Source organism: Saccostrea cucullata, unplaced genomic scaffold (assembly GCF_032062105.1).
Source record: "Saccostrea cucullata isolate Sc308-1 unplaced genomic scaffold, CSIRO_AGI_Scuc_v1 ctg2363, whole genome shotgun sequence".
In the NCBI taxonomy this organism is placed as follows: domain Eukaryota; kingdom Metazoa; phylum Mollusca; class Bivalvia; order Ostreida; family Ostreidae; genus Saccostrea; species Saccostrea cuccullata.
The window spans coordinates 44,004-116,092 of NW_026918705.1; the positions used below are offsets into that span (position 1 = coordinate 44,004).

Consider the following 72,089-nt stretch of genomic DNA (forward strand, 5'->3'; position numbering starts at 1 on the left):
AATGTAGACAAAGTTTTGGCCAAAACAGAAAATGGCAAGATTTGAAGTTATAAGACAGAGAACAACTATACCTTTTCAGCTATATATCGATGGTATGGTATTCCCTGTCGCCATTTTGCATTCTGTGCTTTCGTGTAGTAATATGTCTTGTGGCCCGAGGCAGTACACCTACTCAAGCTTGACAGCTCGGAAACGACTTCTTAGAACACGTTTCACCTCTAGACTTCTCTTTTAGAGCAGCACATATCTATATTTACATCGCGTGTTTATATTGATCACAAACAGACTTTGAGTTGGTAGATACACTACAACGTAGAACGCCAGAGAACCGTTCGTCGATGCCAGGAGAAATCCTAGATGTGGAGGCTGGATATGTGGGGATACCGAAGGGGGAAGAGAAATTATGTGAATATTTAGAGCAATGATATTTTTCGTTGTTATTTGTAAAATTATGCTGGATCATTATGTCAATTTATGTGTGTCACATTGTGAATTTTAAAATGTATCAAAGTACAATGTATATATTTTTCTCCAATCCTTATTGTACTATAATGCTAGTACATGTATCATTGTTAGAACTCGCTTATATTTATTTCATATAAAATGAAATGTACATGTGTTTAAAATTTAATACCTTAATTATGTTAATTTATAATTACAAATTTCTTATATACACTCATGTATACCGAAAGTGCTAACCAGAAATTATGAATAAAAAGAAACTAGTGGTAGCACAAAAAATTGCATGCATGTATTAGTGATGTTATGAAGAAAAATTCAAATAATTGAATGAATTTATTATTTTGTATACTCTTGAATCTACAAAATGTTAGTTTGTTACTTTTTAAGTGTTCGTCCTTTGCATATATATTAGTAGTATTCATAACTATAGCTAGATAATAATAGATGACTTATACATGCAAATTATTATCATCGGCGCATACATATTATTAACAATGATCCCTTTTTGAAAATATCCAAGATTTTCTTAATGTAAAATCACAGTACCATAAGATGTTCTATGCAAATACTAGCATAAATAACAAGGAGTTTTGAACACGTTCCAGATTATCTATATCATTGTTAAATAAAAGAAATATAAAAATATAGTTTTAGATGGTATTTCCTCAGAAGAGGTTGACAGCGTAACTAAGAATCATAAAATCACACAAAGCCAGGGCCTTAAATATTGAGGTTAAATTCTAAAAGGAATTTTAAAATGTTCAAAACTACATTGCGTATGTTCTTTGAAAAATTAGAATTTTGATGGGAAAATAAGTATAAAACTCGCCTTCCTGTGTTGGGAATATTCATCGTTCAAAAACAAAAGAAAGTATGCGTAACCAATGAAGAAAATTGAAAAACAAGTTTTCTTTTATCGTCACCTGAATATGATTTTAATGATTCCAGTTATTTTGATTCGCAAGACCCTGTTCTGCATATAAATAATTCCTAGACCAAGGCAGACTACTGACAAATAAGGTGAACTCACAAGGACATGAACAACCTCGTCAACCTTCAACAAATTCTATTGTCGAGCATACAATGACTACATTTGCAAATAGAGCTTTGTTAATGGATCCCCATCAATGGACATGTAAATTGACTGTCATTTGAAAATATAATGTGAATCCATACATGTATTTTCATGCCGAATTGTCTATGGTTAGTCCATTTACACGATCAAGACAAAAGGTTGACGGCCGCTGAGGTTACTCCTTCTTGACACCAGGCCCCAAGACCATAAACTGAGAATAGACTTAAGGGGGCCGACTATAGTTTTATTGTGTGAAAACTACAATAGCGAAACTCCTCATTTTTATACCATATATAACTTACATTAACTTCAGTGTACATGAAAAGTTTAGGGGAAATCTATAGTCCGGGTATTTTTGAGGGACCGTCTCAAAATACAGGTACATTTACTATAGGATTATATAGGAAAATGCCAATTTTTAGCACTTTAAAGCAAATTATACAAATACTACAATAGACATTTTGTTCAAACTATAATATTTGATGAGTAATACTATATTATACAATATATGTAAGAAACACAAAATTCTACCGTCTTGTTACCAGAGGGGCCATCTCAAAATGCAAAAAATTAGCAAATTTTACTATTTTTATAGAGTATTACAAAATATGACGTACACAATGGATTCACATGAAAATATAATAAAAATATTGGAGATATTCTCATTTCTATGTTTTAAATTTCAAGAGCGTATGTTTATCACATTTTCTTTAATAATATTTTTATTACCCCTTTCTATAAGAGCTACAGAGTATCATAACGTCAAAAACATTCTGCAACGACGTCAACCTACCTATCAATTGCAAAATCGGTTAAAAAATCAGTTATATCAAATTGTAATTAAATTTTTATATCTATGATTTCTTAATTTTGTTTAATTTTAATAATCAAGCGAAAAAAGTTGCATTAAAACAGTAAATACGCTTCATTTTACTATGATGCGAAATATTGCGCAATGGAAACTATAGTCGGCCCCCTTAAGTCAAAATTTCAAACCAATATATATTTTGAAATAATTTTGATAATGAAACAAAATTTTCATTATATATTTGAAATTAAATTTTATTCAAAACTGCAAAGTTTTAAGTGAAACCATTCTATAAAACTCATGTAATAAAAAATCAAAATTTTGACTTGTCTGTTCTCAGTTTGTAGTCTTGGAGACAGATCTTACCTCCAAAATATATTTATTTAGAATCTTTCTACGATCTGTACCCAAATTTGTATTGTTTCATTAGATTTCGGAGAATGATTATTATTCCCTCTTTCTTGATAAAAATAATTATTCATAATTACATATTACATGTAATTTTTAATTAGCTTCTTTACAACAAACCATTAATTTGCTCGAATTATTTCTGAAGGAACGAGTAGGAATTATTGAATCCATTGTAACAATTATTGTCCTTTATATACTAATAGAGGCGAGAGGGAAAAAAAACTCGGCAAATTATTCATCGGCATATTTACCGAGTACTTTAATAAAGGTGCATTCTGATTGTTTTGCGTTTAGGTTCATATTAATCCCATTGGAATTCAAATGGAGTGCATGAACTCACCAAGATCAACAATGTAAATGCAATGACCAAATAACTAAATGGGAGTTACAATTTAGAAAGGAAAAAGCATGAAATTGACTTAAAACAAATGGTTAATTAATTTTTCGAAAAGTTGTGGTAAAATTTTTGACCTTATTCAACACTGGCGACTTTATTAAAATGACATGACATGATCTCTTTTTTTCTGTTTTTGATTTTCTACATTTTTATTGATTACAATTTCAGAGTGACTAAAATATTTTTATAGCAAATTGGTTCAATGTGATTTATCAACTAGATTACAGTAAATCTACTGTGTCTTCTACCATATCCTATTATACATAAATTATGGTTTTGGCAAATTAGGAATCTTGCCTTTTTTGCATTTTTACCTGACAAAAGTAGGGTAATACAAGTCATTATGCTCGAGATTTCAAAAATAATGTTAAGTACTTCCCATATAAGCTGTATAATATTCAGATATTTAAGATCATTGCACCAGTGATATATACCATTAGTGGTAATAAAGTCATTTTTACAGTTCAACGTAAACCTACTCTCCCTATTGTTGAATCACATACACTCCTTTAATACATGTACATTGTATGAGGTAAGGTTTTTTATGCAATCAAGTATCTGAAGTGTACTGAGACAAAAATACAATACAAAGTTTGGAATTCCTAGTAGACATCAGTTTCCATTATCCCTTCTAAACTTAGCAATGCAAAATGATTAGTTAGAATTTACTTTTGTATATTAAAAAACATTTAAAAATGAAATCGAACAACTAGTACTATGTCCAATCTCTACCTAAGATGTGTCAGCCTTTTGTCATTTATATCATTTTAGGCAAATATTATCTTCTAAAAGAATTAAGTGACTTAAAAATTCCATACGAGCTGAAAAAAAACAGATATGGAGATAACGAACAGAATTCAAATTAAACAATTCTAATGAGACAAAACAATGCGGGGGCAGAGCAAACACGGACCTCTAAAACATCAGAGGTTGGACCAGCTGCCATTGAGGAGTAAGAATCCTCTGTCGACTGGACACAACTTCCATGTGCTCCTTGCCATGATCGGGCAAGCGGTAAAATCCGACCACAATTCAGCCAGTGATTAATGGACGAACAATAAGTTTGAAAAACTTTTTTAAAAATTTATTTATGTAATTGCAAAACATATACATCTCTCTCTTTCACTTTCATACCTGTTGGAAAAATCAAATACACACACATGATTAAACATATAATAGACATCATAAGGATAAATACACACACATCAATATACATATAATATACATACACATAAACTTATGCAATATGCAACGCATGTTCAATTAGTAATAATATCAAGAGTTACAATTAGACACATTTAAAAGACATCTCCAAGTTTGAAAAACGTGTCAACATTCGACTTTATGATAGATTGAATATACTGATTTGCCAACAAGGTCATATCATCGACCATAGAACTTGAAAATGATGGAATTAAACGAGAACATAGATATCCTCGTTTCATCAGTTTGGTTGTCAATATCTTGCCTCATTTTAGAAATCATTTGTACGTAGAGCATACTCTTGTGTCTCGATTCAACTGGAAGACATAAACTCCAGATGCTGGTGTTAAGTGTAGATTGTTACATAAGGTAAATTGAAGATGGACTTGTTAAATTCAAACGTTGTTTTTCATAGTTTTGTTGTTAGGTTGCCATTTACGTCTTTTTCTAGTAAAACTTTTTAAAATGCACTAAATATGCGTGTAAGACTTTGATGTATCTGTTATTTTAAATTAATCAGAATATCGAATGGATAATTATATGAATGGAAATAATGATTGTTGATTATTGATACGTCGTCAATTAATCAAAATTTCAAACATTGATGGGGAAAATGAGTGAGCTAGGGAATGCCCTGATTAGGGTGAACCTCCAGAAAATATATTGTATAACGAAAACAGCCAGGTCACTGGTCTTTCGGATGAAAATTATCGAATTTATTACTAGAGGCTAAAACCATGAGAGTTGGAATTTATCCATGGTATCCGTCATCGATAATTAGCTATGCATACACCTGGGGAAGTTATCTGCACTCACCACTTACATGTAGAACAAGAGTTTTGAGATGATAAAGTCCTTGGCAAAGATGAAACGAATATTTGAAAACTTATTTACAGAGTTGTAAATTTACCAATGAAGGAAAATGAAATACAGTTTGCTACAAAAACTGATGTTCAGTCGTTGATAAAACATTGATGTGAATGCGGTATAGTACAAACCCTATTTGTTATTCGTTTGATTTGGGCACTTAATTTGCCAATTCATAACTTGTCGACTGTTTTTTTTAAAATTAATTTCTTTACATACTTTTTATCAAAAAGATTTATCTTCTACAAGAAGAAGAAGAAATCGATTACTATGGTCTTCAGCTCGACATTCAGATATATTGACGACGTTTTGTCAATAAACAGTTCAGTAACTTCTATTAATATTAGGAATGTCAAAGAATTTTCATTCGATGCGTTGATGTTCTAGTAGGAATTTATGATTTAATGTTCAGTTTTCTTTATTTAAAAAAAAAATAACTCTAGAAATTTATATATGAAAAATATTAAAATTATAAAGTTCAATTTTCGATCCATCTATTAATTTTAAATTGGAAGTCTCAGAAGTAATGCCTTCAAAATAAAATGTTTAACGAAATTTCATCAGTGCATTTTTAATGTATCTCATTCAAAATCACAATCAGGTAATTGGTAAAGAAATTGCATATCAAGATGTTTGGGTTTTGTTTTACTTTCAATACTCTATAATAATTGAATTAACTTTCTGTGGCATATGATTGTTAATCTTAAACGTAAAACATTTGTAGGCATATTTGTTTGTCATCGGTCATTTTTTGATTTATTTTTGAAATTATGTTCTGACTGTATACTCTTAAAGTCACTGTATTTCTTAGTAAAAATAATGACAATATTACCTAAAAATAAACCAAAGCAGAGTACTGACAAAGTTGATGTTAAAGGGACCTCAACGAAATCATTTAACGTCATTATTTTCGTAAATTCCATTGTACATGTAGTTATAATGACTTTGTAAGCAAATACAAATGCAACCTATCACTGGCAATTTTGATTGACATATTTAATACAAATTACATAAGCATTTAACTTGGTTTTCTTTGAATTTTACTATTATCCGTCTATTTGATCAAAACATGAGGCCCCTGGTGGGTGTGATGTTCGCATTTTGAGATTTTTCTTGATATTCAAGTATGATTAATAAATTTGCGGTTTTCAATTGCTCCCCATTTTTGCACAAAATAGTGTGATAGACATATATACCGTATACGAGGGCTGTTCGGAAATTATTGAGACATTTACTTTTACTCCATAGAGGACAGAGATAAATTCAGGAAAATTCTTCATCCTTTAACGAAGGACAAATTAAACAGCTATGCAAAATTTCTAATTTTTAGGATAATTAGATAATTTCTGGTGAAATCATGAACATGCATATATCTATCGACCTGGAGCAGCATCAGTACGTCATTTTAACGTAGCCGTGCATGTTTTCGCATGTGAACGATCGGGAAGCATTTACTCTCCTTCCTTTGTTATTATACATACCATACCAAAATCAAACTGTCTATATTTATAAACCTTTCTTTTACTAAAATTGTCTGTTGCTACACTTGTTTAAATTTTTCATGCGTCATATATACAGAATGATGCAGTATCATGCTGTGTCGATTTATGCAGGGAGGGTCAACGTTTTTAATTCCGTAGCGGTAAAAATTCATGGTCGTCCGGAGCGTTTGATTATACTTTGGTTGAATTATAGGTAACAAATAAAGGTACATACATGTACATAAATTACTAAATAACAAACCCTTCGACGTGTTTTCCTGTTGTTTAGCTGGTTGTTCAGTCTGGAAAAGGGTTTTACATAGCGCTACACAAAGTTTTAGGTCTCTCGCTGCTCCGCCTTAACGGCAAAATCCATTTTTTCCTCGTAATCAGATTCCTATACCGCGCATAATTTTTTAATGATCTCCATATTCCTGATCAGAATTCCAACAAACTTGCTCATAATGAAGTCAAAATAAAATTGTAAAATAAGATACATAAATTTAATTATTTTCGCTCTTAGTATGGGTCCACCATGGGGTTGAACGTTGTTGATATATATTTTCAATATCTGATTTCGTGACTGCTCCGGGTACCTCTACCATTGACACATTTTTATACCACTGAAGACAAGAAGTTTAATATTTGTAAATTATGTCTTGCTTTTATGAATTATTAATGTTTGTCAAACGTATATACAAATTGTCATCGAAAGACGTTCATTAGAAAGAAAAATATACACAATGTCTCAATAATTTCCGAACAGCCCTCGTATACTCGCCTATAAGTCGAGTTTTTGGGAGTTAAACTTTGGTCGAAAAATCTGTGTCCGAGTTGTAAAAAATATTGGTATTTTAGAACGCCAATCCCTCCAATATAGGCTTTAAAAATACAACTGACTTCTTTGCAAGTATATATATGGTATATAAGTTACTTTATTTTTTTTCAGAAATATTTTCGAATTGAGTGTTATTCTTCATTTAGTATATTCTACACGTCTTGTTAGCTGTTCGCATGTTTCTACCGGATTTCTTATATTACATACCGACATTTTATGAATTGCTTTATAATGAAATTCATATTTCAAGATATAAGATTTTGTACATGTACTATGTGTGTTTGTTAAGTTTTCCTCCATAAACGATTAGCATATCCATATGTTTTTAAGCAGTACTATAAAAATCAAAACGCATAAGTAAGTTTTTCTTACAAGATTTTTACAAGAAATGTAGACACGTACGTTCTACTTGTCTGATGCCAATGAACAATCCTGATTCAAACCCAAATATAAATTCTTCGGTGCAAAAACAGAATAACGAACCTTACTCAAAACATGCGTACAAGACAAAGGATATGTACGCTAACAAATATAATGCTGAATTCCCTATAAAGGTCTGTTTAACTTAGTTTATAACATACTTAATTGCATGAAGATTGTCATACAAAGAAAAAAGTGAGCATCTAACTAATACAAACCAATTATGAATATCAAATCTTAAAATAGAACTGTTAAATTCATCATATTTTTTAGCAATATTTACATAATTTGCAATTAATAAGTTCACAAAAGTAAGAAAAAATTGTGCTGTATTTATCCTCGTTGCCTAGTTTTAAAAAGTTCACAAGTTAACTAGGCTCCAAAAAAGTTATAATATTCAGAAAAAAGGTCAACAAAACAATTAGACGTTGGTCGACATTTCCATACAGTAAGAAATTTAACCGTAACAAATTGCATGTTTCACAAAAATATGTGCATGTTTTGTGATAAATATTCACACTAACAAACATTTTGATCATTGCTACATTATATTTTAATTAACAATCCCCTCAAATTTTTGCCACAAAGTCATCACCAATGTTTGTGAAAATGTTAATATGCATCGTTAATATATGAATAGTACATGTATTAGTAAACGGATTTATATTTTTTTCTTAGAAAGGTTAATATAGTTTTATTCTTAACTAAATTTTAATTATAAATCTTATTTTGCGTTTACATTTTAAAATAAATATTACTTTCGTTAAATTTGAGTTTGCTACGGAAACGATTTTTAAAAAAGAATTATGATTTTTTGTAAAGGACACTATTTATTATTTCCAAATGGATCAGCAAACATTTATGATTTATTTAGATATTAATGTAAAAACAAAAGAAAATAGTTTTAAGAAAAGATCAGGACATCCAACAACTAAAATACCAACACTGTTTACCTTTGAAAAACCTAGAGAAAATTTAGTTCTTTAAAAAAAAGTTGTGAGCATTTCAGATGTGTATTTTTATATATACAACTGAATAATCTTTCCCTCGGCAATGCGACCTATAAACTACTTCAAAGGATTTCAGGACTTGTACATAAAAGTTGTTCAGATTTGATGGAAAGCGTGAAAAAAAAAACAGAAGTGAAACGATTACAGCAGACTACAGTAAGCTTGAAGGCCAACTTTGTTAGAGGCATTCATATCAGTTCATTTAGTAGAAAGAAACACAAAACAAAGGATATTTATATGTTTATTGGGATATCACACGTTTCTATTATGTAAAAAAAATGAGATTAATGTGTTTATAATGTGTAACATTAAAGATAATGTACGTTACGAAAATATGTTAAAGGAATGAAGTTTGTGTTAACTTAAGTTATACGATATAATATAACTTGGGTCAGTTTACACTTTATAAACTGCGTTTTTTTTTTTTTTTAAAGTGTGTTAACTGCCCAAAGTTATGTTACATAAAATAAGCTTTATTCATTATAATTTAATTCAGTGTGTTAACAGTGTTTCCCCAAAAAGTTATGTTAATATAACATATTTTAATTAAAAGTAACTTCAAACGGAGTAATACGTTTTTGACGTAGCTCCTTGTGACGCAGGCGGCATATGTTATACGATATAAACAAACATTTTTAACCATCAAATTCAAGTAAAAGCTAAAATTATTCAGCTTTAAACAATGCATTTTTTAAAATGATTATTCAATGTCAACTTCAAAAAATTCTTATAAGCAATATACGATAAATTAAAACAAGTTGTTATCCATCAAATTACAAGAAGAAACTAAAATTAAATTATTCAGCTTTAAACAATGCATTTTTTAGAAATACAATTTAACATTGAGAAAACTTAAACATTTTCCATTTTTCTACACAATCAAATATTTCCTGATCATGTCAAGGAGCAACGTGGTTGAGACCGGTTGGCAAATTACTCCTCCATAGCAAAAAAACATGTTTTTTTTTTTATTGTTTAATGGACGTTTGATCTTGAATACTGTTCGTTATCTCCATATGTTGCATCTATCAAAATCAGTCATGAAACGTTTCGAAGTTATGAAAAAATAACTTTAAAGTTCCTTAAATAATTTTCCTTCGTCACCGGACTTCCTATGTTGACATACTTGTGTAATTCATGATCAGCAGATTGTAAGCATATCTCGATTGCTCTTTTTTACTCCGATAATGCTTTGTCACTTGAAGTATAAGTCTCTCTGATATCTCAAATGTCGAGACGTTTATATACTTATACATAAGTTTCCGGAACACAACGGAAACGACCCATTCACGTATAGTTCCATAGTAGGTATATTCTATAAAATGAAGTTAAAATGTCTAATTTATAACATTGTACATCATGTCATTCTTCTTCAAATATGGAATAAAAATTAAAATGTCCGGGTTTTGGATAAAAATATTACATTCATAGGAAGTCAAAACTCCAAACTATTTACAGATACACCCTAAAATAAATGTGAATACCATGTCCTTTCCTCAAAATATTGTTTTTATGAGTAACTTCCTGACCCGTTTTAGTACAGGTCTGTAGTAATTATACACATTGGACATGATTATGTTTCTTCTAGCCTGTTATGCCATTTTCCTAACAACAAGTAAGTGTTCATCATTAACTCTACAAGATGCGAGTGTACTTTCATATAGTATACGTTTAAAGCGCATATACAATTGATAAAGTTCTTCTCGTTGTATTTCATTCTATCTGAATGTTTAATAATAGTATGAGGAGGGTACGATGTTTGACGCGTAGTACTTATCGCTATAGTTTTTGGTTCTGATGTGAGCGTCCAGGAGAGAAATGACTGGTACACTGCAAACCACACCTGTACTGAGAACTTGTCAGGTAGACTTCTCTCCGGGTTAGACGTGACTATGGACCCAGCATTGAGGGACATCACCACACCTAACTCAACATATTACTGGTCCAATAAAATGGCCACCATTACGGATTTCATACAGTATGAAGGTAATTTTTATTAAAAGCATATCGGAGTATCGTGAAAGTGAAATATATCAGATTTATATACATTGTAGTACAAATAAAGTAGCTCTCGAAATACAGTTTATATTATATAAGAGCTAACAAAATAAATAGCACACGTTTATTCTACAATTTTAAAACGACGTTCATTATACAGACAAATATATAAATATAAGTTAAACACTTATGACTATAAAAGCCTAATTAAATTGCACTTGACAGCATTTAAGCTTTTTCAACAATGTTCACTTTTTATTAAGATCATTTGACATATCATTGTCTTTTACAACTTTCATTATATCTAATACTTAACCAGACTTTGTTTTCCAAAAAACTTCGAATTTTGGAAAATTATGACACAACCAGGAACGAAATAATGTTCTTTTTGTAGGTTGTTTTAATTCTTCCGAGCTTCATGCACAAAAACAGCTGGTACCATCATCTCTAAATCCAATCCCATCCTGCTTTGAATATTGTAACAAAATGAATATATCTCGGATAGGAGTAACGGTCGGTTGTATAGATACAGAAATGTTATTAATATCATCTAAAATAATATTGAAAATCTGATTATGTGTTTAAAATATATTATTAATATCATGACATTAAAAAGTTTTGAAATAATATTGTTAAATAAAATCTGATTATGTGTTTAAAATATATCAAATATCAATTTCGTTAATTTTTTGACATTTTGTGCAAAATTCAATAACAAATCACATAAAATCTTTGTCCAAATGAAGGAAAATTCCATTGAAAATTGGTGTCTTCTGCAACTTTTTCGGGAAAATGCACATGATTATGAGAAAATTTTTGAAAAATGACTTGTAATTTTTCTGCATTGAATTTCAATTATTTAAAAAGCATGATTTTTCAACTTTTACACCACTTTCATTTTTTAGAAAATCACAGGGCAAAATTTGTATGGAAACTATACCTTCTTCTTTCAATTCTTATCAAAATCCAAATACTATGAATTTCACGAAAGAAAATTTTGTTTGAATTTTGAAGACTTTGAATTTATATTGTCAAATTGTAGACAAAAGACATGATGAATGTTTATTGTATATGCGTGGGAGATGAGAAACTTAATCAAGAGAACATCAGCAATTGCTACATTCCTTGTTCAAGTGATTTCATGAATACTTGTGGCAGTGAGGACGTAATATCAGTGTGTACGTATGGAACAATATCTACTTTACAGAATGACTGACACATTCGTTAACATTTCAAATTACTATGAATTTTTTTTTTAAAAAAAAATGTGTCTGAAGTTTAAGAACATTCTGAATTTTATCCTTATAAAGATATAATTATAAGATCTTTCTTTAACTATTTCATACAGTCTTAGCAAGACTTTTAGACGCAATGATAGAGAAATGAGGTTCTAAGTATTTTTCATCTTGTCTTTTTAGCGCCATTTTCTAATGTCACTCATTTTAACTATTAAAGGTAGATTGTATTTTAAAATGAAGATATTAACAAAGCTCATTATCTCTTTTACAATAAAATAAAAGATTTTAGACAACACTTTGATGCACAAAATCCCACAGAAATGTCAGATTGTGTTGCTATTACATCGAATGACAATGGTTTTTCATTGAGTATTGATGATTGCATGAAAACCAACGATGGATACATTTGCAAAATTTGTAAGTAACAATCATTATACATGTACGATCTGTTGTTAAAAAAAATCATACCCTTCATATGAATATTGTTTAGATAACAATCTTCATTGGAATAAAACAATCTTCATTGTAATTAAAACAATTACAATAATAATTTCAACACAAAACACACACGACTTTTAAAGGTGAAGAGGACAAATGCTCTGCAAAGATTTTCATGGAAAAATTAACATGGCAGGACGCACAGAAAGCATGTGAAAGGCAAGGTGGATACCTGGGTAATATAGGAACCTCGCGGAATAAAACAATTTGGACTGGTTATAAAAGGTGGATGCTGGAAGAAGAATGTAAGGAGTTTTTTAAAGTAATAATGATATTTATATTTAATTATTCTTGAATCCAATTAAATTCTATGTGAACCATAAATAAGTTCAGGAGTTCCTGTTTATTATCCTCTTCAAAAATATGGTTCTACAAAATCAAATATACATTCATAAAAGAAATACAATCACTGAAATCAGACCAAAACTACATGGGGAGTAGCATTTTAAAAGTACTGTAAATCACTTTTTATTCGCGAGAACTTTATTTTCGCGTAATTACGCGAGATAGTGTGCTCGCGAAAATTTAATTCTCGCGTACAATAGTATTCCTTAAGATTATATAGAGCAATAACCACAATTCGTGAAAATTTTGTCTCGCTAATCAAGAGTCAATGACTATCTCGCGAAAATAAGGTGTCGCGAAAATTATGTGATCTACAGTATTTCACTGAAATGTCTATTTTCGTAACCACGGCAACACCGTTCAACGTAGTCCGAAAAATCTGACGTTTTCCTGGCTTTTTTACGATTTTGATATTTTACATGCCAGGAAAACGTTGCGCCATTACGAAAACTGGAAATTTTGCCGTCTTCAACTGGAGTTGATTTTCGATACTTGTGAACCGACCTAAATGCCGAAATCAGAATTTATCAAAAGCACAATGCCTCTAGTACTCACCAATATCAAGACAATATCACTCTACATTTCGTAACAGGACATGCAAGATTTTAAAATGTACGAAATGAAGACAAATCTCGACAGTGTGACAAAACCTTTTTCAACGGATTATTTATTTCATAAATGAACCATAAAAGCTATTTTGGTAAGTTCTTTACGTATTGTACTATTGATAACTTTTGACTTTGAAATTTAATTCAGTTCGCAAGTATCTAAAATCTACCAGAGAATGCCGCCTCCAGTTGGAGGCGGCGATTTCCCAGTTTTCTTAATGGCGCCGGTGTCATATAGTGAGACTTCCGCCATAGTGAGACTTCCCCCCGGAAGTCTGGCTATATAGTGTGTCTTCCCCCTGGGGGGAAATCTGACTATATAGTGAGACTTCCCCCCATAATGACCATAGTGAGTCTTCCCCCTTCGGTTTTCGGTTTGGATTTTATACACATTGACATAATTAAATATTTATTGTATGCTTTAGGGACCTTTTAACATTTATAAAGGATGATCGACTGCACTTAAGGAAACTTAGAAATTGCTACATAATCAAGAAGAAGGTATAGTTTTAGCTTTATTGTGCCCTAAAAATGTAATGACATCAAAAAGTTTTGAAACTGGCTTAAATATTTAGTTAAATAAATGACTTTGATAAATCAGGAAAGCATATGGCATGAAGGTTTACCATTCTGCAAATATGACGTCATTAATTTGAAGCATTTCTCTATTTCAACAGAAAAAGCCTCAAAATGGCACATTTCAAGGGTGATTTTCCCATAGAAAACAGTGTCCACAGCCGTCGCCCACGTTAATTTTTTGATATTTTGTGCAAAATTCAATAGCAAATCACATATCTCAAGATCTTTGTGGGCGATGCCTGTGGACAATGTTGTCTGAAAGAAAATTCCATTGAAAATTGGTGTCTTCTGAATTTTTTAAAAAATACGGTAAAATGCACATGTTTATGACGTCATAATTAGCATTTAAAAGCACATGTGAGAAAAATGACTTGTTTGATTTTACTGCATTGAATTTCAATTATTTAAAAAGCATGAGTTTTCAACTTTTACACCAGTTTCATTTTTTAGAAAATCATAGGGCAAAATTTGTATGGAAACCATACCTTCTTCTTTTAAAAAACGGGCATTTTTCTTTTTATGGTAGAAATGGTAAATGTCTTAACTGCAACTTTGTGTAATTACGTTAATTAAAAGTTCGTATTAACAAAGTTCGAAGTCGTTTTTATAGGGAGGGGTCATCGCATATTCTGGAATCTCCATAAGATAATGAGTACGCCCACCCTTTTCCAGGCTTAATGCATAGTCAGCGCATGTTTGTCTATTGTTCTCCTTTTTATGGTAGTTGTATATTTACATATATTACTTCATATTAAAAGGAGATCAATAGACAAACATGCGCTCATGGTTAAAAAGAGAAAAAAACTGTTCTCGTGTGTTCACTTTCTCTGTAGTAAACAGGCCATTTTGACCACGTTGTTACCTGTTGAATATTATATTTAACCACGTGATTTCTATACCCAGGTAACTCTGTGAATACTAAAATTCCATCACGTGACGTGTAATGAAACACACATTCTGCTGGGCGATAGTGATTGTCCATATCTGTTTCAATCCATTCCCATCGAGCACGGGCTATTCTTTTTTCTCTTAGATATCTATAAGATTATTCTTATATTTATCTCAAAAGCATTTCATTTTACTATCTTTATATTTTTTTGAGTGCATTATATGTCTCTACATGTTCCTTGTCTTCATGAAGAAAGAGATTTATTTACATTTTTTGAACCATTGTTTAACATGAACATCCAAAGTAAGATCCAGTAAATAAAATTGACGTCATACCATCCCCAGCACGCTAATTTATAGGGAAAAGTAATTATAAAAGAAACAAAAAAAATTTTTAAAAGTAATTGTGATGTTTTTCTTTCTTCTTTATAAAAGGGAAAAATAAATACTGCTGTTAGCGGGTCTTGACCCCGGACCTGAATATTATTGATTCTGTGCATTACCGACTGAGCTAATCGGCACTTATATTCGAACACGCGAATTGTTGACATCAGCCATTGATTTTGATTATCAATGAGAATGGCTACCTCTACCGGTCGATGTTATTTGTTATTAGTTATATACTTTATTTGAAAACTTAAAAGATAAAACTGACAAACATATGACGAGAGAGAGAGAGAGAGAATGCACTAAATATAAATACAGTAACTATTCTAATTTTAGACCACTCATAACAATATTAGCTCCACCTCTTATGCATATTTATAAATCTTATCTTCAATCAAGGGCAGATAAGTCTAATTCCCCGATATTTGCAGTGAGGTGGGGTAAGGAAACACCGAATTATTTTATTGCAACGCAGTTAAGAACCTATATGACACTGCATTTCATTTGGAAATAGACTAAACTCTATAGCAAATGACTTAAAGCAAAAATAAAAACAAAAATAAATGTGACAACAGAGATTGAAAAAGACCCAAAAACCGGCGTTAAGTGCAGTCATCCTTTATGAAGTATTTTTAGGATTTGTATTTCATTTTGAAATTAAATTTGCGTGATATATTAATTAAATTACATCACTATAAAATCAAATAAGATGGATTTGAGTTCTAATACACTTTAAATCAAATTTTGACTGTCATGCATGCACCGGATGCATGGATTGAGCTTAACCCCCTCCTTTTTTTTTTATTTATGACCGGAAAAATTGCATGAAAATGTGTGCATCCCCTGCTCATCACACTCATACATCAAATCATACAATTATTTTTTTCATTTTGGTCGTGTTTTAAAAATTATTTATTTAAAGATATTTTATTAAACTGGGTTTGGACGATTGGATGTTTGAATATATACACGTATAAAAAATACGTAAAATTAAAAAAATATATACTGCATTGCATTTGTCACTTATTTGACTAAACTATTTTGCACTAAAGTCGGAGATGGCTAATTGTCAATTTTAGTGTGTAGATCTGTTTTGTCGCAATTTCATTTTTACACTTTATACGTTGAAACACAGAGCGTGCATGTATGCATCAGTCATTACTTGATTGAGATAAGATGTTTGAATATACAGTTAAAACGATATTCAAACTGTTCATGCATATAAAATAAATATATACGTACATGTATGTATATGGAAGATAATTTCGTCATAAATTAACACTGTTAGAATTTTTTTTAAATAATACTGTAAAATAATGTTCCGGAAACTATAATAAGAGGGGGGAAGTCTCGCTATGAATGGGGGAAGGCTGGCTATAAAGTGAGCCTTCCCCCCGGAAGAATGGCTATATAGTGAGACTTCCCCCACTATATAACCAGCCTTCCGGGGGAAGACTCACTATATAGTGAGCCTTCCGGGGGAAGCCTCACTATGGGGGAAGTCTCACTATACGACACCCGGTTCTGACGTTTTCCTGGCATGTAAAATATCAAAATCGTAAAAAAAAAAAAGACCAGGAAAACGTCAGATTTTTCGGACTACGTTCAACGAAATCAAAAACCGATACACAGAATTATGTATCTTAGTTGTAGTCTACTTGTGTGCCATATACCGGGGGTATATTGAAATCAGACCAAAACTGTAGGAGGAGTAGCATTTTGAAGATATATACTAAATTTATATATTTCTGATGTTTTTAGAAGCTCGTGTTTCTTTAGCTCACAATTTGTACTGTTTTATTGATCAAAATATGTTACTATTCGTTCCTCAGTTCTTCAGATCTTATTACATTAAAATTTATTTATATAGATTTGACATTGAATTGAACACAGTCATCTTGTTACATTTTAACGGAGACGTGTATTTGAGTTCTCGGTTTTAATTTATACATTTGTCTCAATGTTTCATCTTAATTTACATATTGTCAAAGAAAAACGCCTTTTATTTTCCCACTCAATACAAATAAATATGATATAATGAAAGATTTTTTTCATGAATACACCTAACAAGATATTACCAAACAAACTTTGATAACAATTTTGTCCATTGGTGTGTTACAAAACTATTTTAAGACGTAGTGCAGATATTATGTTGAATCTTATATTAAGGTGCAGATATAATGTTTAAAGTTTAATAATTCATTCCAGATTCAGTTTTTCCAAGATTGTGCCTCTTGTGTACATACAAAAATGGAACTGCAAATTGTATCTACGGCAACTGTTCGGATCAACATGAATCATTATGTGTGACTGGTAAATATCTAAAGTATCCATAAGGTGATTTTTATCATTAAAGATCTGTTATTTTTATTAATACCTTGAAGAATTCCTTGTATTCTTACTTCTTCGTAACAAACTCCGTTCCATCTATTCATGTTTTAAAACTTTTTTCCAATTCTTCTAAGAATCTGAACAGCTACTAGGAGTTGATTGGTTCGATGCAGAGAGGAATTGTGAAACTAACAGTTCCAGACTATTGACAGAGAGGGAATTTTCAGAAAAGGTCCTTACAGATGATATGTTTACTTCACATTCGTTCTGGATATATGGCGTTGCAGCATACACACCTTGGGCTAGAAACATAGGTATCGCATTATTTGTTACGATAAAAATAAATCTTCATACGTGTAGCTTTTTTAAAATTCATGTATTAACACTGATTATGAACATAAAATACGATATGATAATTGACGCATAATTAATGCATTATTTCTAGTCTTCTCATTTTGTCGCATGCATATGTACTTATTTGTCGAAAAACGATAAACAGTTAGCACATTATTTCTCCCCTAATAATTCAAGGTTGAGTGATGTTCAAATGAACATTCTTCTGCAAGAACTGCAATAAGTTTGGACGTATCTTTTACATCCGAATTTTGCCTCTCGGTTCTAATTCCTGATTGCTTTGATAGGTTGTTGTGACATCTCAAATATATCATACATATCGTCATTCAGCAGTAAGCAAAATTCGGTTCTGCAATGCATGGAATTCTGTAAAGACACTCCCTATCTTGGACTAACTGTGAGTATAATCCAATAGTACAATGCGTTTGGTTGGACATCGAGCGCATCAAAAATCTGATTTTCTTATTTTGAATGAATATACCTTAAGATTGTCAATGAAAAAAGACGGTCCAATCATGTTTGTAAAAATTGCGAAAAATTACAAACTTCGTTTATTTTTTTTTCAGAAAGAAAATACAACAATTGACAAATGTTTTTGTATAGAAAATATTGATACACTGTCCTCGTCTTTCACGAACTCCAGTGATTGTGGAATGAATTGTCATGGAGAATACACAGACTTATGTGGAGGGCACGATCGCTTGATTGTGTATGAAATAGGTACAAGTAAATAGTTCCCATCGGAAAACATTCTTCAAGACAAGAATTGAATTTTGTTTTAAAAATAATCTTTTCTATGCATATATGATTACCAATTGAAATTATTCCTGAAGTTAATAACTTTAAATGCTTCTTCTTTTTTTTACTTTAAAGCAATATGAGCTGCATTTTTGAGAATTTTATTTTACTGGTAAAATGTGCTATTGTGATTAATTTGTATGTCATTTAAACCCTTATGACCAATAAGCCCAAAATAAAATTTAGAAATGTTACAGAGGAAATTTTCCTGTACAACCGAATATACAGTATCATATGAGAAATCATATTGTACAGGACGACAATAATTCAATTTTGCTTCAAAGCTAATAAAAAAAATTCTATCACAAATATGAACAACAGAAGTTTATAAATGTTTTATTTTTTTTTTCATTAAAATAGTTATAGTTACAAATTTCCAAAAAAAAAAAAAAAAAAATCCGATTTCAAACATGCAGCTCATATATATTATTGCTTTAAACAATCCTGAAATCGAATTTTTTAAATTCAAAATTAGAAATATTGATTTTATATTATTGTAATTTTTAACTGTAATTCATTACTTAATATCGTTTTACCAGATAGAAATAGTGTAGCTGACGGGATGTATAAAACATCGGTGGAATGTATGTGCCTGATAAAGCATCAAGACTATATGAGCATGCACTCCGGTGATTGTCTTATGGAGGCTACCGGTTATATATGTGAAACATGTGAGTTACTATGATAAAGCTGAAGTTCTGTTACATAGAAAACAATGCGTTGCTAAATATCTTGATTTATTATTACTATACATACTGAAATCTGCTTGGATCATAATCGAAGAGAAATCCATTTTAATGCTGTATTTGCTATACTTTTGAATGCATTAGGCTCACTTTTCTTTTTCGTAAATACAAGATTTAAAAGCTTGAAAATGACCATGTTAAAATGTCTTTTTTCAAGTAACTGGGATACGATCTATGTTATCTGCATCTAGGGACCATTATCATTTTGGTTTTATTTGCTGCTTCTACCAAAATAGGTGAAACTGGTAAGGAGAATTGCACACAAGATGCTTACCTTGGTATGTTGGATTGGTATGAAGCTGCTGAGGAATGCCGGGAAAAGGGCGGGAATCTTGGAAACATGAAGTTTTCAGATTATAGTAGTCTTTCAGAGGGTGCTTACTGGTATGGAAACAGACGATGGCTGAAAGAAGCGGATCCACAGAGTATATATTAATTTCACATTTAAACGCGCATATCTTGAATTAAACCAAGGCATTAAATTGTTTTGTTGTTGAAAATCTATGAAATATGTTTATGTTCTTAATTTTCACTAACAGGAGCAAAAAAGTCTGACACAGAAGGTTGCTTAAGCTGCAGAGCTAAAAATGGCAGTCCAGACTGCGTGTACAGTCAATGCAGTGAAAATTTACATGCACTATGCGCAGAAGGTAAACATTTATATTAAAAAAAGTATATTTGTGGGTTAAAAATATGGACTTTTTTTGCATTTTTGATTTGCAGACAAGACTGTTTAACACAAAGACTTTGAATGGCGTTTGTGTCATGGCATTATTTTAAATGATAAACCAATAAGTTTCAGGTGTTGTAGCCCATCTGCCGATTTCACTACCCGGTACAATCTTCTAAATATCATTTCAGTAAATTCAACAGAAGCTACCACTCATGAAAAGTCAACAGTCCATAACCATAAATTAATGACAACGATAAAATATGACACTGAATCTACCGGAGGTGTGAGTTTGATAATTTTTCCGACACTGGGTTCAGATAAACAGGACCAAGGGAAGGCTGAATTCCAAACCGAGCATGACGATCTCAACGCCAACGTTATCGCCGTGGTTGTGGCCTTGTTGGTAATATGTGGTGTGGTGGTCATGTTGATCATTACAAAATTGTGAGTTGTCTTTTTAATTCATTCGAACATTTTTTCGCACCTTGGGGTGCAGGATTTGGCGGAAAAACCTGACTCAAGTGTTTTTCCTTTTTTCAAGTCTCATACCTCACTGTATTTCATTGGAATTAATTAATAAACAAATTAATTTTAAAAATATAGAACTGTTACAATAATTATTGCTCTGTTATTGTTTTTTCTGCTAAATACTCATTAATATTGACGCAGTTGGCATAATAAACTTCACTATACACTTTATTTCACACGTGCTGTGTGGTCTTGGCGTAGTAAACAGAGAAATAACAATTTCATTTTAGACGGAAGAATGAAAAAGTGACATCAGATGTTACAGACCTAATAGATACGAAAAATGGGCCAACCAAATTCTCCTTTCTAAAGGAAAACGACAGTAGACCATCATCATTTAGTCACGTGACAGTTGAAAGGCAGAGGAGTTTCTCTAATCCCAGCTTTATGGATCATGATGTGGACATTTTAGCCAAAAGTTTAGACAATGAACCAAACCATCAAGATGTTGATCAAACTAATTAGTGAAAAATTATGCTCTCTCTCTCTCTCTCTCTCTCTCTCTCAAACAAAAATGAACAAAATTTTGAAAGAGGATTCATACAAGATAATCATACTGTCTTGACAAATACTTAATATAGACTGCCATTATGATTTTTTTTTCATTTATTGGTTATTAATGTAGAAGATAATTCTTTATTGCATAACATACATGTGTAAATTCAAATAGGGAAACAATTGCAAAATTATTAAATATTTTGTTGATCTATTTACCATCAAGTTTCTGTATTAAACATAAGCACCATGCACTGCAGTACGTGGAATTAGCAATAGATGGTATATTGCAATTACTCTTTAATGTTACTTTTAAAGTATGCTTGTCTTGTTACATAATATGCGGATGATATGTGAAGGAATTAGCACATTATGTAACAAAAATAAAGATTTTTTTTATTATTCTTGGAGTTGCGTAAAACACTAATTCTGAATGAGGAAATGACCATTAATGTTATAATTAGATGTTCATTTTGTAATCATTTAGCAACACGTGACAGATATGAACCGCTACGCCAATTCAAGGTCAATAGTTTAAAAAATAATAAATTTGAACATTCTCTGTGACTTCTGTATCTTAACTTTTCTAAATCAAATTAATTTTGTCAATTGTTATTATAAAATAGAATTATTATACAATGCAAAAATTAATGTGAATTTTATTAAGAATCTTGCTAGATTCTGGCGGCCTTGAATTAAAAATATAATCCCGGAATAATCATTATATCATGGTGATGCATGGTTTTTCGTTACGTAATTGGCATTAAAAAAATAATTAATTTATACAACAGCTTTTCAAAGTGCAACTGTTTATCTAAATTTGACCTCGGATCTGTATGTATAATTAAATAGCATATCTAGGTTTTATAAATCAATAAAATTCTCCCACACAAGGTCTTTCTGTTGAGAATCTTGAACCACTTGATAGACATAAGGAAGTCGTATATAATGTTGGGAATAGTGTATTCATTTGTCCGACTTTTCTCTTGTTATGTGTTCTGGAAACCTAGGTCTGCTACGGCAAGCATCAGTCATTTAATTTATGAAACTCTACCTTTGTAAGCTTGTAAAAAATGGTTTGGGAAGGGTTTCCTGTAAATAAAAACAATTAACAGATGGACTTTGCATCTCTTTGAGGATGCACAAGTTTTATAAACAAAAGATTCATTGTCGATGTATTGAATTTGATGCGAAGTGGACGTAACCTTTATTGCAGGAAGATAAAAAATATGAAGCTGAGGTCAGATTGATCTTGTTTCTAAAATTTTTATTCTGATGTATTTTAAAGATGCAAGCTTAATTTAGCACAAACGCTAAATTAAAATAATAATAATAACTGGAGAAAAACCCCTAATTAATTGCAGGGAAATTATCTTGATAAGAATTTCCGGTTAATCTGCACGTTGCTGCATGAATGCAACGAATTAAGGACATGATTAAACGTAACGTTATTAGCAGACCTATTTTTGTATTCATATAAATCAGGATTTATTCAAAGTCTCGTACATGAGAAGAGGAAAACACTTGCTGTGGCCTTCAACTCGACATTTTAAATACCTACGTATTGTCAGTTAATATTATAGTTACTTCTATTTGTTTATCCCACTGAGCTTGAAATAAAAGATACCACTGGATTTGACACATTTTTTTCATAACTGGATATTCTACCATAAAAGGCAAGACAAGACTTTAAGGGTAACATATCAACAAATTTAAAACTTTACAATAAAAGTGAATTTTTTTCAATCGTCAACTTCCTCTACCTGTGTAGCAATATACACTTATCACCTGTATTTGAGGTTGATTTGATACTCTAGATCATATCCTAAGTACGTATAATTTTTGAAATGATGTACTTTATTGACAAACAAGTTGATGGAACAAGAATATCAACAGTCTCGTTTAAAGTCATTATTACGCGTGTTCTATGGTTGATACAATGACCCTGTCAGTCAATACAATCTATTATGAAGATGAATGCTGACATTTTTTTTTCATATTAATTATAAGGCCATTATTTACCCATTGAATTGTTTACGGAAACCTAGGTCTGCTACGGCAAGCATCAGTCATTTAATTTATGAAACTCTACCTTTGTAAGCTTGTAAAAAATGGTTTGTGAAGGGTTTTCTGTAAATAAAAACAATTAACAGATGGACTTTGCATCTCTTTGAGGATGCACAAGTTTTATAAACAAAAGATTCATTGTCGATGTATTGAATTTGATGCAAAGTGGACGTAACCTTTATTGCAGGAAGATAAAAATATAAAGCTGAGGTCAGATTGATCTTGTTTCTAAAATTTTTATTCTGATGTATTTTAAAGATATAAACTTAACTTTAGCACAAAAGCTAAATTAAAATGATAATTGGAAAAACCCCTAACTAATTGCAGGGAAATTATCTTGATAAGAATTTCCGGTTAATCTGCACGTTGCTGCATGAATGCAACGAATAAGGACATGGCAATAGGTAACGTTATTAACAGACCTATTTTTGTATTCATATAAATCAGGATTTATTCAAAGTCTCGTACATGAGAAGAGGAAAACACTTGCTGTGGCCTTCAACTCGACATTTTAAATACCTACGTATTGTCAGTTAATATTATAGTTACTTCTATTTGTTTATCCCACTAAGCTTGAAATAAAAGATACCACTGGATTTGACACACCTGTTTCATAATTGGATATTCTACCATAAAAGGCAAGACAAGACTTTAAGGGTAACATATCAACAAATTTAAAACTTTACAATAAAAGTGAATTTTTTTCAATCGTCAACTTCCTCTACCTGTGCAGCAATATACACTTTTCACCTGTATTTGAGGTTGATTTGATACTCTAGATCATATCCTAAGTACGTATAATTTCTGAAATGATGTACTTTATTGACAAACAAGTTGATGTAAAAAGATTATCAACAGTCTCGTTTACAATACAATGACCTTGTCAGTCAATGCAATCCATTATTAAGATGAATGCTGACATTTTTTCATATTAATTATAAAGCCATTATTTACCCACTGAATTGTCAACGGATTTTTCCGGGGTTTGTTTTTCAATTTCAATATTTTAATTCAGTTTATCCTCATATTGTGTAAAACAACAAAGAGAAGATCTAACAAAAATATCAAACAAAATACGTGATGCAAGAGTATACAGTTTACAATAACCTGGAAGGATAATCCATATTAACTATAATTAAAAGATTAAGTATTAGCTCACAAAATTTGAGTTTAAGTTTCTAAATAATGTTAAAATTTTTGAATCCCCATATTCTGTAACCATAAAGAAGGATAGGGATAACCATTTTATCAAATACATCAAATTGACAATCGATGTACAAGTTCAATTCTGTAGGTCTTTGAATTATGGCGTACATTACACTGGATGCTCTTTGTTCATATATTTTCTCGTATTATATATATAAGGATCCAGTTCTTGAAAATGGTGCACGTAGTGGGTATGACCGGTCGGCATGGAAAGCTTTCTCCTATATGGCACCTGACCTAACATCTCCTGTATTAGTGGTCCGTGTTTGCTCTGCTCATGATTTGTGTTGTTTGAATAGACTTTTGAGGTTGAATACTGTTCGTTATCTCCATGTTTCATTTCTCATTCCTTTTCAAATTAATGAAACCTTAAATTTCTCAAAGAGTACCTTTTCTCTATAAAATCAAAAAATCAAATTAAATTGTAATGAAAGACAGTCTTAATTTAAGATACTAGTATGGGTAAAAAATAAAAAAAATAAAATCTGAATATTGGTCTGTGCAGCTCAGATAAACAGACTCAATCTGACTACTATCTATATAACATGCAGGGTTTCCGGTTTCCATTTCTACTCAAGTCATGACTATCCTTATTTCTAATGCTGCATTTTTTACTGTAGACTTGCAGACGAAAGTCTTAGCTTTCAGGGGGTTATGTATCTTCCAGGGCTAAGGTTACATAAGAAGGAGGGATTGTAGCTGTTTCTAAATATAAAATTCCTCCTGGTACTATTTTCATTGATCTATACTGGAGTTTCTCCTGAGCCAAGCCCTCCAGCGTAGCAGCAGTCAATATTGTTTGATGACGGGTGATATTCCAAAAGAAATGTTGACTGCGCTGAATTTATGCGCGTATTAATTATAAGATTCACTGTAAATATGTATTTGTATAAAACATTCAGTATAATATTGTAATAAATGTTGCATGAAGTTGAGAATAACATTTAAAATTTTCGCTCCTCGAAAACCATTGTCAACCGAGGCGCAACCAAGTTTTCTTGGCGTGAAATTTTTCAATATTATACTTTCATGTAAATTAGTTGAATCTGATTGGTCGAGAAACATTTGATAAAAAACACTATTACCCGCCCTCCAGCGTAGCAACAGTCAACATTGCTTGACGACGGCTGATATTCCAAAAAATAGCGACTGCGCAGAATTTGTGCGCGCGCGGTTCACTGTTATATGTTTTTGTATAAAACATTCAGTATAACATAATAAATATTGCATGTAGTTGAGTGTAACATTGAAAATTTTGACCCCAAGAAAACCATTGTCAACCTAGGCGCAATTGTCAACCTCGGCTGCGCCTCGGTTGACAATGGTTTTCTTGGGGTCAAAATTTTCAATGTTACACTCAACTTCATGCAATATTTATATAATGTTACACTCAACTACATGCAATATGTATATAGTGATAAGTGTATATGAAAAGATAATTAGGATTATATCATATACAACACAAACAATTTTTATTAAGATAAAATAAAAATTAAAGGTTTTCTAAAAAAAAAACAAAACAAAAAAAAAAAAAAAAAAAAAAAAATCAATTTTTATGCCCCATATTGCTTTGCTGCTGTCTGTCGGTCTGTCGGTCCACTTAGTTTCCGTTCATTTTCTTCGCAACCGATGCACATACTGAAATGAATTTTGGTATACAGATATATCACGTATATGTAGGTCAAGTTCTGTTTTGGGGACGATCGCACCATTTTTGACAGAGTTATGTCCCTTGGACTTAGAAAAATTCCAATTATTTGCAGTTTCCGTTCATTTTTTTGCTGAGGTTGCATATACTGAGATGAAATTTGGTATACAGATTTATCAGATAAATATCTTGGTCAAGTTCTGTTTTGGGTACAATTGCCCCATTTTTGACAGATCGATTTATGCCCTTTTGGATTTAGAAAAATTCCAATTTGGGGGGAGGGGGCATAAGTGTTTTACAAACACCTCTTGTTTTTTGTCAGGGTATACTAAAAGTCTTTATTTTCTGCATGTATTTTGATATTCATCAGCAACGCGACCAAGGCTGAGTTCAATGATCCGGGTAGATCAGTCGACCCCCGCAATTGGACGTAAATATAGAATCCATGGAAGCCCGGATGGAGATCACAAATAAGGTTTGTTAATTGACAGATTAACCAGGAAATAACGGAGTACCTTTCATTCTTATAAACATCGTTAATACACATCATTTTTTCAAGGTGTACAAAAATACTTGTACATATAAAACTCTGAAAGTAATATTTTAGGCAGAGTTAATAATAAAGTTACTTTTCAAAAATAACAACGGGAATTTAAGCCATGATTCGTATATGTATTCAAAACCTATTCAGGTGATGTAGAAACCTGTGTGTTCAAATCATGTACCTGCGGTAGGATAAGGCTTCAAAAGTATATCAAATGTAGGAATCACTTTAACAATTAACTGCTCAAACTGAACCGAAATCTGATTTTTTTTTCTAGCCAAAGTTTCAGGTGGGCAAATTTTCAAGATTTCAAAAAATCTAAAAAAGAATATTTGGTTAATTTTTTTTTAACTGTCATGCATATGAACATAAAAAAGAGACTTTTTCAAATATGTTCAGATTTAATTCTTATAAAATATCTATGAATATCAGTATTTGATACATATCTTATATTTATCGTTTTAAATGGACGCCCATACATGTAGTGTTACCTGACAGGTCAAGTTCAGCTAGATTACCTTTAAATTATTCAGAGAGTGATTTCTCGTTAATTGGTGGTAGTTTATAAATTATAGTTCCCTGGCAATATATTTTATTTGTCGTTAAACTGACACTTGCCAAAGATCAGTGAGCAGGGACACCTCCCCCCTTCCCCGAATTAGCAACTTGTGTACTCACAAATAAAACACAGCTCTCAGAACTTTCGGTACTTTGATTAAAAATTACATTGATTTTAATTTTAACATTTTATTTTTTTTTAAGTCTCATCATTCAGAGCGAGAATGTAGGGTAGCATAAATTTAAGATTTTCCCCCTTACTCGTCTATGTAATATTAATAGCAAAATCGAGTTCGATAAGCAACTCATTGCGGAGATTTGTGTTATCAAAGGAAAACTTTTTTTTATTTAATCGTTAAACAGCTGTTTAACGTTTAACAATCCGGAGGATTCATATACCCTAGCCAATATGTTCTATTTTTTTTTTAATTTAGAACATTATTTTTGATAGTTATTTTGAGAACTGTTGTGTTCTGTGTTTTACAGGGTCCTTTTGGGTATATCAACGCGCCTAAATTTAAGCGTTCACGTCACCCAAGTTTGTTTTGATAAAGATGGCGCTGAATTTGTTTTTTCCTGCTGTACTGCTTTTATTTTCCTTTACAGTCATAAATACTAATAGCATTGATGGGTGTATTGTAGGGGGAACAGAATGTAAGTAGGCCTGTACTTTCATCTCTTAAAAGAGATCTCAATGCAGTTTAATTCGGAATGGACAGGGAGCCATCTTACTCTTCGAGTAGATCAAGAACAATCAGTACATATAATATCATAAGCTATGTAGCTTTGATTACATACATGGCCTTATTAAGCTACTCAAAGAAGTTTTATTTAGATATTATATTTGCATATACGAGATATCGTAGATACAGTTTTTGTTTAGTTCAAACAGTTAACTGCGTCAAGTGTTTATATAAGACATCAGTGTGGAAAAGAAGAATGAGTTAACGTTGATTGTCATAATTACTTTTAATGAAAACATAGGACTGGACGTTGAATTGAACTTGGGACCCTGCATTACTAGTCAGGTACTCTAAACACTGAGCTATGTAGACCGATATCCATCATCCAGCCTAAATTCATTCATTCCTCCCTCTTTAAACAGCTATGCCCAAAGACAAAACACAAGTTCACCATGTCAGGACAGGATTTTACATTTATTACATACATAATTATATTTTGTCTGAACAGGGTAGCTAGCAGCACCATTGAAAGATAAAGATAATTCAGAAATTACATATAATATTATTGAAAACATATGGCAGAATTGAATCCAGTACCCTGCATAACAAGTCAGGTGACCACTGAGCTATCCAGGCTGATGTACTTAGTCCAGCCTAAATTCCTAAATATATATGTACATGTAAAATCAAGTGAAAGTTTAAATTAAGCATTTATAACCATGCAATCAACTATTCCCAGAAAATGGAATAGCAGCTACATGTAGGTTGCCATCTAAAAAAAACAAAAAAAAACTTGATATAGGTTTAAACTTACAACCAAACAGGTTGACCATAATACTTTCACTACAGCAATGTTTCTAATTAATACAAACCTTTAAAGATTACAACATGTTTCTTGCTTTTATTTATACATCAAGTTATTACTCAAAAATGCATTACTTCCACAAAACAGGAAATTTATCTATTTGTAGACCATATAATGATAAATGATTATGTGTTTTAATGTAAAGGTATAATGGTATATTTTCCCATTTTAGGTTTTGAATTTAATGTATTAAAAGATCGAACAGTTGACCATGTTTCGGTGAAAAGTGAATATGATGATGATGACGAGCCTTATTATTGGAAGATTTACTGCTTTAAAGGACTTTCAGAGTCGGTCATTTTCTTGTGGGTGAATCCTGTGGTATGTTAAATTTCAAATATTGATAGATATGTATGCATGTATCTTTGTGAATCATGTTTATCAGATATTATAAAAGAGTATAACCCCATTTATATCTAAAAACGTGACAGTTTCTTAATAAACACCATGCCCTACATGAATAGCAAAAATACAATAAAGCAAAATCGACCATAATTAACATCTCATTCAATAGAATTATTTCATTACAATTTATTTTGTTGGATATACTCTGACTCAAAATACACATGTAGATTACTTGATAAGTTTTTCTTCCTTTTCTTCTTTTTATACCCCTGCTCCGAAGGAGAGGGGTGTATACTGTTTTACCCTTGTGTGTCTGTCTAGCTGTGTGTCTGTCCGTAACAAATTTTCGTCGCAGTTTTCTCAGCAACTACTCATTGTAGATGCTTGAAATTTTAACACAATCTTCTCTGAGGCATGCCATATGGTGGGAAACATTTTTGTACAAATCTGATGTCAACTTCCTCTTTGTCTGTCCATTTCATACATAACAAAATTTTGTCACAAGTTTCTCAGCAACTACTCATCGCAGATGCTTGAAATTTTAACACAATCTTCCCTAAGGCATGCCATACGGTTGGACACATTTTTGGTCAAATCCTCAATGTCAACTTCCTATTTGTCTGTGCATCCGTCTGTTTCATACATAAATTTTCGTTGCAGTTTTCTCATTAACTATTCATAGCAGATGCTTAATTTTAGTACAATCACGCACTCTTCGTTGAGGCATGCCATATGGTGGGATTAATTTTGATATGAATCTGATGTCAACTTCAAATTTTTCTGTGTGTCTGCCTGTAATTGAACTTGTGTATATTAACATGATAGTGTAATTGAACTTGTGTATATTAACATGATAGTGTTTATTTACATCAGAGCAGGGGTATTACTAGTGAGCATTGGCTCACAGATTTCTTGTTTTCACTGATAAATGTTTTTTGAAAAAACACAGATATACACATTTATTCTTCTGTGGCTCTAACTTCAACATCCTCATGGATGTACATTAATTGCCGCAAAATAAAATTATGTAATAAATCTTGTCTAAAAGCAGAAAAGATAAGTTTGTATCCCCCCCCCCAAAAAAAACTCCGAAGGTCAAGGTCAAACCTACTTCATTGTGAAGGATACACAGCTTATATGATATAGATGATTTTTTTTTATCCAATCAAATAACATGTTTCAATGAAAATTAAACTATTTTGTGATAATTTAAAAAATATTTCAAATGTATTTCAGATGAAACTTAATTTTAGTCATGTACCAAGTCATTTTAAGACAGTCCGGGGAAAAACTGTACAGGAAGTCAAAGATCAAAGAGATTCCTTCAGCCCGGTATACAGTGTCCTCCAAAAGTTGAGACTGGTTGTTCAGAGAGAGGTGGAAGAAGTACCATTTATTGCTTTTAACCAGAGCTGTATTGGTGTCCAGTCAGACACACCATTCACTGTCAAATTTTTAATCAAAAGTATAGTTTTAGCTTTGTTTCTTTCATTCTTTAAATTTTAAGTAAAATCAAGCTTTTGTGTACTGGAAATAAATGTTTTGTTGTTCATACAATATAAAGGAGGAGGAAAAGGAAGTGTCATTTTAGTACAAGACTATGTCCTGGATTTAATTTATGACCTTTAAGTAAACACTAGATTTGCCTTGTTTTAACATTTTCAGATTTGGAACCCTGGCTTTTGGCCTCTCTAGGATTTGGAATTATCCTCTTCTTATCAGCAGGAAGTTGGAGTCAGTAAGTTATTTTTTTCAGATCATCTGAGTTAGAAACTAGGGAGCTTTTTAGCTCACCTGAGACAAAGACTCAAGTGGACTTTTTGGATCAACGAATATTCTCTGCAATTAACATTTACATTTTTGATCTTTTTTAGAATCATTGGCTAATTTCACTAATCTTGACACAGATCATTCTTTGGTTATCAAATTCAAATGTGTTTAAATAAGTGGAAGGGCCTTTCTCTTTTTCAAGGGTAAATAGTTCTTTTAAAAAAATAGCATAAAATTGCTGGTGTCTCACATCAAATTTTCCTAAGTTCCTCTCAGTAACCACTTATAAAACAAATTGTGAAAAATTTCTGAATGATTGTTGATTTGATTTATTTCAAATCATGATACATCTGTATGATAATATATTTAACTTTCAGCAATGTGAAGCTGCACTACGGTTTTGGTGTCGGGGTTGGAGTGATGGCGTCCCTCCTCGTGATAGCGTTTGTGATGAGCAGGATGTTTCCTCAGGTACTACACATACACATACAAATTCAGACAACATGAAGCTGTGTTTTTATGTGCAATTTATGTCAAAGCAGACCAAGATTTATTTGAATCAAACTATCTTATATCATTTTCTTCTGAAAAGTTTTGAGGAAAATAGAAATGTAAGTGTTCAAATTAAAATTTTCTAGATCTTAAATGTCTTTTTTTCATACAACCATATATACTGTGAAATCATAAATTTTCGTGGGGGTTTAATTTTTCATTGTTTTTGAGTATGGAGAGACCCACGAAATCATGTCCACCATGAAATGTAAATGGTTACATAACTACTCAACAATTCAGCATCCACAAATTCAAATCCCCACGAACCAAAAGTTTTTACTCAAACCACGAAAATTTGACCCCATGAAAATATGTGATTTTACAGTAGACTTCAGTCAGAACCTTGCAGGTTTTTTTTTGTTTTGGTTTATCAAAATTTGTCATACAATGACTACCTCATCACTAGATCAAAAGAAAAGGCAGGTCCCCTTTAAAGGAATGTTTAAAGATTTATTAAAAGAAGTAGGATTGGTTCATTCAGCAGAAAACTTGTACTGAAGAGTAATTTATTCAGTATAAGTTTAAAGACATACAGATCAGTAAGAACTGAATTATAGAAAGCATCAAAGCAGGTTCAAATTTGTTGAAGGATTGACTTGAGGCTACAGTAGGGGGCAAAAGTTTAACATTGATTTGAATATCCTCTTTCTAAAATGCAAGTAGTTTAAAACATGTAGCCAAGATTCAAGGTTATTTCATTCTTGACCCACAGTCAAATTATGTTATGGGATGAGATAGGCAAAGCATGTGTTTATTAGGTCACCTGAGTAACTCAGGTGACCTATTGCAATGCTATCCATTTTCGTCCGTCGTCGTGCGTCGTGTGTCGTGTGTTAACATTTGAACATTTTCAGCTTCTTCTCTGAAACCACTGAACCAATTTCAACCAAATTTGGTATACAGCATCTATGGGTGGAGGGGAACAAAAATTGTGAATTTCATGGTCCCCGCCCCCCTGGGGCCTGAGGGATGGGGCCAAAACTACCAAAATTATTTCAATCTTTCAAAATCTTCTTTACTCCAATACATCAAGCAGGCAAACTGTTGGCATGAATGTAATGAGCATTGAGTCCTCTACCAAAATTGTGAAATTCATGGCCCCAGGGTCAGGGGTTCTAGTGCTAGGGCGGGGCTCTATAGATTATATAGTGAAAATGCATTATTTCTTTGAAAATCTTCTTCTCTGCTCCTGGGTATTAAATATACTAACTAAGCACATAGTTATGATGAGCAAAAGTGCCTCTTCCAGATTTGTGAATTTTATGGCCCCAGGGTCAAGGGTTCTGGTGTTAGGGCGGGGCTCTATAGATTATATAGTGAAAATGCATTATTTCTTTGAAAATCTTCTTCTCTGCTCCTGGGTATTAAATAAATTAACTAAGTGCATAGTTATGATGAGCAAGAGTGCCTCTACCAAAATTGTGAATTTTATGGCCACAGGGTCAGGGGTTCTGATGTTGGGCTCTCTCTGATTATATAGTGAAAATGCGTATATTCTTTGAAAATCTTCTCTGCTCCTGGGTATTGAATAAACTAACTAAGCACATAGTTATGATGACCAAGAGTGCCTCTTCCAAAAATTGTGAATTTTATGGCCCCAGGGTTAGGGGTTCTCGTGTTAGGACGGGGCTATATTGATTATATAGTGAAAATGCATTTATTCTTTGAAAATCTTCTTCTCTGCTTCTGTGTATTAAATAAACTAACTAAGTACATAGTTATGATAAGCAAGAGTGCCTCCTACAAAATTGTGAATTTTAAGGCCTCAGGGTCAGGGGTTCTGGTGTTAGGGCGGGGCTCTATTGATTATATAGTGAAAATGCATTAATTCTTTGAAAATCTTCTTCTCTGCCTCTGTGTATTAAATAAACTAACTAAGTACATAGTTATGATGAGCAAGAGTGCCTCTTCCAAAATTGTGAATTTTATGGCCCCAGGGTTAGGGATTCTGGTGTTAGGGCGGGGCTATATTGATTATATAGTAAAAATACATTAATTCTTTTAAAATATTTTCCTTTGCTTCTGGGTTTTATGCCAATGATCCAAGTATATATATATATTTATGATGAAGAAAGGTGCATCTAGCAAAGTGGTTTTTATATGCCCCCAGGGTCAGAGGGGGAGGGGGTTACATAGTCTGAAAATAAATTAATGCTTTGAAATCTGCTCTTTGGTATTAATCAACCATTTTATGATAAAATTTGCAAAATTTTGAAAAACATGTATGTGGCCCATGGGTCAGTGGTTCCTTTAGGGTAAGGTGCACAACTGGGTATAAAGTGGAAGTGCATTTTCTCTTTGTTACTCTGATCTACCTCTGGGTATTAAGTAAATTGAGTAAGCATGCTAAGTTAATAATTATGATAAGCAATGGTGCCTCTTTCAAAATTGTAAATTGTGAATTTCATGGCCTCTGGTTTAAATCACGAACCAAATTTAATTGTTTGAAAGTTGTTACACAATACTCAGGTGACCTATAAGGCCCGTGGGCCTCTTGTTAAAGGAAATATTCATTAAAATATAACAAAAATCAGATGAGGACTAAATCAAATTTTGGGATTCAAAATTTTGCATATTCTGAATGTAGATCTTCACAATGTTCACTCCATTGTATGTTGATGTAAGTAAATTTTTAATTGATATTTATTCTGTTTAAATGCCATATGCGCTATCTATACATCATACATAATAGGCTAATATTAGAAGTGTGAATTTGAAATATCTAATTAATTAATGAGGGAATAGTACTATTAACATCAAGGACATGTATTGGAGAGAAAATATGTACTGGGTATATAGAATCCATTAACATAAATGACAAAGAAACTGATGCAAATATTTTCATGTATAATTATAATAAATATATTAACCTTCAGAAATCTGTATATGTGCTGAAAAATGTGGGCTTCATATTTTAGCAGCTTTAGTGCAGATAAAAATGCAAAAATAAATTTGTGAATACCATTAATAAATGAATAAATACAATACATAGTGCAGACATGCATCACACTTATTTATTTAAAATGTTTATGTATTGGGGGAAAATTTATAGGAAAAATGCTTGGTGAAGGAAATCAAAATTTCTTTAATTTATATGTAACCTTACATACATGTATATATAACAGGTATAAGTATCATTATCTTTTATATACCTGTACTCTTTTTTTATAATTTCAGAGCCTTAGGAAACTTGGTTATGTACTGATGGCAATAGGATGTTCTACCTACATGTACTTATGGACGTACATTGTACAACATTTTTACGAGACCTCCTCCAGTTTGTTTGGCATGTATTGGCAATGGATTGTGGGATACGTCCTAGTCTCAGCCCTCGTCAGTTTCGCCCTCTGTTATCGCTACGGTCCAGTGACTGAGCCTAGGACACTGAATCTGATCAAGTGGTGTTTACAGTTGATTTCGTTGGTATTCATCTACAATGGTACACAGATCCGAGAGGCATCTGTAGCCATTATTGTGACTTTGATTACTTTGTATAACCTTCCTGCTGGATTATTTGACAACAGGTTTACTAGATATATTAGGTAGGTACCTGGTGCTTACTCCTGTGTGACATAGTTTAATCCCCTTGCAATGAAGTTGGAGGGAATATAGTAATGCAGTGGTGTGGTTGTTTGTTTGTGTGTGTGTGGAGGAGTGAGTTAGTGCTGTGCAAAACAGATGTGAGGTAATTTGCAATGGGATCGATGTCAAATGCTGCCTCAGTTTATGTTTTTTATCACAGACATTGTTTTTAAATTGTGAAGTTTAAAGTTATACTCACTTGAAAAAAAAAACTAATTTAAAAACATGTACAGGAATTACACATGTACGTAGTAGTTACATAATAGTTAATTTGTTTTTGATATTAGCCAACTCTTCATTGTATTACATGTATGTCTTCTTCTCCATAACAATCTTTTTTTGCATTGGGAGGGGGTTAATGACTAAGTAAAGAAAAATGACTATTGTTTTGGATTGGAAAAATAATATTATAAGTGAAACTTTCAATCATATCAACAATTTATTGTAAAAAGAAATAATTGAAATTAGTTGTAAAACTTGGCTTTATAAATTTACAACTTGGACCATGTGGACATTGGGTTTATGCATGTAAATTCATATCATTGAAAATAATTTAATGTAAATAACAAGAATATACTTTTGTTTCCCAACCCATATCTCTTTCACTTTTAATCATTTTAAGGTATAATGTAGACACTATTTCAACTCTAACCAGGTAAAATTAGTAACCATGCTCAGCAATTTACATCATGTTTCCCTACTTGTGGTTTTAAAGATTTAGATTTTTATGATTAAAATCTTAAATTAATTAACTTTTTCTCTAAAAAAAAAACAATGTCTCTCCTTGTTTTATCCATCTTACATTATTTCAAAAAAATTTGTATCCCTTTACTGTTCCATTGGTCACCTGTGTGCATTCAAGTGATACATGATTTCCTAAATATACTTCGTTTGGTATGTCTTAAAATTTCATTTTTGCCGCTTTTGAATTTCTTTTTGCTACTTCTGAAAAAAAATGCAAATGGCACATCACAGCTTGTGCACTGCAAAAAATAAATCATAAAAACTAGCATTTCTCTTGAATACATGGATAGGTATGTTGCATTGTTATGTTCCTGCATCCATGCATGACACATGAGCTTGAATTTAAGCATTACATATATTTGATTTTGCTTGATTTTTCATTCTTAAAATGACCCCATGCTATGAATCATAAATTAATCTATTGTCCAGTTATAATTTTAATTTATAATAAACTGATGCATGTTTCAGTTTAATTTTATCTACCAGTGTTTCATGCATACTGTATTAATTTCATAAAAAAAACTATAGCTATCAGCTTTTGAGATTCTTTGTGAAGTTAAGACTAATTTTCACTACTGTTGATTTTACAGGTACAGACTTTTCAAACCCAAGATCAAGCTCCTGACTGAACAAGAATACCAGCAACAGGGCTTTGAGGAGACAAAGAAAGCCCTTGAGGAACTCAGGAGTTTCTGTCAGAGTCCTGATTGTAACAAGTGGAAGACCATCAGCTCACTCAGTAACCCTCGCAGGTAATTATGAGGTCATACTTATTCTGTCCTGAGTGTATCCTGTCTTCCAGAGTGGAAGACAAGATCAGCTTGCTCAGTAACCCTCGGTATGAATTAAGGTCATGCTCATTCTGCCCTGAGGGTCACTAAAAACCAAATGCTTATTACAATTATGAAAACAATTTGATACATGAACTTGATTTCAAGGAGTTTAAAAGAGGATAGCACTTTAGTCATGCCAATCTGCATCCTGTAATCATAAATGGAAGACCATTAGCTCACTTGGTAACCCTTGCAGGTCTGTGCACTCAGTTTTTATTAGGGTCATACTCATTTAGTCCCAAATGTAACCAGCGGAAGACCAACAGTTTTCTCTGTAACCATTGAAAGTCTGAGTACTCAGTATTCTTATACAGTCCTGAATGTAACAAATGGAAGACCATCAGTTCACTCAGTAACCACTTAAGGCCCCCGAACTCAGCATTTAGTGCAGCAAAAATCATGTGCTAACCAAAGTCCTGATTGAAGCTTTGTGCACTCTGGCATCGTCAGATACCCACGAGTAAAGATGAGATCATCCGTGGGTATCTGATGATGGCACTCTGGGCTCTAGGTCATATTCCCAGATCAAATTCACTTGTCACAATAACCTCTCACAGGATCTTTATTATGCCCCCTTCAAAGAAGGGAGGGCATATTGCTTTGCTGCTGTCCGTCGGTCTGTTGGTCCATTTAGTTTCCGTTCATTTTCTTCACAACCATTGCACATACTGAAATGAAATTTGGTATACAGGTTTATCAGGTAAATATCTAGATCAAGTTCTGTTTTGGGTACGATCGCCCCAGTTTTGACAGAGTTATGCCCCTTGGACTTAGAAAAATTCCATTTATTTGCAGTTTCCGTTCATTTTCTTCGCAGGGACCGCACATATTGAAATGAAATTTGGTATACAGATTTATGAGCTGAATATCTAGGTCAAATTATGTTTTGGGTACGATTGCACCATTTTTGATAGAGTAATGCCCCTTGGACTTAGAAAAATTCCACGTATTTGCAGTTTCCGTTCATTTTCTTTGCAGAGGTTGCACATATTGAAATGAAATTTAGTATACAGGTATTTCAGATAAATATCTAGGTCAAATTCTGTTTTGAGTACAATCGCTTCCTTTTTGTTAGAGTTATGCCCCTTGGACTTAGAAAAATTCCACTTATTTGCAGTTTCCGTTCATTTTCTTTGCAGAGGTTGCACATATTGAAATGAAATTTAGTATACAGATTTTTCAGCTGAATATCTAGGTCAAGAAATGTTTTGGATTGGATCGCACCATTTTAGACAGAGTTATGCCCTTTTGGACTTAAAAAAATTCCAATTTGGGGGGAGGGGGGCATAAGTGTTTTACAATCTTGTTTAAATGTTGATTCTTTTTATTAAACTGTAAGACCAAATGCATTGTTCTAGTAAAATGAATAATTATGTTGACAGATTTGCTGATTTTGTGGAGGGTCGATCCTGGCACGTGACAGACGATGAATTGCTGGAATATGACAGCGGACCAGACGTGACTCCCGCGACGGACGAAGACAGTGACCAGGAAATACAGAATGCAGAAAACAGCCAACCAGACGCAGAAAACAGCTCACCAGACTCATCTCAGGGACCCATCCCCGAGATAGACTCAGAGGAGGAGGATCGAGCGGGAGGCAACACGTCCGACCAGAGCATAGACGGCCCTCCATTGTCCTGATATGGTTCTACTCAGTAATTTAGATTTAAGAACAAATTGTTAGAATCAAGTGTGTTGTGAAAGGCAAAAGTTGCAGATTTATCCTGTAAAAATACTCATGCATAATTATGGAGAACATGACAAAGTTTATTGTAATATGACTAGAATAATAAGCTATAGTATGAATTGAGTATGTTGAAAGTTGAAACATTGACTGTGTTTGTGAGTTGTAGTTTGGACATGTTTGGTCATAACTGCAGATTGTATGGGAAATGAATATTTCCATTAACTTTTGATTGCTTAGTGTGTATAGAAGATTTCGAAATGAAATAAGTTTGTGTATTTAGAGTGAACATCTTCCTTTGATATGATTGGGAATTGATTATGAAACGTTTGAATATTTTGTATGGGGACTTCAATTTAATGTTATTTTTATTAATTTTTTGAATTCACTTACCTGTATATGGTAAGTCAATTTTCTCATGGACAAAAATTTAGATATACATGTATCAGAACAACAATTTTCCTAAATTTGAATGAGATGGAGATCATGAGAAACTAAACTGCATGCATGCTGTCAGGAATTGAAGTGAAAATAAGAAAGTGCTTACTCATAAGTATTATGTGTTCCAGTTTTGTTTTTTGCCTAAACAGAGTCATGTCAGAGTGAGCTTTTTCATGATCACTGATTGCCCATTGTAAATATTTAACATAATCTTTTGAGAGAGGCAAAGCCATTATATAAAGCATATCATTCTGTTATTTTAAGTAGCCTTTTGCAGTGTAGATTCAGTTTGATCATGAGATTAGGATTGTAAAGAAAAAAAAACATTCTAAAGAAAAAATAATTATTAAAAGTAAGGGGTGGGTTCAGAATGCAAATACCAAGGTACATAAGAATTTACAAGAAATCTGCAAACTCAGAGAAATCAGGGTAAAATGCAAGTTATATATATCTATGTGGAAAGCAGATTCATGAACAATAAAAAAGGTAACAATTTATATAAAGTTAACATTATAAGTTAGATTTGTTGAAATCATATTGGCTTCAATTTAAGGGGGAAATAAATTTTGGTTGTATTATTATTTTTTTTTAATTTATTCTCAAAAAGAAGATGTTCAGTCAGGTATGCAGTGTTGCCCACGGATTCTAGTTTGTCCAAATACCAAATTTAAAGTTTTAATTTGAAGATTTGTAAAGCTTTAAATAAGGTTATTAAATACACTGTAATGCAATTTTTCCCGGTTCTCTTAGAATTCTAGATTATACTGTACGTACTGTATAAATTGTATCAGTTGATGATCCTTTTTTAATTTTCGTCTATAATGCAATCGGCATTTGAACATATAAGTATACATGTATAAATGATATACTAGTAGTTCATCTGTTTGAAAAAAAAAAGAACTGTAGGTATTGCATATTAAAAACCATTGTACATATGTAAATAAAACGATTTTATATCATTAAAAAAATGTCCTTTTTCTTGAGTAACATATAGTTTATAAATAAACATCAGGTATCAATGGTATTCATCAGATATGTTATGCTTTGCCTAACAGATATATCAAGAAACCTCAATGTCCTTTTGTTGATTCATGAAATGTGAGTGTGTGATTTTAACCCTCTCCCCCCAATTTTTATACCCCCCTTCGAAGAAGGGAGGGCATATTGCTTTGCTGCTGTCTGTCGGTCGGTCTGTTGGTTCACTTAGTTTCCATTCATTTTCTTCACAACCGTTGCACATACTGAAATGAAATTTGTTTTACAGATATATCAGATGAATATGTAAGTTTTGACAGAGTTATGCCCCTTGGACTTAGAAAAATTCCAATTATTTGCAGTTTCTGTTCATTTTCTTTGCAGAAGTTGCACATAGTGAAATCATATTTAGTATACAGGTATATCGGATGAATATCTAGGCCAAGTCCTGTTTTGGGTACGGTCGCGCTATTTTTGACGGAGTTTTGCCCCTTGGACTTAGAAAAATTACAAATATTTGCAAGTTTCCATTCATTTTCTTTGCAGAGGTTTCACATACTGAAATGAAATTTAGTACACAGATTTATCAGATGACTATCTAGGTCAAGTTCTGTTTTGGGTATGGTCGCACCATTTTTGACAGAGTTATGCCCTTTTGGACTTTGAAAAATTCAAAATTGGGGGAGGGGGGCATAAGTGTTTTACAAACATCTCTTGTTTATTAACCATTATTTTTTCTGCTCTTGTTAGCTCTTCTGAGCCAAAGGCTCAAAGAGCTAATGCTATGGCCATTTGTGCAGTGTGCGTAAACTTTTTAGAATATGGGCCATAACTCAAGAACCCCTTGGCCAATCAGTACCAAATTTGTCACAGGGTATCCTTTGCCCAAGGACTACCATTTATACTAAAATAAGGGTTGGGACCCTTAAAAAAGGGGAGATAATCAGGAAAACAAAACCAAAACTACTGGTTGCTAAAAAATCTTCTTCTCCATAACCACCAGGCAGATTTTCACCAAACTTACATACAAGGAACAGGATATGTCGAAGATTAAAATTTGCACGGGGAATTACCCTGGGGCAAATGTGCATTCAAGGTCACTTCAAAGTTGACCTAAATTTACAATTAATAAAATCGTGCATATTTTGCTTACTATAAGGACTAGGATCATCAATTCTTGTAAGTTGATGCATCTTACGACTTAACATCATGTTAACTCAAAAGTAGGTCACGGTGACCTACTTTTTAAATTTTGCGGGGATTTGTTTTCAAATTGATTTGAAGGCATATTTTGGATTCTTTAAGGCCTATGATCATCAAACTTTGTCAGTTGATGCATCTTGGGTCCACAAACATTGTCAACTTAAAAGGTCACCGTGACCTACTTTTTGAACTTTATGACTTATCCTTTTAAAAACATTAAATCCCATTATTTCAGACACTGGGAGGTTTAGAATCATCAAATCTTGTACTTTGATGCACCTTGGGACCTTAAAACATATTTATGAAAAAAGGTCACTGTGACCTACTTTTTGAATTTTGCCGACATTTGTTTTCAAATTGTTTAAAACGCATATTTTGATTACCTTCAGACCTACGATCATTAAACTTGGTCAGTAGATGCATCTTGGGTCTTTGAAAAATGTCAACCAAAATGTAGGTCACGATGACCTACTTTCGACATTTTATGGCTATATTGAAGTATCTTAGGTATTTATTGGCTTAGAATCATCAAACTTTGTGAGTCCATGCATATTAGGTTTTCAGAGAGTGACGACCTAAAAGTAGGTCATGGTGACCTACTTTTGACATTTTATGGCTTTATTTAAGTATCTCCGGTACTTATTGCGGCTTAGAATCATCAAACTTTGTGAGTTGATGCATCTTGGGTTTTCGGAGAGTGGCAACCAAAAAGTAGGTCACAGTGACCTACTTTTGACATTTTATGGCTATATTTAAGTATCTCTGGTACTAATTGTCTTAGAATCGTCAAACTTTGTCAGATGATGCATCTTGGGTTTTCATTGAATGTCCAACAAGAAGTAGGTCACCGTGACCTAATTTTGAGTATCTCAGGTACTTATTGGCTTAAAATCATCAAATTTTGTCAATTTAGGCATTATGGGTTTTCGAATAAAGTCGACCAAAAAGTAGGTCACCGTGACCTACTTTTGACATTTGATGGCTATATTTAATTATCTCTGGTACTAATTGGCTTAGAATCGTCAAACTTTGTCAGATGATGCATCTTGGGTTTTCAAAGAATGTTTACCAAAAAGTAGGTCATGGTGACCTACTTTTGAATATCTCAGGTACTTATTTAATTAGAATCATTAGTCTTTGTCAATTAATGTATCTTGAGTCCTCAGAAAACTTCAATCAAAAGGTAGGTCACTGTGGTCTCTACTTATGGTATTTTATAATAATATAATATCTTCAGTTTTAACTGGCTAAATATTATCAAACTTTGTAAGTTGATGCATTTTGGATCTTATGATTCTAACAGAGTTGGAGGCTTCTAATAGAAGTGATAGATTGTACAATTTATCAGAAGAGCGATTCAAGGCCCTTGGGCCTCTTGTTATTATTTGTACATATTTTTTTCAGTTTAAGTCTAAATGCCTATTTGCTTAGTCAGAAGTTGATAATTTCAAATGTGTACCGTATTATATTATACCGACTGTATCATAGTGAAAGGTTGAGGGAGTTTGTATGGTTTTTTTTTTTTTTTTTTTTGCAATCTTTGAAGAAAAAGTTATATCTGTAGACATTAATTGACACAATATCAAGGTTTTATGATACAATGTTTCGGAACACTTTGCGTCAAGAAATGATGTCACAATACCTTGACATTATGAAGGTGTGTCTGCAGATTGAGATAAGGGGGGGGGGGGAGGGTTCATACTTGAGATAAAGTAAATTTAATTTATAAAAAAAACTGTTATGGCTCCTCATCAACAGTGATCAATGTGATTTGGAGGAGATCACCTGACTGAATTTAAGAAAAATTTATTTTTAATTTTTTTTTTGTAATTTGCAAATTTGCAGTACTTGTGCTAGAAATAGGTAAAAGAAATATTAAAGATTTGAAAAATACCCATTGAGTGCATGTAACAGTTGAGGGGCATCATCTAAACAAAAAAATATTTAAAGAAACAATGCCAGAATGTCCTTATCTGCAGCGAAAATTTAAGAGAACCCCCCCCCCCTCCTTTCCGTGTATTTTGGGTCTGATCTGGTAAATTTATACGAACTAATTGCAACAGAGCAAAGGGAAACAACATTTTATCAATTAAACTGGAACTGATGCTTTGTTTTTACAATATTTCTTTTTTAAAACCAAAAGAAGTGGTTTGATGTAACTTGGTAAACGAACGACCTATCTATAATCGAACGCACCACATCGAGTCAATAATGTCAACAAAGAGATGGAAGTAGATGAGTAAAAAGTTAAAGGCGGATTGTTGTCTCCCCAGCTCGATTGACAGGATGGCAGAAGACTCTGTAGTTCGTTTTATCAAGGAGGACTTGCCTAAATGTGCATTTCCCATGTTTGAAGATATTCGAAGACAGGGGAAACTCTGTGATGTTACATTGAAGGTGATGATCATTATCCCGCCATCTTTCAGTTTCACACCCGATAAAGGATATCTGTTATGTGTTTAGCTGGAAAATCATTTAGCTTTGCAACTCAGTCAGTTTTTTATCGTTAAATTTAAGATAAATAGAGATACCTATGGGAGTTTGCAAACAAATGATTATTATTGTAGTCTGTTCCGCTGCGTCATATTCTAATTCATAGTCATACAATGATTCATTGTAGGTACAAAATTATATTAATGTAAAACTAAAGGAAGCAGTGTATAAAAAAAATGATAGTCAAACGTTTAATTTTACAACTTCTGCCAGAACATTTCTTACAAAATGTCAATGAAGAATAACGGTGTGACAAATATCAATAACTCCTTTATTTGTACAGGTAGACTGATAGTGTTTCAGGTCACTAGTTCAGGACATTGGTTATAAGATACAGATATGTTTGCAGGCTATTTTGTGACCAGCCACACAGAAAAATTATTACAAAGGTACATTGCTTTTCAGTTCATGTTCCAGCCATACAGTGTTGAACTTAATTGTAGGTTTGATGAAAAAAAAAATTGTTATGAATCATGAGCTAGGTAGGCTTGTAATAAATTATTAGTTAATCTATATATGTCGGTTTCGTATATAAAATTAAAATTATGACACTCTTCTACTGTAATTGAGCTCTTGCTAGAGACTTCTTCCTGTAGTATCGAATCCATTATTTCTGTATATTGATATTTGCAATGGGATAGGGTAATTAAATGATTTATCATTGATGAGACTTGTGAATAGGTTTCTATATGTAGACTAGCTCTTTGAATGTTAAAAATCTGCCTCTCCAAATATACACTTTCATTGAAGGATTTTGGATGAACTTAAGTTGGTTTAACCAATGACCATCCTATTACAAAGAGAGCGTTATACTTAACTGCACTGACATTATCATATTTTGAACTTTGAAATTTTTATCAGAAATTTTTTTATAATTGATGATGTCTTTGACAGAATTTGTAAAACCCTTATATGGCAACAAAGGATTATATTGTACATAATTAACACACCTTTAATTTAAATTAGGTAATGTCTTATACATGTACCACCCAAAGACACAAAATAATTTTAATTTGGGATATCTAGATTTAGGCAAAATGAACCCATTATTCATAATTTTTTTTGACGTCCTAACTCTCTGTTATTTATGTTGTAATTAACATATAAAGGTGTTTTATTCTGAGCAGGTGGGAGACAGGAAGTTCACAGCACATCGGATTGTCTTGGCTGCGAGTATCCCGTATTTCCATGCCATGTTTACACATGACATGGTAGAATCAAAACAGAATGAAATTACAATGCAAGGCATCGATCCCAGGTATGTCTTCACATAAAGTACTGCAATGTGATAAATGTTTTCCGATATAGGTAATTCAGGTACCATATGCATGCAAATTAGCATGCTATTTCACACTCTTTACCATAAAAAAGAAAAAAAAATATAATAAAAGCATGCATGAGGCTATCTTTGAGATAATGTCTGTTTGCCCTCTCCCAATCTAAAGGAGAAGACAATGGGTTAGTAGGTAGGGGTGGATTTTTTCAGAAAAACTTCAACAAACATATTGACAGGATGGAATCTCGGGGATCTTTTTTTTTTATTATTAAATTGTTTCCTAGAAGTTTAAGAAAAGTTGTAGTTGGGCCATTTTTAGCCAGTTGGTTTGGATAGAACAAAGAATTTTTAAAAGATTGTCTGATGGTGATTTCTTTTTTATTTGTGGCTTAATTTTTTCAAATTTAAAAAAAAATTGCATCATCGAGTCTCTATAAGGTCTTTCCTTATGATAAATTCAGCTTGACTTCAGACTAACCATGAGTATATAAATTTCTGAAAATATTATGCATGAAACACCTCTGTTTTCTCATTCAGTGCTCTGGAGGCTTTGGTGAACTTTGCCTACAATGGGAGTGTGGAGATTGACTCTAACAATGTCCAGTCTCTGTTAGTGGGGGCTAGCTTCCTCCATCTACAGTCTGTCAAGGAGGCCTGTTGTGATTTCCTGAAAAAGAGGTAACCGTTTCTCTGATTACTCATCTAAACTGGTAATGTATACAAGCTTCTCATCAGTCTGGGTACAAATCAATTAAGTTTTAGATACTGAGTCATGCAAGTCAATATTAACATCATGATACATTAAATAGTTTATAAATGTAAAGCATTGTAGATGCATTTACTCATCTGGAAAAGCATTTAATTAAAACTGATTTTTTTATTTGCATAGAATATTTTACAGATTTGAGTATTACATATACTTAACAAAGCGTTTCTTATTGATAAACTTATAAATAGACTGTTTTCTTCCATGTAATATTTCAACATAAATGTTCATCTTTCAGTTTACATCCAACAAACGTTTTGGGGATCCGGTCGTTTGGGGACCAGTTTATGTGCCAGTCCTTAGTGGAGTACACAAATAAGTACATACAGAAACATTTCAAAGAGGTGATGGCGATGGAAGAATTTCTGAATCTCAACAAGGGGGAGGTTATGGAGATTATATCTCGAGATGAACTCAATGTTCACTCTGAAGAACAGGTTTGTGTAGTATTAGACTGAGTTACGTATGAACATGTACACCTGTACACCATTTATTTTAGCAATGATATATCACCTAAATTCTCGGAGGAGCACAGATTGTTTCCTAATCTTTAAATCAAAGAATAGGATCTTGATCAGGACTTTATGAAGTTTTGATCTATTTTCTGGCAAGAAAACCCTTACTGAGACAAATTTCCAATTTTTAATTCAATCTCTTTAATAAAATACACCAGCTGTTGTATATTCCCTTATTTAAAATCTTTCACATTATTTTTGAAACTTTCCAAAAAAATGATTACTGTATAGGGGAAAATAACTCGCGGTGTTAATATTCGCTATATTCATGGTGTGAATAAATCTGTGAATTCAAAAAACAGTGAATAAATTTTCAATAATCTCCATGCATGCTTTATTTGGAAATTTGAGAATAGATTACTAACGGTTGATATACATGTACATGCAGTACATGCCCATTTCAGTAAGGCCAAATAAAATTGAAATCTTGGTTCTCAGGCCCGCGCGCATCTGTTTTGAGGTAGCCGCATTGCTGATTTTATTGTATTTTTGATAAAATAAAAAGTTGATTTTGCGAAGACCAATCCGGGAAAAAAATTTCCGACCTCATTTTTTTCGTAGTTTAGTATTCAAATATCACTTCCGGTAGCCATTTACAATGAGATTTTGGCTCAGGGACTTCGCTTGAAAATACATTCAAGGACATTACCTACGATATTTACACGTTGTTAAGCAATGGATAAAGCAGTAATTTTGACCAGAAATGGAAAGTATATCTGTGATTTAAAAAAAATTATCTTTATGTTTAAGAAAATTCGGAAATTAAAATAAAAAAATACCTCCCTCATCTAATTTATTGCCAATAAAATGAAAAATAAAATGCCGCCCTCCCGCATTTGTTTTGGAGAAAATTGGCCTGAGAACCAAGGAATTAAATTTAGATAGCCTAATTACGAGTAGTACTTGTCATTCAATTATTTTAATTATCACGCTTTACTTTAATCAAATCAGCAGATAATAAAATGTGTTTGTTCATAGCTGTTTTAATAGCCAACACTACATATTTCATCAATCAAAACACGTGGGTCATGGGTTTTGATTACCCATTCGTAACTAATGTTACCACTTGTAATTTTTACCTGCATTATCATGCATATTGGTTTTTATCAACATTTTGGTTTTAAGAAATCGTTCAAATAAATATCGAACTTACTGAAGATGTTGAAAGATATTATTTCGTTGAAATACATAAGCAAATTTATTTCCATCCAGTTGTTTTTCACCACGTTAATTGTATTGAAGATCCTGGGTGCACATGCACTCATCGTAATTGCATCTATAGGAAAGTCATTTGACGTATAGAGTGAAGGACTTTTAATAACTGAACTTGTTTTAATTAATTATTTATCATTGAATCTAACAATTTTATATTAACCTACCCTGTTGTTCGTTAAATAAAGACATAACGCTGATTAATATCGTTTGCATGTAGCTCTGGTATGTATTAAACAGCTATAGACAAGGGAGATAACTTTTATAATATATACCAATTCTGCAAATTCAAGAAACCGCGATAGTGTCAGATGAGAGAAAAACGTGAAAATTACAACCCGTGAAATTAATCCCCTATACAGTATACAAAATCTTTATAAAGATATTCAGAGTTTTATCATTTCCTTTTGTTATTTTGTGTTTAAGGTTTTTGAAGCTTTTCTGTCCTGGATTAAAAAAGATGAGGAGAAGAGACGATCAGCCATGCCAGAGTTAATGGTGAAAGTGAGGCTGCCGCTACTGACTCCACAGTATTTATCTGACAGAGTAGCAACAGAAGATTTGGTCAAAAATTGTCTCAAATGCAGGTAAAACTAGCTTTTGGAATCTATCGTATAATTCTGTATCTTAAGTGCATAAGTCATGCGAAATATACTTGTGCAGCAATGCTTAAGAAAACTTTAAGGTCAAACATGAATTGCAGTTTGTAAAAGAAAATATTTTGTTAAGAAATTTAACTTCTGAAGTTGCAGTATTTTTTTTTAATACAGGGATTTGTTAGATGAAGCAAAAGATTACCACTTGATGCCAGAGAGACGGTCCCTAATGCAGACCTTTAAGACACGTCCACGATGCTGTACAGACGTACCGGGGCTAATCTATGCAGTAGGTGGACTGACATCCTCAGGTAAGTGTATGCAAATTCAGGGCTATTGAATTCGGCAAAACGTACTAAATGATTGATTGATTGTATATTGTTTAACGTCCCTCTCGAGAATTTTTCACTCATATGGAGACATCACTAATTGCCGGTGGGAAGCTGCAAATTTTGTCCTATACTCGGCACTCAGTGCCATTGAGCAGGGAGGGATCTTTTTCGTGCCAGCACCTACTGTGACACGGGACCTCGGTTTATACGGTCTCATCTGAAGGACCGGTCTCCACGTCCCACAGTGGGATTTGAACCCGCAACGTAAGGATTGACTCCTTACTTTGTGACTCTAGAGCAGATGCTCTAACCACTGCGCCACGCGGGCGACATGTACTAAATGAGATCATCAGATTTGCTTTAGTGACTGTTGTAAGTGTTAACTTCCTTTTTAGTTGGAATGTTAATTTCAGGAGGATGACATATTTTATCTCTTTCATAAGAGCAGCAAGAAAGAACTTTTCTTCCAATATCAGTAATAAAGTGTCATTGAGTTCTAGTTTTTGATCAAAATTCACAGCTTGAACCAAAGCACACTTGATAGGAACAATGTCAGAATTACCATGCAACTGTTTATCAATCAAATAATGTAAAAAATGTTTTAAAACAGAGTTTGATGTTTTGGTCTTATATAACAGGTGATTCAATGAGTACTGTGGAGTGTTATGACCCAATCACAAATATCTGGAACTCAGCGGAGGATATGAAGACTGTGAGGAGTAGGGTGGGCGTGGCTGTCCTAAACGGTAAGCTAATTCACCCAAATCCTTCACTCTTAAAAAATAAGGAATACTGCTCTTTAGTCTTTAACTAGCAAAATATTATATTTAGGGACTGTGGCAAAACTCATCATAACTATCCACATGAAATTGACATCCCTCATATACATTTTTTTAGAGAATTTTTTTCTGTTCAAGTCTGAAGCTATAAGTATATGATTTCTTCTTGTGTTAATGCCACAATAGGTAGACTTTATGCTATTGGTGGATTTGATGGAGAAGAAAGGTTGAGCACCGTGGAGGTGTTTCACCAGGGCAACAAGAAATGGAAAAAGGTGGCATCCATGAATTGTAAGAGAAGGTAAGGGTGTCTGAAGATAAAGCAGTGTAGTAACTCTGTCTAATCATCAAATAATGACATGCACTAGAATGTATTTCAAAATAGGGTGTTCTGTTGAATAGTAAAAAAAAAAAACATAGAAAATATTCAAGTGGAAATGAAATTAAAGTTTATACATGTATTGGATTGAAAAGGTATTAGATTAGACAGTTTTCACTGTTGTTCATAAAATGTCTGCCATTATGTCTCTGAGAGGATTTATGGAATCTATTTCTAGGAAATTCATTTTATGCTTAATAAACAAAATGCATATATAAATATTCTGTACATATTCTTGTAATAAGACTAAGATATTTGTTTGAACAGTGCCTTAGGAGCGGTAGCTTTGAACAGGAAGCTATATGTGTGTGGGGGATACGATGGGGTTTCCTCACTAAAGACAGTGGAAGTTTATGATCCAGAGAAAGATTTGTGAGTAAAAAGTTTATTGAGAAATCCCTCCCATTATGGGGATAAATGCAAGTATAAAATTCCTGATGTGAAATGTTATAGGAATTTTTATACCCCACGCAACTAGTTGCGTGAGGTATAATGTTTTTGACCCGTCCGTCAGAGTGTCAGTCAGTCAGTCCTCAGTCCTGCTTTTTTGTCAGCGCAACTCCTCATAAACCGCTGCACAGAATTTCGTCAAACTTTGCAGGTATTTAGGACACAATGTGTTGATGTGCATATTACCAGGAAATTCCGATTCCATTATTTTTTCCGGGAATTTCCGCACTTTTTAACTTAGGCATTTGGCCATACCTTGAATATAGAGATGAACAGTTTGTCAGCGCAACTCCTCATAAACCGCTGCACAGAATTTCATCAAACTTTGCAGGTATTTAGGACACAATGTGTAGATGTGCATATTACCAGGAAATTCCGATTCCCTTATTTTTTCTGGGAATTTCTGCACTTTTTAACTTAGGCATTTGGCCATACCTTGAATATAGAGATGAACAGTTTGTCAGCGCAACTCCTCATTAACCGCTGTACAGAATTTCGTCAAACATTGCAGGTATTTAGGACACAATGTGTAGATGTGCATATTAACAGGAAATTCTGATTCCTTTATTTTTCTGGGAATTTCAGCACTTTACAACTTAGATATTTGGGGATATCTTGAATATAGAGATGAACAGTTTGTCAGCGCAACTCCTCATAAACCACTGCACAGAATTTCATCAAACTTTGCAGATATTTAGGACACAATTTGTAGATGTGCATATTACCGGGAAATTCCGATTTTTTCTGGGATTTTCAGCACTTTGAGTTTTAGGGGAGCATGGGGTATGTGAGCTTGCTCACTTTTTCTTTCATTTTAGCATGTTTAGGTTTAGTGTGAGTTATTGGTTTGTAAATCACACCGTGTGACAAGGACTTGTCACGGCGGCATATTTCATGAAGCATACTAGCCCTTCTTGAAAATTTGTCTACGTGCAAGTCTGTGTGATTTACACACCAATAATTCACACTAAACCTAAAAATATTCCTTATATTTTACATTTTCCATGTTTAAAAGCATCAAAAATATACTCAATGATTGAATTTCTCGCTGCCCTCTGTCTCTGTAGTCTCATTGTGACGTCACACTAGCTCACATTTCTCTGTGTATAATTGTATGTGTGAGTATACACAAAAATGTTATTCAAATCAATTTCACAGTCGGCTTACCAGAAAAACACAGCAAATGTAAATATTCATGAGTAAAAGGAGGTTGTAAACCTTGTGAAAATTTCTAGCATGGCAAATAAAAATTTTGATTTAAATTCAGTGCATTGATATAATATAAATACTTGTCATATAGAGATGAGTCATTTGTATTTAATATTGTGTTCAAAATATTGAACTATCCATTGATTTTAGAATTTCTTTCATACTTTCAATAGATGGACTCTTCTATCCAACATGTTGAAACACAGGAGCGCTGCCGGTGTGGCGTTCCTAGATGGAGAAATATACGCTTGTGGGGGGCATGACGGTCTCTCTATATTTGATTCTGTAAGTACTGCTTCATCTTCAATTATAAGTGTGGGATGTTGCTAACATCCAATTTTGGTGCATGTATATACATACTTTACTTCTTATTCTCAAAAATAAAGTGTCAAATATCCTTGGTAGGCCGGTATATCTAATGTGCTAAAAATAATTTTTAAAAGGAATAGGCATGTAATAAAATACTTTAAGATACAGCAATTAATTGCTTTTTGCAGTTTAATCAAATCTATGATGATGCATAGTAACATTTGCATGTGTAAAAGTGTGAATAATTTTTGTCAAAGTGTTCATATTTTCAGTTTGATATATGTTCACAATGGAAATTTACAGAGAATTTAACTTTCATATTCACAGGTAGAGAAATATAACACAGCCACAAATACCTGGAGTTATGTCACACCAATGTTAACAAAACGCTGTCGATTAGGAGTTGTCTCCCTAAACGGGAAGTTATATGCAGCAGGTGGATACGATGGGTCAGTATTCTTAAACACAGTGGAGTGCTATGACCCGGTCAAAGACTGTTGGACCTACATCACCTCCATGAGGGTCAGGAGGAGCCGCGTGGCCCTAGTTGCCACCTATGGAAAACTGTACGCCATCGGAGGGTACGACGGACTGGCCAACCTGAATTCCGTGGAAATGTACGACCCAGAAAAGGACACCTGGAAGTTTGTACAGAGTATGTGTGCCCACGAGGGAGGGGTAGGGGTGGGGGTGGTACCGGTAGAGGTGGATCTAGATTCATGATGGGTGTGATATGTGCCATGTTGTTTATACAGTTCACTGTTCTGGGATTAGTTGATGCATTTGTTTATTGTGATCTCTATTGTAAATAAATGGTTAAAACTTGTGGTTCTTAAGTTTGAAACTGAAATTTTTGCTCATTGTGACCTGTTTATTAGTTGTAAATAAATGTTCAAAATAGTGTTACTAATTTATTTTAACATTAAGTGGTTTAAAGTGGAATTAGGTAGTTGATTTTTTTTTCTGCATTTTTGAGTGTGTTGCAGATAAAACAAGAAAAAAATATTCTCATAAGTAAGATTTCGTCTATGAAAGTATGTTTATTGTTCAAATTATGCATTTATTATTTGAAAGCATTTTTCTTGCTTATGTACATCATGTAAATTTAAACATTTTCATTGACTTGTAAAAACTGGTTGAGATCTACAACTGTATGTGATTACTTTCAAACAATCTTTAGTTGATTTCATTATAACATGTAATTTTCTGTCATTTATGGATTACATGTATCTTGTTTACTTCTACAAAATGTTCACACTGTTGTCATTTTATTGTAAAGGATGTTACAGAAATGGCAAAATAGTAAAAATAGTTACATTTTATTTTGTCTAAAAAATATGTCAACGCTTTGTGAATTTCCTAATTTTGCCAGTGCTTGGTTCAACGTTGTTTGTCATATGTTGTCCTTTGAAAGGGAATCAGAAAGTTAACTCAACAAACGAAGTTGAATTAATGTGTTATATGGACGATTAATATGGATCATTGTCAAATTTTGTTGTTGAAAAGAGGAGAATCACATACATATTTAAAATAAGTGATATTCATTTAAGAGATTGTTTTTAATATATGAATTATGTATCTTAAAAATACATGTATCTTTATCTTTACACTGTACAAGCGTTTGAACAAAACTTTCCAAATAGTCAATTCTCTTTATCTGGAACTCATTAGGACCAATATCCAGATATCGAGATATCCCAATTAAAATACTTAAGGAAAAAGGGAATGAGACTTTCAAATCATTTTGACATTTCAAGGTTATTCAAGATACCAAATATTAACTGTACATTTATCTGATTGCACAGAAAACAGTGCCCAGAAAATAACTGCAGCATAGATTTTTGCTACTATCTACATCTTCAGCTGTACTTCTTATAATCATTGTAATACATGTATTATATCAGGCATTCTGTCCAAGGCAGTGCAATATGTTTGTTGAATTCTCTCCAGTTTATTCAATAAAGTTGGTAAATATGTTATTTGTTTTTACTTGTATGTTATAGAAATATTTGATTGATAATGCCATTATTTGTATTGGTTTATTGATAAGCATTAAAAATATCTTGTAATTCTTTCCCTTAATAAATACCAAATACAGTAGTAGAAATTTTTAGCTGGGTGCTAACTTCGGCTTATTCACCAATCAAATTGTGTTTCCATTGAAAGTAAAATGGGTATTTTTTGTAATATTCTTTCAAATGCTGCTCCTTGAACATATCCCATGGCATTCAATTTAAATCTTGGTACACAAATAGATAAAATTAAATAAATTATTAAAAAAGAATTATTTTTTCAGTTTTTGATTTTAATAAAGAGTGATGGCATTTTATCTAAAATTTGAAATTAAAGCTTGCTTGATAGATAGACTGCACGAAATTTTAAAAAAAAAAAACCCAAATCTCTCTGACATGCGCTGGAAGAGGTTTTTTCATTTGAAGCGATATCGATACTAATTAAAAATAAAGCAGATATTGTAATTTCATCCAAAGAACTGATTGTTCATGTCGAATAATAGCTGCAGAACTGTAGCTTTCCGAAAAATATATATTGATAGACCGGAGAGTTACAGTGCCACCCAATGGAAAAACTATAATTAAATTGCGCACAAAAAGTGCGTGTTTCTGGATTTATTTCTCAATGTTTTTAAAACTCATCTAAAAAAATTACTAACCATGTGTTCCTAACATATTCATTCACTGTTTCAACAACAAAACATTCCTTATAATTGTTCTTAATAGCCCTCCTGGCCCTGAAATTGAGATCATCGAAGATTTCGCCTACTTATACTGCCATTTTGGTTTGCAAGAAAATCGGTTCAACGCGCTTCGTACAAATGTAAACTTTGAAAGTAATTGATGGTGGAGTTAGGACTTTATTGAAATCTATATTTTTTGCAATTGAGATAAGAATTTGGAAGAATTAATCCAGAACCGAGCGCACTTTTTTGTGCGCAATAAATATACAGCTTTTTGAATGGGTGGCACTGTAGCTCTCCGGTCTATCAATACCTTATATATTTTTTCGAAGAGCTACAGTAACAGTTCTGCAGCTAATTGAATAAGAACTTTGAGTTTACTTATCTGAAGAAATTATGCTTTAATTTACCATTTAAGAGACAGGCTCTATTTACAAGGCGCTTGTAAATTATACCATTGACGGAGAAGCACTCGAATACCAGAGCTGATTCACCTAGGAATTTTTTTCTGTTGAAGAATCATGATTTGCAAGTTTTACTATTTTATAGAAAATATTGAACTCTACTATTTCCAAATTAATAAATAATTTTAAATAATAATTCATTGATACTATTGGATTTATAGCCAAATATAGGCTTCAAAGTGTTTAAAGCAATTTTTACTCAACAATAATATTATTTTAAAAGCTAACTTAAGCTTTATTAAATACTTTCAAATGGATTGAATTTGTATTGTAATTCTTTGCTACTTTTCATTTTAAAAAGAAAAAAAAACTGATGAATTTCTTTGATTACACACTAGATATGATAATCAAATGAAATTCATGTGGAATACTTCATATAATGAAGCAAAGTCTAAGAAAAGTCCCAGTGTACGAAGCGAGTGATAGCGGTTTCTATTTTGCCGGTTGTCAGCAAGCTTATTGAACGGCATGTCAACGATTCCTTTTATGAATATTTATCCAGTATAGCTAGTTAATAACGATCTAAAAACCCGCTACTGCAAAATGGTTCAAAAACTTGGAAGAGAAATTATATATATAAGGACTTTGATACAGAAATAGCTAATGTCTTTTCGAAGTTGTTAAAATCCTTTAACATGAAATATGGAGGGTACTTACAATAATATTTAACTCAAACAAAAAATACAAATTAGAAGCATATAGAGCAAAGATGAACCTCTAAATCATCAGAGACGGGATCGGGTGTTATGTAGGAGTAAACATCCCTTGACATGTAGTTGATTTCGATGTTATCTATTAGATCGTACACAAACTGTCAGTTGGAAACGTGTATCATCAAGTAAGAAAAAACTCTCAAAAAAATCATTTTCAAGCTTTATTTTCATGCATTTCAAATTAAATATTAATTTTTGGAGTTATCCTCCCTGGCTGAGGATCGGATATCCTTAATATATAATGATTGAATAAGAAGTGTAGGGGCATTATTTATTAGTAAATTTATATTAAAAAATGATCTGTTTTAAACTTTCATTTTCAGTGAACAATGAAGAAAATCAGCCGTAAGTGTGGGGCATTTTTCAATGTCACTCAAATGAATTGTATCGGTCTACATGTACATTTGCTTACGGTTTCTTAGTAAACAAACTTTTTCAAAGAAGTAAAACAATTTTACGCCACTTTGATTTATCATGATCAATACATAAAGTTTAACCTATAGCAGGAAACTCGTTAAAGTTAAAGTTGTACTTGAAAGCTGTTCGTGTTTCAAAAATTAATGTTAACAACTTATTTACTTTTTGAGTTTTCATGATGTTTATTTTAAGTTTCAATTACTCAGTATACTTTCCTGCTTTTAATGGTTTGGTGTATATTTTTTTCTCATTCGTTCCATAATAATAGACATCAAATATATTGTATGGTAATAAATAAGAATATTATATCAAAATATTCAGGGTAAAATTACATAAAATTAAGTACACGTAACACACACATCGATTTAAAAAAATCCTGTATCATGTGGGTGACAAAATTATGAAGGTTAAAATATGAAAAAATTATTGAATGCATGTCTGAAAAGATTTGACAATCGTTCATTTTAACCATTTTTACATTTCCCTCTCAAAATTATCTCATATTTTCTTGGAAATTATCAAGATAATACTGGACTTCGAAGATGGTCAGAGTTAGTTTATTTATTTCCCCTTGTCAGATCATTTTGACCTGTAGGTTAGTAAGTCGGGAAATAAATTGCTTATCTGAGTTCATAACTAGAGAGAGAGAGAGACCATAATAAGGTCCAAATGTTGAAGTGAAAAAGACAGGAAAATCATTTAAGATCTGAATTTCAACAACAGAATTGCAGCGATTAGTCAAATATAGCAAAAATCCTATTTCAGAGATGGGTCAATTCATATCTCTCAGGGAGTGGTTGTGATACAATCAAGAACAGAATTTTGTACAGAAATAAGAAGAATTTAAGATTTGTTTTAAAGTTTACATGACAGTAGACCCTCATACACGTATACTTTAAAGGATAATATCTTGAAATCGTAGACTAGACTGATGGCAAAGAGAAGAATTCAATGAAAGTGTTTTGTTCGCCTAAATACTCTTTTGTCAATTTAAAGAAAACATGATTCTACCCATATACAGCCCAAATTCATCTTATTAGAAGCTCCTTATAAAGTCATGATAGAAAAAAATTCTTATAGAATGATTACAAACAAGCAAAAGAATTGTAGTCCCTCACTTTCGATGTCTTTGTGGATGGGAGATGCCGTTAGCAACACTGATAAAATATTTGAAAATTAAGTCAAACTTGAAGATCAAGGTCACGAGGACAAAATCATAGCACATTCGGAAACACTTTGCCACAGATAATGTACTTTTCAATTATGAACGCCATTTCATGTCATTAAAAAAAAGTTAATTTTTTGCATAGATTGGGTCAAACGTAAAGGACACGGTGTCAAAATCATAACATCTTCGGAAACATCTTGTCACAGGTACCTAATGCACATATCAAATATGAAAGCCATATCTCTTCTCTGACAATCAAAAAAGTTTTAAGCAAAGATAAACTTTTTGAAAAATAGGTCAAATATAAAGATCAAGGTCACGAGGTGAAAAATTAACAGTACATGTAGAATTAAAAAGGTATTGTCACAGGTAATATCCATGCATAATATGAGAACCCTTTCCCTTTTTCATTCAAATTAAAAGGCCAATCTAAAATTTTTAATTAATGTAAAAAAAATTAAAAGCACATGAAGGTCAAACTTTAATGTCAAGGTCACGATGTCTAAAATTATTGCATATTTAGTCAGGTATTGTCACAGGTAATGTACGTGTACATGTGAAATATGAAAGTCCTATCTTTTATCATTCAAAAGTTATGACTAATGTTAAAGTTTTGTGACAGACAGACGGACAGAGAAACTGAAAAACGAATGAGCTTTAATGTCTCCTCGCTTTCGTGAAATCTAAGATCTAAAGCAAGATACAAGTGAAGAGAAAAATGCTTATAAATTCATAACCTGGAAGTATTCTTTTTTCAGAGACTTGTTTCATTAAAAATATATAAACTAACGTTAAAAAAGAATTCTTTTTTTTAATTCCCTCCTCAGTAATCAAAGCAATAAGAACAGGAAGCATGCATCAATTATAAAAGTCATTTACAGAGAGCATAATTCATGTAACTGTTTCATAACGAAAAATAGGTCCTTGAACCCTTAATTGAAAATCATATCTAAATAAGTCGTTGGAAGTTGTGAAAGCATGGTTTTATTTTCACGAACTCCATTAATAGACTAGAGGTATTGTGAGCAATGAGCTCACTAAATGATACCCCCGCCTCCCATATGAATATAATGGCAGTGTCCATGTTTTGCCATGGGAAACCAAAATTATGTGTCGGATCAAAAAGTAAAATAGGTGTACAATGACACTATCTAATAAAGAATTTCATTCAGTGGTATTAGTTTTAGAGGAGTTGCTGATAAGAGATGGGCACCCCAAAGCGTCACAGACGGACGGACGTACAGACGGACCTACGGACGGATATCACGATTACCATATACCCTCCCAATTTTCAAGCAGGGGGTATAAATATATGGGTGAAAAGCATTGCAGATCCAAAGCATAACTGAAAACAGTGTAGAATGAAAAATCATAATCATCTCACCCCAAACAATCTGGGAAGTACTATTGTTTTTGTTCCATCTGTAATTTTATCTGCAGGAATTTTTCGCAGGAGGGTTAGACAAATTTTATATATGTTTATAAAACAAAAAGTCTAGTTGTGCATGCATGAATTAAAATACCGGTATATAAATAAGGCAAGAAACCAGAGACAATGTGAATATACAGATACTTTTTTATCCACAACTGTTCTATTGATTATGCGTGAATTATTCCTTGGATGAAGTCAAAGTCCCCCTCCCCCAAAAAGTTTACAAAAAAGAAAGACGAAATAAAAATTAAATAAATTAATAAATAACTGAATAAATAAATTGATAAATAAAGAGTCGTTAGAAAATTCACCATTGATGCCATAGAAATCTACAAATAGAAAATAAAGTTATTTGTTTTTCTTCCTCTAAAATTATTTCAAATTGCATAATTGAATGTTTAAAAAAAAATCAAAATGTCTTTCATTGCCATTGTATTCAAACTAGCAAAATTTTGAAAATGAAAAATTTTGCAAAATTTGAAAAAAAATTCTTACTTCATGTACTTTCAGTTTGGATATAATACTCTATTGGGGTCAATTCAGAATGACAAATGCTGTAACTTTCAGGAGAAAAGTTTGCAAGTTATATTTATATTTATAAATAGAATGAGTTTTGATGTATATACATGTATTTTGTGCTACATTCTGTCTTGCCGATTGGATTTAGCACCTAGAAGATGCCTTCCCAAGAAGGAGCTCGAGCTTAATAGTAAACTTAGATTTGTAAAAAATACATGTATATGTATTTACGTAATTGCCATTTATTGAAAATTATTATTAGGGAAAAATGTTATGAAATCTGACTGCGCACTTACCATGGTCCAATGATTCATTGATTTCATTAGAAGCAGGTTGTGTGAGACATTTTCAGAATTGTCGTGGAACTTCCAACACTGCGCCTTCCAAAGATGTAAAGGTCCATGAAAGCATCGCAAAGAAAATGATGTCAATGAGAAATTCCTGGACATTCACAGTGCTCCCAGTGCTGATATTTGTTGTAGTGTCAACCAATGGTGAGTGAAGTTAAGTTAATTTTTATTGGTAATTTTTATGAGCAAGAAAGAAGTTAAATAAGAAAAAAGAAAAAAAGACCAAAAAAATCTTCTCTACAATGTGAAAGAAAAAAATAAAAACATAGGATTTGTACAGCACATTGTTCTAGTTCCATCAAATAACATTGTATATACTCTCGATTAAGCAGGACTTGGATATGTATTTTTCTTTGGGGGATATTGTTGAAATGAACTCGAGCATAACATATATAAAAAATTGCTAAACCCCTTAAAACCCCTTAAAACACATACCTGTACGAGGGGGTATCAAAAAGTTCGTGGACTAGCGCCATAAGATAAAAACCGCTTGAGGTACATCAATGAATTTTAAATATTTAATTAGCATCATCTTTTCTATCTATAGAATAAACCACAAATCATAAATTTTATTTCTTTTAATAAATTAGTAATGTTCCTGAAAGCAATGATAAGTTTTGCCCTGAAAAAAAAAACTGGAATAGACAAAGGAAATTTTAAACTGGCTACGGAGAAATTAAATGCATCCAGAGTACTTGTTTTTTAATGTCAAAAGAGATTATTTTTAGACAGCAAAGCACCCCTTACAAACCAATGTTCTTTACCATTGGAAGACCACTAACTATAATTTCGACAAATTGATACTTAATATCCTAATGACCTTATTGTCCTAACCTAATTAAAACATTACAAATAATTAATGTTTGGCGTACTTGTCATGGCCATTTATTCACAATTTTTTCAACAAAACAACAAAATATGCGCCGATCTTCAAATCGATATGGCAGCATATACACAAACAACCCAAAGCAGTAGAAACACCACCTTGACCCAAGGGACCTGGAAAAAACAGTGCCCCATGGAGGTGGCATTCTCAGCAAAATTCTGCCATTAATATAGTTTTTATACCAACACAACACACAATTCTTTAAAGTCACTGGCGCATAAATTCACTGCTCTATCTTGAGTCTTTGTTGATATGCATACGATCAGTCATCTTATGGTCCATGACGCTGAAAATATAAATTTAAAACAGCAGAAATTTTGTTCTACACACATCAAAAACAGTAAAATACAAGCTCATCAATTTAAATACAATATTTTAACAACAATTCTATAAAAAAAAATCTTTTAAGGCCAAGCATTTCTGCAGAAGTTATAACATGGAGAGGGTGGGAGGGTTCTTCAGTTAAAATTTTTGGTACCAGCAGCTTTGTTGCTCAACAGGAAAAGGAAGTTTACCTTGCGCATGCCCAGTTGTATAAATGTGACAAGTAAGAGTTGTCTATCTTTCTATAGTCTATAACTATGTGCTCAAAATAACCTAGTTTATCCAGAGGAGATAAACTTTATTATTTTTAGACAGCAAAGCACCCCCTACAAACCATTGTTCTTTACCATTGGAAGACCAATAACTATAATTTCTACAAACTGATACTTAATATCCTAATGACCTTATTGTCCTAACCTAATTAAAACATTATAAATAATTAATGTTTGGCGTACTTGTCATGGCTATTTATTCACAATTTTTTCAACAAAATAACAAAATATGCGCCGATCTTCAAATCGATATGGCAGCATATACACAAACAACCCAAAGCAGTAGAAACACCACCTTGACCCAAGGGACCTGGAAAAAACAGTGCCCCATGGAGGTGGCATTCTCTGCAAAATTCTGCCAAATGAACCACAAAACATATTTTTTGTGGTCATCCGCCAACAAATCTAGGCGGTCAATTTTGCATTCAATACAAATACATATTTATCAATTTAACACTCAACCAGTAGTCATATACAATTCAATTTTCAAATATGCAACTTCACAACTTCAAGGATTGGCCATGACAAGACTTAACAAGTACATGTGGGAGTAGTAGTAGGATAAAATCTGTCAGTGGTTGACAAAAACATCCCAAGAGCATTTCTTAAAGAATTCACAAAAAGTCATCACCCAAGTCTGACAAGTGTACACCATCTTTGCAAAAAAGGGTTACATGTCTTTTTAAAATATCAGGATATTTAATGGAGGCCCCACACGTTTTCTTAACAACAAAAGTAGCAAGTGCAGAATTGATTCTTCTCCAATTTTCTCCATCATTGTTAGAAAGACATAAGGTCCAATTACTTCGTGGTAAGATATGAGACCAAACAATAACTGTCTTTGGCATTAATTGTGAAATATTTACAATGGTAGATTTCATGTACATTTGTAAACCCTTCAACGTATTATGCGGATTACCAATATCATTGCCACCACAGTGTATTACTAGGATTGTTGGTGGGTTATTATTTTTTAATTCCTTTTGGATAGTTGGATAAAGCTGTGACCAAACCATACCCCTTATTCCATGCCAAATTATCCTATGTGATTCAAATCCCAGGTTGTTAAGCATTCTCTGTTGAGCATATTTCTGAGCCCAATATATCAAAGATGATCCAATGATCCATATGCAATCTGAAAAAATTCTGAACAAAATAAATTTGCATTTAACTTATTAAACAATTGGCCTTATATATGACTTGTAGGCAGCAGAACTCCATCTGCCAATGGTTTTGATTTCAGCTTCGCTCATACCATTTAAATACAGATGTGTGGCCCCACCAATTCTAAAAGAATGAGATTTAAAAACCGATGTGTTTATATTCAAAAATGATAAACATTTATTGAGCATTGTAGAAAACTGATACTGAGTCAAAGGCTTGGAGTTGAAATGCACAAAAAATTTTGTAGTTGAAATTGTCTGACGCATTGCAAGAAATTTCTGCAGTATTGTAAACAAAATTAATGACTGGGCATTCCTTGGGACTTTAACTGCTGAACCCCTGTGCATTTGATCAGTCTTGGAACTTTTAATCAGTAGACTAACATGGTCTTGTAATAACTGAACACTATCAGATTGAAGGTCTACTACTTCACTGACTCTTAGCAATGCCAAAAATGCTACTGAATAGGCACATTGAAATAATGTTGCCTCGTATAAAGAATGTGCAACATATGGCAAGGTATTTATGATACGACCTAATAAGTGCAAGGTAATTGGCCTTCTAATATCACTAGACACAGTCAACTTTTTGTAACCAGTAAGCAGTTTTTTAATTAAAAATGACTCCACAGAATTTGGCCACCCATGAATGTTTATGAAAAAGCTCAGACCAGACAGATAACACTTGACGGTTGAAAAGGCGCATTTTTTCTCTGACATGTATGCAACAAAATTGATGACATGGTCAACAGGTGGAGGCCACAATTGTGGAAAAGAGTTATCTACTCTAAATTTAATAAAGGTTTGAATGCCCTGCCTATAAACTTTGTTTGTATTGTCCGAAATGCTAGCATCTACCAGGTTCTCTACAGTTGATGAATAATTTGCCAAAATTGCATAGGAACTGGACAGGGATAAGGCCAAGCCCCAGGAGCCAGCTGATGGAACCTCGAAAACTGAAAACGAGAAAGAGCATCTGCCGTATCATTCTTAATACCTTGAATATGTTGACATTTGATCTGAATGTTATTCTGCAATGAGTTGAGGACCAATGCTCTCAACAAAACCATAACTCTCTTATTTTTTGACGTTTTCATGTCATAATCCCTCCAACCATAAGACACAGGTGAACGCTCTGCACCTTTTCTAATTGTTGCCATATAACGAAATAAATTTATAGCTTGTGCAGAGTGCTTGGCGCAGTAAATTGAGGCAAAAATTGAAAAGGCATCAGTCCATTGTGAAATAGACATAATTTTTTCATCTTTGTACTTAGGTTTAACCTGAATTAAACCATCAAGGTAAACAATATGATGCTGTATATCTGAAACTGGCTCTTCGATCAACAGTTTGCTCAGAGCGACATACTCGTTATTCCAAATTTTTTCTTTCAATGCTTGAGAGACATGAGCTCCAAGCATTGATGCTACGCTCTGGAAAGGTGTAGGCCTATCTATTCCAACCATGCAATTTATACCTGCTGTAGTGCTAGTTGTTGGCACAGACAACTGTTACTCCACTGTCTGTTGGGTGGGTACAGTCTGCACAACAGGAGTTAGGATGTCTGCAGTCTCGTAGACAGGCTGTAGGGGTACTGATTGAACAAGCGATTCTTGGCTGACCATGTAAGTTCTTGTTGGCCCTGACATAGCTGCCTGGGAATAATGACTGGTGACTGATGACGGTATGATGGGGTCAATGGACGTCGACGCGACTGTGGATGCTTGGGTGGTCACCGTGGAGGCTACAATACTATGCGCCGCAGATGTCCTGGATACTGGGCGGGCATATGGGCTTTTGGCCTTCGATGCCCTGGTTTTATTGGCTCTCAACATGGTTTGACTTCCTCTTCGTGATGCCTTAGATGCAGGTAACTTTCTTCAGTTAAAATTTTTGGTACCAGCAGCTTTGTTGCTCAACAGGAAAAGGAAGTTTACCTTGCGCATGCCCAGTTGTATAAATGTGACAAGTAAGAGTTGTCTATCTTTCTATAGTCAATAACTATGTGCTCAAAATAACCTAGTTTATCCAGATGAGATAAACTTTATTAAGAGAGAAAAAGGGATGCACAGTTAATGATGTCGATTTGTAGTCAAGGTGTGAAAAATCTATTACGTCAAAAAATGACGTTGATCATGTGTCGTAGATATTAAATTCCAAATATATCCAATATTCAAAATATGCTGGCACAATCAAGCGAGGATCTCTCCCTATGTTTTCATTCATTTGCAATATTATATATATGCATTGAAATACGCCGTTCATGACATTGTCAAGTCATATAAAAAAGGCTGGTTTAAGTCCCCACTCAGCTCCAGGAAACCTCATCAAAATAAGTGTATAAGGCAGAAGAAACAATGACGTTGTTGGACGTTATAAAAGCAAACGGCGACGGCGCCAGGTGATCATATAATGCCGTTTTTATTTTATAATTATTTGGCAAATAATCAACGTATCAAGCTAAATTTTTAAACATTTCTTTATTTTTTGTTGTTTTATGTTTTTATACATATTGAGAGCTCAGGCAACATAGTACTAATTTTATCGCCTCAGTCCACGGACTCTTTGATAACCCCTCGTATATGGACAAAACTTTATAATATCCGTGTTTAAAATATTAATTTCATATGCCACTTGGATAAAATTATGTATGTGGAGAGGCATCTCTTGGTCAGTGCAGGGGCACCGTGTTTACGAATTCAGCTTGAATATGATAACTTTAAGGGACTCCGATCCTCAGCCAGGAAGGACAACTCTTTAATTTATAATTTAATTCAAAAAGTCTCAAAATGAACAAAATGCAACAATTTTCATTATATACCTCTGAATTTGCTTCAAGGTTCTTTGAAGTTCTCAGAAAGGTCTAATTAAAAGTCGAATTCTTTACCATGCAAAAGCATTTTAAAATTACATATATCAAGAAATTGATGTTCATTTTAATCTAACCATAGATACCAATGTTTATTAACATGATATGGAATTAGAAGTGATTATGAATCTTTGCAATGACAGGAGAATCTTTATACACTTTGCATCGAAATAAATAAAAGAAATTTAAGTACATTATATGTATAAAAATTGTGGAATTTCTTTAAAAGCCTGGATGCCTATAATTTTTATTTCTAAAATGTGTTAATTGATCAAATTTGATTTGGAAAATGCATAGCAGATGTTTTTATTCGCAATTCCTGAAAATTTATTTGAGATTTACTAATTTTCTCTATATAATATGATTGACTTGAAAGATGAAGTTTGAAGAATTGTTATGGGTAAAAACACGTTACTTTGAAAATTCAGAGACATTTTTGTGAGTATTTTCAATTAGTCAATGCTTGATTTTCAGAACCTGAGGATCGGACTACCTTAAGAAAGTGCATACAAATTATAAAAAAAAAAATTATATGATAAATAGAAAAGATTTAAAGAGGTACATTTAGGTATTTAAGTTTGGCACAAGCAATGTATCGAAGAATTGAATATACTTTAATTTCAAAGCGTGACGTGAAATTTTGTTCAATTTAGATTGTAATTAAATGAGTTTTACATTTTTTCGTATAAATTAGACATAATACACATTTCAATAAATGTTACTAATGTTGTTTTACACGACAGCTAAATGGATAATTCGTATAAATACCTAGGTGATGAAATTATGACACAATTGACAAAATGGCAGAATTTTGAACATCATAGAAAGTCTACAATTTTGTACATATATAATGTATTTGAGATCGAGATCATAGCATCATTAAAAGTCAAAAATACGTTTTAAAATGGTTACCTACAGTGTATCGATGTATCGATTTTTTTTCTGAGTGAGAAGATCGATATCAAAGTGGTGATGATGGAGGTTGCAGATAAGTTTTAACCGAGCCCACTTTCGACGCGGAATACGAGTTGAAGCATTTTCATCTCACTTTTTTGCTCTTTTCCCATGAATTAAGCATGGAAGAATTCCTACCCGAAATTGATTTGTGGCATGGCTGCATCAATTTATTTTTAATATGGTAAAATCTCAGATTAAATCTGACACTAACAATCAACAGAAAAAGTTCAGAACATAGGAAGAATGTTTTGATAAGGGTTTTCCATCATTTAAAATTTAATTAAATCTCCCATGCAGAGTTGTCGTTCGTTCCTGAATGCATGATCGAGCCGATGGGAGAGAGTGACCCAGAATGCCAATAATCGGGGGGGGGGGGGGTTCGCGACCGAATTCAAGAAGTAACCACTGAATAAATCAAACAACACAGATCTTTTCTAAATCACCACCAGTTTACTACACAAATTGTACTTATTATTTTGCAAATTGAAAAACAAATTTAATGATTATTTAAAACAATTAAGGGATATTGAATTTAACCTAGTCTAAAAGAAATTGAACTTGTGAATTGAAATAAATTGCATGTATAGTTGTTTTAAGTCATGAAATATTATTTTGATGGATTTATCTTTGATTTTAATTTTTCAGCTTTCCAAACAATACACATTTACGTTACATCCACTTTGTTTATTCTAGTGATGCTAATTAGTTTTAAAATGTAGCATTATCTTTTGCAATTTCTGGGAAGCGTGAAAAATGGCTTGTTTCTTTTCATTCATGCATTAATACCAGCGAGGTCTAGAAGAGGAAGATTCATTTTTTAAAGTTTATTTTTAAAATAATTTCCCCCAAGGCTTGGTGTTGGAACAGCCCAGTGTACTAGTATTCCATTTCCCCGGTTCGCCTCGGGCAGTAGAACACACACTGAGCTGTTCCCTGCACCTCGGAAAAAATATTCTGGTCCATTGTCTGCTCAGGCAAAAAATAATTGTCTGATTATCAATTATATTTCCTCACGATCGACGACGATCTTACTGTGGCCCGATAATATTTAATTGTGGCGAAACTACTGAAATTCAGCCCTTGTGATGATACAACTATTTCTTCGTTCATGTTTTTTGTAAAATTGTTTGATAATTAAATTTTAAAAAATTATTGTTATTTGATGAAAAAGAGCTAGACTGTAATTGTTTACGTTTTACAAAAGTGTATTTTTTCAAGTACATGAGTTCTGTAAACTTGTAATTACTCAGTTTGTAATAAGCTAATAATACGTACCCTTTTCCACATCGTGCCTTGTACTAGTTCTGGACCAGTATCAGCCCTCAGGCTGATATTGGTATCTCGGGCTGATTCCGGGTGCGATAAGGAAAAGGTTTTGTAATGTTTTCTCTATATATAAACTGTCTTCAATATTACACTGAGCACTCTTCTATTACAACTTTCCCAAATCAAGTTCCTTTAATAAAATTGAAAATTAATGATGCTCGTAAATTGTCAAAAATAAAACTGTTTTTACTTCAGGCAACATTATAGAGAATGTGACGATTAACTTAAATGAATCAAAAGTGTACGAAGTTCGAGAGAAGTTTGAAGTAAGGGTCACCGCAGATATCAACACCACCAATATGAATCATAATGCTAAAGTAAACATATATAACAGTCACGGTCCAGATTGCTCTACCTATGTGAAGATTTCGAATCTGAAAAGTCTCAACACGACATCAGTATGCGAAACGTACTGCTATACGCAAGGCAACCACACCCTGAATGTATATGTACATTATGGCGGATATAGTTACAGAACAAGTGAAATTCTCTATACTTGGAACAGAATGAACGAAGAAATTGTTGTTAAAAGTATAGCAGCTGTGGATGAATGGATATATTTCTACTTCAAGTCAATTTGGTTTAATTTTCATTTCATTCTCGATTTTGGAGACGAGACAAACTACAAGCATGAGTCAGGAACATACTGGAAGTCGTTTTCCTACTACTTTTCCTCATTAAGACTTGGACACTCATACTCATCTCCTGGAATTTACAACGTTACATGGACAATCTGGAATACAATGTATACCGAAGTTCGGTATAAAGTCATAAGGGTTGAATATCCAATTCCTAGTGGAAGTCTATCCATATACCCATTGACCGAGTATATACCAATACCTGATGGGAAATCTGAACTGACTCTACATTATTCATCAGAAAAACCCAACCCCACAAACGTTAGGTGCATTTTTCAATATGGCGAAGGGGAGGAGACACAATCAGTTAGTCTTACTAATGGCATATCAATCTGGAAGGTTTACTTTTATAAGTCGGCGGGACAAAAGAATGTTAATTTCACCTGCACAAATGACCTAACTTCTCAAAGTGTCTATGCAACTATGTATGTGGAATCATTCAGTCTATCCGAATTTGACTTTGAATATCAAACTCCAGTACCCATGAGCATGACATTAGAACGGGTTGAGCCCACTGAGGAGTACCGTTATTATTACCGATCCGTTTCTGTCCCTGTTAATGTAACATTTACTATTTCTTTAAAGAAATTTAAAAGACTTCCACCTGGTATAAATGTCAATTGGGATTTTGGAGATACGTCGCCCATTGAAAGCTTTCTCCTGGAGTCTAAAACAAAAACCCATATATTTTCTGTGGAACGCGGTACCTATACCATGACCATTCAAATAGAATCTCAGAATAATATCCACACATTTCATCGCAGTATCACTTTAGGGGTGATTCAATTTAGCTGTTATCCTACATCATTTGACTTGAGGGATACAGAAGTTACATTTGCTGCAAAAGGGATTCCAGGTTCCGCTAGATATACATTTTACACAGACTCCAGCTCTACGATTTACAGGCGCTCTTATTATTATGCCATCAGTGGTCTCATGAAAGTGTATACATACACAGTCAAGTATCAGGAGTACGGATTTTACATTCCATCGGTCATTGGAAATGGAGAAAGAGTATATCTGGATCAACCCTTGATTGCAGACTTCAAGCTAGAAGATAGCTTATACCTTAATGTTTATCCAGATCCTAATCCACTTCCACCTGGAGACATAACAATAAGAGTTCACACCTCGTCTAGTAAACCCAGGCCATACATTACTTGTATCATGAAAGCGGGAGATGCTGTCGATCGCGATAGTATCTTCTACAAAAAACAGAATATAACAAATACACAGCCGTTAGTCTTTGTATATAGCTATACAAGTATTGGAGCGCCAACTATTAATGTAAATTGTTCAAATTACATTTCTGACAAAAGGATGACAAAGAAAATAACAGTTACAAATGCATGCTTTGAAGCAAAGGGGATGTATGATCGCCAATATTCGATACCCACGGATCCAATGAAAGTCTCTAAATCTAGTGATTTGTACATTAGAAACAGAATGCATATTTATTGCGAGAATGAAAAACCTCATTTTCATTGGTATATATATGAAGCAAACAGTAGCGGAAAAACAAATATATTGTACTCATATGAAAATCCTTTAGATGAAACAAAAGGAACACTTCTTATTAAAAGAAATGCATTGCCAGAAGGACAATTTTATCTTCTACTAAATATATCCCTAAGCAAAACTTGGATATCTGAATACAGTTACATCCAGTTCTTTAGTTCCCTTCCTTTTGCCTACATCAGCGGTGGGAATTATGTTATAAGGCCTAACAACTTTTTATTTGATTCCTTGACTGAATCTCATTCAGCAAACGGAGATTTTGGAGAAAATGAGAACTTGACTTTTTCGTGGACCTGTAAAAGGTATTTATATTTACGAAAAACTGATTTATTTATAAATGAAAAGTATTTGTTACATTTTCAACAGTGAAATACTGTAATTTATCCATTGAATAAAAGTGATATCCTGTCACGGTGTGAAAGGATATCAAAATGGTATCCTGCCACAGTGTGAAAGAACATCAGAAGTGCGGGAAAACCCTCGATTTTCCTTCCCTTCACCAAGAGTGTTGTAAAAATACTCCTTAACCTGTTATAAGATAGAAAACGAGTACATAAACCATTCTGTCATAAAATAGAACTGCGAAAGTTCCCATATATGTTGCTGAAATTCATGTTTACAATGTTTTTCACTTAGCTTTGAAGTCTCAACCGCTCAACTATGACGTTATGTAGCCTAAGACTGCATTACAAAAAAGACATAGGCAAAGGGAAAATCAAAGAATATGTAATAAACAGAAATTTAAATGTTTTGTAGTTGAAATGAAATTTATTTAGGACCCCGCTTGGCGGGTGCCCTATAGTGATCAGTCTGTCCGTCCGTCCGTCCGAGATCTCTTGTCCGGAGCATATCTTCTCTCTCCTTGGCCCAATCTGGCTCATACTTCACCCACAGAGTGCCTTTGGGTAACCAGTGTGCAGTGACCTTGAACCCTGTTTCTATGTCAAAGGTCAAGGTCATAGCAGACTTATATGAAAAATCCTTGTCCGGCGTATATCTTCTCTCTCCTTGCCTCAATCTGGCTCATACTTCACCCACAGAGTACCTTTGAGTAACCAATATGCAGTGACCTTGAACCATGTTCTAGGTCAAAGGTCAAGGTCATAGCAGACTTATATGAAAAATCCTTGTCCGGAGCATATCTTCTCTCTCCTTGCCCTAATCTGGCCCATGCTCCACCCACAGATTGCCTTTGAGTAACCGGTGTGCAGTGACCTTGAACCATGTTTCCAGGTCAAAGGTCAAGGTCATAGCAGACATATGAAAAATCCTTGTCCGGAGCACATCGTCTCTCTTTTTGGTCCTATCTGGCTCATACTTCACTCACAGAATGTCACTGGTCAATGGATGTGCAGTGACTTTAATTGGTCGAAGTTTCTAGGTCATGGTCAGAATTAGCCTGTCTATCTTTGTTTGGTGCATAATTTCCCCCCTTAATTCCAGTAAATTTATATAACTGATGATACAAGATAACTTTGATATATATATATATATATATATATATATATATATATATATATATATATATATATATATATATATATATATATATATATATATATATATATATATATATATCTGTAAATTTGCAAAATCCGTGAAGTCGTACTAAATTACTTTCACTGTAGTACACAAATGTTCCTCTTCAAAATAAACCCTTTTAAACTTTCTTACATTTTCATGTTCTTTGATGGAAGTGGGGCCCTTTGAGAAGGCCACCATCTCAATGATATCTAGTTTCACTCGTGAGACAGGATTTTTTGATATTTTCACTCGTGCTTCGCACTCGTGAAAATATCCAAAAATCCTGTCCCACTCGTGAAATAAATTCCATATTCAACTACAAAACATTGAATATCCTCTATATACTTGCTGATCAAAAAGAAGTAACAATTATCATTACGTTCTACAGAATCCCTCCTGTGAATCTAAGAGGACCAACAATAATACTCAGCGACACGTCATCAGGCACGTGTTCTGTTAAAGAGGTATCACGTGGTGTTGGTCAGTTGACTTCTTCAATATCAGAGTCATCTGACTATGCTCTTACGGTAACTGTGAAGGAAGGATTCTCTCAAAAGCAATTCACACAAATTGCAAGATTCAAGGAAGAGGGATTGACTGATCTGCAGATTAAGTATTGCTATTAAGAATGCAATTATTATAGACAAGATTCTGTTTATTTAGTTTTTCATTCATTTTAAAGAAAGTTGATAAATTGTACAATTAATTTACTCAATTTTACAGCTGCAGCTTGAATTGTTACGACAAAGTTGCCGTATCATCTAAATTGGCTTTGATAGCTTGGTGCGCCTCCTGTAAACCAGAACACGAGGTTCAATATGTGTGGACACTGTGGAAGGACGAAAGTAGATCCGGAATGTTTCAACCGGTACAGGTTTTGCCTGTAGTCACCGGAATCGGTATATTTTATAATAAGGGTTTTAAATATTGATAATTTAATTTTTAAACATAAAAGTTATGCAAACTTAATCCGAAGAACAATATTATAAACATGTATGTTAATGTTGTAATTATTTGTATTTTTCTTTTATAAAAAGATGCCGGTAAACAAAGTTTTGTCTTACCAAAGTTCTCTTTAACACCTGGAAATACCTACCTGGTGACTTTATATACGACGGTGGTCAAATCAGATATAAGTGGGGACGTTTACAGAGAATTCAGAACTAACGCGCCACCTACTGGGGGTTCTTGTTCAGTTGAACAGAAAACAGGTAAAATATCCACTTTCTTTCAAACATATACATTGGAAAAATAATTGTAGTGGAACAGTTATTCAGAAAAAAATAATGCTACAAATGGTGCGTTTACTGTGATTTACATGTAAATTATCACATATGAACTCGATATATTAAACTTTAAAGAATTTGTTATAAGTACACTAAAATCTTAACAAGACA

At 32.9% G+C, this 72,089-nt stretch overlaps 3 protein-coding genes across 4 annotated transcripts; all 3 read left to right on the forward strand.

Moving 5' to 3' along the window:
• The first annotated feature begins 10,473 nt into the window (after positions 1–10,473).
• Positions 10,474–21,840, forward strand: LOC134269889 (uncharacterized). 2 transcript variants are annotated; one of them, XM_062752082.1, is made up of 15 exons: positions 10,474–10,587; positions 10,758–10,835; positions 11,365–11,483; positions 12,013–12,148; positions 12,491–12,625; positions 12,790–12,951; positions 17,722–17,826; positions 17,979–18,158; positions 18,486–18,595; positions 18,765–18,918; positions 19,536–19,667; positions 19,979–20,167; positions 20,282–20,392; positions 20,604–20,859; positions 21,174–21,840. In XM_062752082.1, the coding sequence occupies exons 1-15, from the start codon at positions 10,542–10,544 to the stop codon at positions 21,406–21,408; spliced, it is 2,148 nt and encodes a 715-aa protein (XP_062608066.1). In that variant the 5' UTR covers positions 10,474–10,541; the 3' UTR covers positions 21,409–21,840. The 2 variants fall into 2 exon arrangements, with proteins under 2 accessions (XP_062608066.1, XP_062608059.1); XM_062752075.1 differs by having other exon boundaries at positions 10,475–10,587; positions 10,758–10,958.
• A 6,165-nt stretch (positions 21,841–28,005) lies between these two features.
• Positions 28,006–39,931, forward strand: LOC134269915 (nuclear envelope integral membrane protein 1-like). Its single transcript, XM_062752099.1, has 8 exons — positions 28,006–28,115; positions 29,182–29,330; positions 30,591–30,819; positions 31,020–31,092; positions 31,502–31,595; positions 34,854–35,218; positions 36,593–36,754; positions 38,218–39,931. The coding sequence occupies exons 1-8, from the start codon at positions 28,016–28,018 to the stop codon at positions 38,477–38,479; spliced, it is 1,434 nt and encodes a 477-aa protein (XP_062608083.1). The 5' UTR covers positions 28,006–28,015; the 3' UTR covers positions 38,480–39,931.
• A 3,403-nt stretch (positions 39,932–43,334) lies between these two features.
• On the forward strand, positions 43,335–53,433 carry LOC134269907 (kelch-like protein 18). Its single transcript, XM_062752091.1, has 11 exons — positions 43,335–43,538; positions 44,762–44,892; positions 45,448–45,588; positions 45,915–46,113; positions 47,830–47,990; positions 48,174–48,310; positions 48,970–49,077; positions 49,297–49,411; positions 49,757–49,861; positions 51,322–51,433; positions 51,785–53,433. The coding sequence occupies exons 1-11, from the start codon at positions 43,377–43,379 to the stop codon at positions 52,178–52,180; spliced, it is 1,767 nt and encodes a 588-aa protein (XP_062608075.1). The 5' UTR covers positions 43,335–43,376; the 3' UTR covers positions 52,181–53,433.
• Positions 53,434–72,089: the final 18,656 nt, after the last annotated feature.

Coding starts and splice junctions, on each gene's coding strand:
- LOC134269889 (XM_062752075.1), top strand. CDS start 10,542: ATGATTATGTTTCTTCTAGCCTGTTATGCCATTTTCCTAACAACAA. Junction 18,596..18,764: donor CTCCCTATCTTGGACTAACT/GTGAGTATAATC, acceptor TTTTTTTTTCAG/AAAGAAAATACAACAATTGA. Junction 20,393..20,603: donor ACATGCACTATGCGCAGAAG/GTAAACATTTAT, acceptor ATATCATTTCAG/TAAATTCAACAGAAGCTACC.
- LOC134269915 (XM_062752099.1), top strand. CDS start 28,016: ATGGCGCTGAATTTGTTTTTTCCTGCTGTACTGCTTTTATTTTCCTTT. Junction 35,219..36,592: donor AGGTTTACTAGATATATTAG/GTAGGTACCTGG, acceptor TTGATTTTACAG/GTACAGACTTTTCAAACCCA. Junction 36,755..38,217: donor TCACTCAGTAACCCTCGCAG/GTAATTATGAGG, acceptor TTATGTTGACAG/ATTTGCTGATTTTGTGGAGG.
- LOC134269907 (XM_062752091.1), top strand. CDS start 43,377: ATGAGTAAAAAGTTAAAGGCGGATTGTTGTCTCCCCAGCTCGATTGAC. Junction 46,114..47,829: donor ATGTTCACTCTGAAGAACAG/GTTTGTGTAGTA, acceptor TTTGTGTTTAAG/GTTTTTGAAGCTTTTCTGTC. Junction 51,434..51,784: donor GTCTCTCTATATTTGATTCT/GTAAGTACTGCT, acceptor TCATATTCACAG/GTAGAGAAATATAACACAGC.